Source organism: Periplaneta americana, chromosome 10, assembly GCF_040183065.1.
Source record: "Periplaneta americana isolate PAMFEO1 chromosome 10, P.americana_PAMFEO1_priV1, whole genome shotgun sequence".
Classification (NCBI taxonomy): Eukaryota; Metazoa; Arthropoda; class Insecta; order Blattodea; family Blattidae; genus Periplaneta; species Periplaneta americana.
The window spans coordinates 148906871-148961042 of record NC_091126.1 but is presented as its reverse complement, the minus strand read 5'-3'; the positions used below and the strand labels follow the sequence as shown (position 1 = coordinate 148961042).

At 35.7% G+C, this 54172-nt stretch overlaps 1 protein-coding gene across 2 annotated transcripts; it reads left to right on the top strand.

Annotated features, from left to right (window-relative positions):
• Positions 1-1234: 1234 nt before the first annotated feature.
• LOC138708095 (phenylalanine--tRNA ligase alpha subunit-like) lies at positions 1235-42005 on the top strand. 2 transcript variants are annotated; one of them, XM_069838264.1, is made up of 10 exons: positions 1235-1414; positions 2980-3117; positions 14927-15144; positions 22818-23039; positions 26287-26402; positions 28526-28710; positions 31933-32068; positions 33361-33583; positions 35630-35731; positions 40594-42005. In XM_069838264.1, the coding sequence occupies exons 1-10, from the start codon at positions 1274-1276 to the stop codon at positions 41339-41341; spliced, it is 2229 nt and encodes a 742-aa protein (XP_069694365.1). In that variant the 5' UTR covers positions 1235-1273; the 3' UTR covers positions 41342-42005. The 2 variants fall into 2 exon arrangements, with proteins under 2 accessions (XP_069694365.1, XP_069694366.1); XM_069838265.1 differs by lacking the exons at positions 1235-1414; positions 2980-3117; positions 14927-15144 and adding an exon at positions 19107-19250 and having other exon boundaries at positions 40594-41473.
• The last annotated feature ends 12167 nt before the right edge of the window (positions 42006-54172 follow it).

Here is a 54172-nt window from a genome sequence, read left to right as displayed (position 1 = left end):
AAATTAATAGCTGAGGTAGCACTGTCCCGACTGAATGCAGCTAATGGCAAATTCAAGCATGTAGCAGTGGACACCAGTGTCCTCTATGGCAGGGAGGAAAATGTACTGGAGAGGACACCAGTGTCTTCATGAAAGTCGAACTGTTTATATTATTCTCTCATCTACGTCTCGGCTTCCCCAAAGGTTTTTTCCCCTCAGGTCTCCCAACTATCACTCTTATGTTGGAGTTTCGTAAAAGGCTATTTTTTTTACGGTAATGGGTTGTTAGTCCAACTCCCAAGCTGGAGGACCACCCCTTATCGGCTGTCCGTGACTGCTTATTCAATACAATCGCAACCACCCTCCATATCTGGAAGCCATCTCCTTTATCCGCAACCTGAGGACGTGCCAGGCTGTGGTGATAGGGACCCATAATACATGGTTTATTATTATTATTATTATATTAGGCAAAACGTGACTAGCGAAAATGCCAACCTAGCGCATTTTTTAAAAATTATTATGGAGATTTGGTTCAAATTTATGCATGTATACATAACGCAGAACTGCACACATTGTATTCTTCATCTGACATAATTAGGAAGATTAAATAAAGATGGTTGAAATGGGCAGGGCATGTAGCTTTTTTTTATTTCAGTAGGTTATTTTACGACGCTTTATTAACATCTTTGGTTATTTAGCGTCTGAATGAGATGGAGGTGATAATGCCAGTGAAATGAGTCCGAGGTCCAGCACCGAAAGTTACCCAGCATTTGCTCATATTGGGTTGAGGGAAAACCCCGGAAAAAACCTCAACCAGGTAACTTGTCCCCTACTGGGAATCGAACCCGGGCCACCTGATTTCGCGGCCAGACGCGCTAACCGTTACTCCACAGATGTGGACAGGGCATGTAGCATCTAAGGGCGAATCCAGAAATGCATACCGTAGTGTGTTAGTTGGGAGGGCGGAGAGAAAAAGACCTTTGGGGAGGCCGAGACGTAGATGAGAGGATAATATTAAAATTAATTTGAGGGAGGTAGGTTATGAAGGTAGAACTTGATCAGGATGGGGACCAATGGCGGGCTTATGTGAATTGTGAGTACGGCAATTAACCTCCGTGTTCTCTAAAGCAGTAGTAATACAGAGAGATTAACTATCAACCAATTTTCAAAGATTATAGGATCCAAACATCCAGTTGGCTACATGGAAACAGTTTCTTTTTGTGTCCGTGGGCAAAGAGAAATGGAGAGAGCGGGAGTGTGAGTGAGATTATGTGACCGCGTGGAAGAGATAGACATGGCGTTAGATTTGAGTGAGAAGATACTTAAGTATTTAGTTAAAAATGAGACTCTGGACACATTACAATTTTCAAATCAGATAGGGATAGATCACCAGAAGGTGGTTGGTGCTGTGAAAAGTTTACAAGCACTTGGAGACGTAAGTTTCTTGCAATACACATTCCAGCATGTAATTGTAGGTTAGGTTCGGTTTGTTTCAATGTATAGGTTCTTTCACTATGCAAGTTTAATTAAATTTTTGGCAATTATTTAGCCCGTCATGGCCCTACATACATATATACCCCAAAAAGTATTTTTTGTCATTAATTTTTTTTATTTGTTGAGTATCTTTGTGTTTAATAAGTGGCGGAAAAGCTGTTGAATGTATTATTTCGCGTAATTTTCGAGAAGACCCGGTCTTTTACAAGCTCTGTGACAAGTTTAGTGGGTTGGTTAAGGGACTATCTAAGTGATATGAGGCCGAAGAATATGTGAAAAGATTTCATTGATCTTAAATCATTGAAATCACGTCATTTAGATATCCCCTCGACTAATCCATATGCTTTGTAAAAGACCGGTGTCTTCTCGGAAATTACCAGAAATAAGTTAAAAACACTGTAAAAACATTCAAACATAATTTCATTTATTTTCTGTAATTTATTGCACGTGTTAGTAGGAACGTGGGACTACGAGTTAAGTACGTGGATGTGGCAGTCGGAACTGGAAAAGTGAAGTTCAGAGACATTTATTGTAGGATAATATATTATTCCATTTTCGGACGAGGTTTACTTATCATTTTATTTGATGAATAAAATATTCACATTTTGGGAAAATCACAATAAGCAGAACTCCTTGCATTTTCCCCCTACAAGCTCACCAGATACGCTACGTGATAGGTGAGTGTTGTGTCGAATGCACATTTCGTGTGGGTTGGGATAACTTCCCATACTGGCGTTCTCTTTGTTGCGATTTATCCGAATTTATTTAGACCTCCATGATTTGAAATGTGGACAGAAATATAATCTGGAGGAAGGTAAAAACCAGCGCAACATGATCCCCATGATCAGACACTACCACTAGTACATGCCAAATATTTACCACAAACACACTAACTTTTCTCCGTATGTCAACTGCACCGCACACTGAAGTCTACCCAAGATTATACCTGAAAGTCGAAAATACTAACTAGATAAAATGAAAATTTTTTACTTTCCGCTCAATTTTACTAGTTAGTACTTATTCCCAAAGTAAAATCAGGAGTTCTGAATAAATTTCGTCGAGAAAATGTACCATCAAAGAAAGTAAATAATTACCCTTTTTCATCCATTTTTTTTTTCTCCTATATATTCGAGTTTTGGACAAAATGTTTTCACCTACAGTGAAATTATGCTTAATAAGTATCTTATAATTTCTGTTTTAAAGTGAGGTAGAGTGGCAAGTTTCAAATTGAGAGGGAGGAAGTGGCATGAGCTCATAGGAAAGAGAAAGACTTTTTATCGTCTTAGTAATTCCAGGGTGACTGTGGGACCAATTCCCATTAAGTAAACACTGGGATCTTTTGTGAAGATGTGAAGCAAAGCTTGATAACAAATGCCAAGTACCCCATCTGAAATCGAATGTGCAGATTCTGAATACACATTTATGGGAATTCTACATAGGATTTGTAATGGGATGATTTATGCAGGTCATGTGAATAGAATAATTTCAAATAATGCTATGTTCCAGTTGATTGCTGTGGACCAGCAGGCGGCCACAAAGTGGGAACTCACAGATGAAGGAAAGGCAGTAGCTGAGAGAGGAAGCCATGAAGTTGTTGTGTTCAATGCTATACCACCCGAAGGCATTCTACAGAATGAGCTTTTGGTAGGTAATTATATTGTGGGAACAATATTAGTGCATTTTTAATAAACAAGTTTTCTGGGAAATTGAAAGCTTAAGTTAGAAGTGAGACAGTGACTACATGTTAATCTCTGTTTTTGATATTGATGTTAGAATAAGACATGACCAACATATGAATATGAACGTCAACAAATCTTAGAAATGTTTAAGGAAATTCGGTGAATGTAGAGTATCCAACGCCCACTGAACGAATATTTCACTTTTATCACTGCCAATGTTGCGCTATAATCGTATATGCAAGGTAGGCTATAACAAAAACCTAAACTAACCAAACCTAACCTGTCAAAGAAGCAACAAGTTATACTAAATATGTGTAAAATTGGCCTATGTCTCTATAGTGGGCGGGACATAAGTAACATTGACCGGAAGTTCATATTGTAGAAGGGGTACATTTTCATATACAGACAACTGTGAAATTGTGCAAAAAAAAAATATACAGATACTGCATTATATGTTAATGAAATATTCCGAACCATATTGAAGAGAAATGCCCCATTTTGAAAAAAAAAAAAAAAACAATATCATCCAAACCAGTGGTGTAACTTTTATAGCTGCCCCCCCCCCCTCCCAGCAAAAATTATAGTCTGAGCCTCGTTCCTTGCTGTTTTTTTTTTTTTTTTCATAATTTTATTTTTTAAATCTAATTTGAATAAAACAATTTAGCATAGCAAAATACTCCATTTTTAAACAAAATTAATGGAACAGAACTGAAAAAAATTTAAATGATATAACTACTATTTTACTAAGGCTTTGATTATACAACAGTACCTAAGGTAAATAATTTAATGTAAAGCTTAGTTCAACAAGCGCATTTCCCTTCTGAACTTTTGAGAAGCAAATGACTCAATAAAATCATGTAGATCAAGTCTTTGGGCCTTTTCACATTCAATACTTAATACACTGAGAGCACTAAGTCTTTCTTGAGTCATGGTACTGGAACACTGGGATTCGTTCAACCACAGGTAGTTTGTGTTTGACTGCTTGGTCGAAATACTGAGATTTTAATCAATTTCGAAACAGATTTTTCAAGTTCGCTCTTCATTTTGCATCTTTCTGCACCACTTAAATGTTCATAATTACTTTTAAAAGGTTTCGTTGACACAAAACACGAGAAAAATGATGAATTAAATCTAGTGACAAGCAGACATGTTGCTATACAAAACTTCTGGCAACCTGATGACATGAAAATACACCATGAGAAACAATGTCTCCATCCATAAAAATCACTCTCACATTTTCAACATTGGCGTCACTGCAGTATGGTTGTAGATGAGTTACTGAGGCAGTTGACAGGGGTGTATGATGCCATTTGAATCATTGTATGCGCATCCTCGGGTCCAGTGATGGCAGTCAGTACCACATATTTCCATATGCCAGAGAGTAAAAAGAGTGGCTATGCGTAATTTGAGCCTTGAACTGTAATTTGAACTCATTTCCAAATATGCGTCAGCAACCACTGAACTTTTTTGGGCTCCCCTGGCCTCAGGGCCCCCTCTGCGGGGGTGTAAGTTATGTCACTGATCCAAACACCTTAGAAAACGTATGGAAAGAAAAATAACGAAAGTTTACCTCACCAGTGGCGGCTTGTGCCTTTCATGGATGGGTGTTCACAAAAAAATATGAATAATGAACACACATATATTCTCGTATAGCTGAGTCACAGACAGAGATAAATGAGTTCTAATATGCATGCACCAAATCTACGCATATAAAACGAAAATTAAAACCATTAAACAAGGGTAGAGTAAAACTAATTCATAGGACTCACCTTCACTGCTGTTGTAGATGGTGTTGAAGATGTGGATTTATTTGTAGAGAAACTCCATTCGCCTAGTTTTGAGCGATACAAACTTATCAATAACTATTACTGAAGTTTCTTATGTTGTTAACAAGTTTTTTTTTTCCGCTGCCAACATAGTCAATGTATTTAATCGGTTTTCTGTCATGGTGTTACGGAAGAATGTTTTAATTCTCTTTTCATTTAATACACTCACAATTACACACACGTCCGTCTCCAAACTTCAAGTACTGTATTACTGTTTCAACTTTCAATATGCTCAAATGGAGCTTGTATTTTCCTTACTTTGCTGAACAAAAGACAACAGAATCAGCCCCCGTGCGTAAGAGTATTTTGAAAAGAGAGAAAACGAGGAAAGAGGGAGAAAGGAACACGATGCCAGACTCAAAGATGGAGCATCTCTCTTTCTCTGTCACTAGCACGTTAAGACTTGTGCGAGCCAGAGGTATTGTAACCATCGTAACAAACCAGAAAATATTCTCGCCTCAGGCTATTTCACCCTGCTAGAGAAAAATTGTGCGAACTGCTGTCAACATGTCCAATGGAGATTTAAAGACACACGTCACACAAACGGGACATTCTCTCGAGACAAAAAAAATGTAGGAACGTCATTGCACATTGGAAAGTAATAGATGTACCTGTAATAATATTAATACAGTAATATGTATGATTATTGTTGGTTTTTAAGGTGTTCACGTGCTCCTGTGCTCATATAGAGGAACCGCCGCTGTACCTCATTCTTTCTTTCCACTCTCTCTACTTTCCTCACATACTCTACTACACTTTCATGCTTCCATTCTTCACCTTTCCCCTCATCCCGTGACTATTTCTACTATTTAATTTTATGTTTACATTACTTACATTTTCATTAACACACAACTTTACTTACCTTGCCAGTGTCGAGACTCGAACCACCGTCCTTCACTTGTGCTCCACAGCCTTAATTGTTAGGCTACACAAACACTTTCGAAACTTATACAAAAGGTGAACCCAATCGAAAAACTTCAGCTTATATCATGTACTACATTGCGGATTACACCATACCTTACGAAGAAAGACATTCCTCTTCACTGCAAATAAATTAACATAGCTATGCACAAACCAACCCTAACCTAATATCAAAGACTTTATACTAGCAAGACAGACATCTTGTGGTATTTCACACATTATAATAGGCAGACACATCTTGCATGTGATGCTCCTAGCGGCTTGACCTTTCAAATCAGGTAGGAATTCAAACTCTTCATTTAATATACAGGACTGGATGAGGAAATTAGAGTTCATAAGATGCATATTTTGTTCAATATTTAAAGGTTAAATGTAAAAGAGAAATCATTTTGAAGGAAAAAATTATTAAAAAAACAAAACTTACACAAATTGGTCTTCACTTTATTGATTCTAATGCATAACATTAATCATGCATTACTTTTTAGCTTTTGGATTCTTTGATGCATTTTTTTGTGTTCTTTCTTCCTTCCTTTTCCTCTTTCAAGTGACTTCTCACTAGTACATTGATACATTTGTTGGTAAAAAAAATTCAAACAGTCGCAACAAATAACATTTACACATGTAGGAATTTGGATGCATTGTTTCAACTTGGCTGCTTATTAAAAACTCAAGAAAGTCTGAATTATACACTCCTGAAATTACATTGTACAGTACAACAGCATTGGTGTTTGGGAAGCACATATTGCCATTAGAGTATGCTTTATAGAAAATATCAGTGCTTGTCCTTGCTGGTATAGAACCAGGTTTAAGTGTGGAAAAAATTAGGAACAAGTTACTGATAGTTGTAGAGAGATGTAAATACAGATAATATGATCATTCTTTTTTTGTGTGCATGAGTGTTTTTTTTTTTTCCGAATCCTGGTGATGGTGAAGTCGTATTTATGGTAGACAGAACCAAGGTTCCTGAGATTTTTTCTCTCCAGAATTAACTGTTCACCTCTATTTCAGTATTCATTATAACAATTTCCATAGTATTTACCCAACCAGAATGTGGTGTAGTATTGCAACTGGCGTAGAGATGGCATCAGTGTGAGGAGGCATAGTACATTTTCGAGGGGGCGGAAATGTATTCCAATGTAATGTTACCAGAATTTCAGAATGCCAATACAGGGTAGAATGAGGTCGAGCCTCGAGATGCAAGAAAATTGCACATAATTTGAGACAATTCAATATGCATAATATGGCATATTATTGCCATAGTTTTCTACGTATCCAAAAAAAAAAAAAAAATGAGGCGGTGAGAAGCAAAGAGGTGTAAGTGACATTTTTAAAAAACATTATTTACGTGCATCCAGGGTAAACTAAAGTATTTAAAATTTCAGTGGTAAAGGGATAACCATATCACACATTAACATTTAAAATTAAAACTTCACAGAATTTACGAAAGCTTAGTAACTTTCAATCACATTTTCTCGAAAATAACGTAAGTGCACTTACACTTCTTTGCTTCTGATCTCCCCAATTGAAATGGTTTTGTGCTACTTAAATTACCCAATAAAATTACTGATTTCTAGTGGAAAGTATCCATTTTTATTAACTGAATTTAGGCCTATTGCGCTACTCTAGCCCTGTACTACAAATTATATTGTGATTTATTCATTTAGTGTTCTGCCCAAGGGCAGATCTTTCACTGCAAACCCAGCTTTCTCCAGTCTTTCCTATTTTCTGCCTTGCTCTTTGTTTCCTCATATGATCCATACATCTTAATGTTGTCTATCATCTGATATCTTCTTCTACCCCGAACTCACATCCGGAATCTTATATCGTGGAAAGACTCATCCTGCCATGTTTGCAGTTTTTCTTGGGAAAGATAAATGTGGTAGCTTCCCGTTGCTTTCCTCACACCACTCTCTCATTCGCATCTTAAAAAGATCCCAGGGGACCCCAGCATGGAGGTGAGGAGAGTAGATTTGACCAATTAGGCCCTCCGGACTTCACCGAAATTCACTGCAAGGGTTAAATATCAGTTCTGTCAGGGTTTTTGATCTGATCAGAGACTAGGAAATTCCACTTAGCCTTTGCCCTCCTATGTTGTGATTATTAATATTTTATTTCTTTTACTTTTGCATTAGATAACAAAGTTGAATTTATCTTAATTGCCTCAAAAATTAAAGAGAATTATGATTAAAATTTAATTTAACTTGGACCTCTGCTTTCGTGAGATCTGTGAAACATCTATTCCTTTCTTCCCGCCACTTATTTTTCATTATTGACGTACAGTAGAAGCATACAGAAACAAGCCGTATGCATTATTGTCACTTGAAATTCTTTCATTTTATCTGTAGTGTGATGATTTAACATTGAAATGGCAGAATTAATACAAGAGGGTGGAAGTGCATTATATAGCGAAGTTTATAAACTTGTAGTTGCTATTTGGGAAAAGGAAATTGTACCAGAACAATGGAAGGAGTCCATAATTGTACCTATTTTTAAAAAGGGGGACAAAACCAACTGTGGTAACTTTCGAGGAATATCACTTTTGTTGAAGTCGTACAAAATTTTGTCCAATATTCTTTTGAGAAGATTAACTCCGTACGTAGATAAAATTATTGGGGATCATCAGTGCGGTTTTCGGCGTAATAGATCGACAATTGATCAGATTTTTTGTATTCGACAGATAATGGAGAAAAAATGGGAGTATAAGGGTACAATATATCAGTTATTCATAGATTTCAAAAAGGCATATGACTCGGTTAAGAGGGAAGTATTATATGATATTTTTATTGAATTTGGTATTCCCAAGAAACTAGTTCGATTAATTAAAATGTGTCTCAGTGAAACATACAGCAGAGTCCGTATAGGTCAGTTTCTATCTGATGCTTTTCCAATTCACTGCGGGCTAAAGCAGGGAGATGCACTATCACCTTTACTTTTTAACTTCGCTCTAGAATATGCCATTAGGAAAGTTCAGGATAACAGGCAGGGTTTGGAACTGAACGGGTTACATCAGCTTTTGTCTATGCAGATGACGTGAATATGTTAGGAGAAAATACACAAACGATTAGGGAAAACACGGAAATTTTACTTGAAGCAAGTAAAGCGATCGGTTTGGAAGTAAATCCCGAAAAGACGAAGTATATGATTATGTCTCGTGACCAGAATATTGTACGAAATGGAAATATAAAAATTGGAGATTTATCCTTCGAAGAGGTGGAAAAATTCAAATACCTTGAAGCAACAGTAACAAATATAAATGACACTCGGGAGGAAATTAAAAGCAGAATAAATATGGGAAATGCGTGTTATTATTCGGTTGAGAAGCTCTTATCATCCAGTCTGCTGTCCAAAAATCTGAAAGTTAGAATTTATAAAACAGTTATATTACCTGTTCTTCTGTATGGTTGTGAAACTTGGACTCTCACTCTGAGAGAGGAACATAGGTTAATGGTGTTTGAGAATAAGGTGCTTAGGAAAATATTTGGGGCTAAGCGGGATGAAGCTACAGGAGAATGGAGAAAGTTACACAACACAGAACTGCACGCATTGTATTCTTCACCTAACATAATTAGGTACTTAAAATCCAGACGTTTGAGATGGGCAGGGCATGTAGCACGTATGGGCGAATCCAGAACTGCATATAGAGTGTTAGTTGGGAGACCGGAGGGAAAAAGACCTTTAGGGAGGCCGAGACGTAGATGGGAGAATAATATTAAAATGGATTTGAGGGAGGTGGGGTATGATGATAGAGACTGGATTAATCTTGCACAGGATAGGGACCGCTGGCGGGCTTATGTGAGGGCGGCAATGAACCTTCGGGTTCCTTAAAAGCCATTTGTAAGTAAGTAAGTAAGTGATGATTTAACATAGGGTCCACAATTACATGGGAAAAATTGATGACATGAAATATATCATATGTATGATACAATATCTGTAAAGTAAAGGCATGGAACATTAAAAGAAAATTTATTATGAAAAGTTGACATTCTTTTACTGGTCTGTAAATACCAGATTTTGGACATCCCATATGAGATCAGTAAGGAACAAGCTGTTACAGTCTCAAATATGGTATTCCCATACAATCCAGGACACCTGGCAACCTTGCTATAACAAGGCTCCAGCAAAACATTAAGACATACAAGCTGAATTGACAGATGACACGACAAAGCTCAGACACTATTGGCTGATTTCTAGAACATCAGATATCTAATCAATAGCAGTATTTGTTAGATGTTTCTGAAATGTCAGATAGCAGTTATCAATTATATAAACTACCTATATCTTATCTGAAGCAATATGACCAGATAACTCCATATGTATTCAATGTTAATAAATATTCAGTATGTTGGTTGAATAAACAGATATCCAAGCCAGATAACCATGATGTAACACAAATTGATGATTACCAAGGGAACTATAATTAATGCATAATTTAGTTAAGAGGTAAAATCACTTTTTTCATATTTTTGTTGGACTATGACTGGATTACATAAAATTAAGACACGTGGTAGTTTAACAGCTGTTCCATATGCTTTACAAAACCTCTAAAAAAATTTATTTTTCTCCAGAAGTGTAGCAGATATTACAAAATTTGTTGTTGTTAACTTAACTAATGGTGAGTTCTTGGCAATAAAACCATTAACTCTCGGCCCAGCCCGGTTGCAGAAATGCAAATCAAATCAGTCCCTGATCGCCAATCAGTTGAAGTCTGATTTATTTGATTGTTCATTGCGTTGCACAAACATGAATCTCCAATCAACTTGTCTCGATTTACTAATTGCTGATTTGAGAACGAAATGCATTTGATAACAGCACTATTTAGCAACCACAGCCAATTTGATGCTCTTTAAAAGTCGTGAAACGAAGGCATCAAGTAGGCAGTGACTAGGAAAACAAGTGAATGCTCTGCTGTTTTGTTGCTTTTTGTAGAAAGGAAACAGGCGGATTCTATTTGTATATAGACTACAATATAGTGAAAAAAAAAATGAAGCAGGCAAAAAACGTGAGGGGGCTTCTGTTGTGAGATTTGCTAGAGGAGTTGACAAGAAATTGGAACAAGCATAGCCTCCATAGCCCAAAAGAATTCCATTGCCCATCTCTCTATTTACAAATTGAGCTCGTAACATAATCATTAAAAATATTGTGCTGTCATGTGTAGAACCCTGCCAACGGGCTACAACATTCCAGAATTTCAATGGTGGTGTATATATTGCCTGTACGTTAACAGAAAATAAATCTTTTCTATTTCGATAAATTTCGGCATCAGTTCCACTAGGTAATTGGATGGGAATGTGATCAGTCTATACAACCAATTACTCTTGGAAATCCTGACATGTCTGAAAATTCTCTCTGGATTTCAAATCATTCTCTGTCTGAGGTTGGGGGATTTATGAGACCCTGCCATAACGAAGCAATTTCATGCATAACATTCCTAATTACTCGGCAAATAGTTGATTTGTGGACCCTAACAAGATCACCCAAGACCGCCTGAAAAATTCCAACAGCATAAAATCTCAGCATTATTAGAACTTGGTTCATAGGAGAAAGTGATAGGTTTTGATTTGTCTGTCTGCATATATTTGTTTCAATTTTTGAAAGTAACAAAACACACGAATCCTTACTTAACCTAAATCTTTGCTCAAATTCTCTGTCATTATACATAAAAACAATTCTTGTCTATCACGGAAATGCCTTCTTCTTAATAATATTTCGTTCATTCTAAAATTTCTTCATCAGAAGAATCCATTATGTCGAAAACAATATTATTACGCTATAACTATTTACTATATAAATTGCAGTAACTGCACTATAAAGATAAAATATAAATACTTGATCAGTGATCAGTCACTTAACCAGCAAAAATCTGTTGAGCAAATCTGATGGAAGACTTATCTCTGATCAAATATTGATTGTTCTTTATGCAACAGAAATAGAACTGATGGCCAATCAAACCCTCCTTGATCGCCAATCATATTTGATCGGTGTTTTTGCAACTGGGCCTTACTCTCCAGTACTTCTCACATATAGTGGATTTAAAAAGAAGGACTGAACATCTCTAAAGAGGATTCTGATCCATTTCTTCCAGAAGACTGTACAGTGGACAAAGTGGTGAAGAAGTAATTCCCATTTTGTAACAAAAAATGTAACCGTTTTAACATAGGCACTATATTTTTATACTCTGGCAGTTATATCACCTACACGAAACCCGTAAACTGTTTGAAGGACCACACCTGTCATTGGTTAGCAGGTCTATATGACCTAGCCGAGAAGATTGTCAGATAACTTCAACAACATATTTTCCAAATAATTTCGAGAGAAAAATTGTTCCGGGGCCGGGTATCGAACCCGAAACAGTTCTGTTTCCTTTCTATGTCACCATTATTGACCATAAGCCACTCACTTATGATGCAGCCTTTATTTTTCAAAGTGTTACACCTGAGTTTTCCATTCGTAAATTTCAACATTATTTTCCATATGCTTCATTTCTCATTTTTCTCGATAACTTTTACTTCATCACTTAGTGATAGTGCAACATTTTTACTCAAACATTTTTGTTACGAAATCACTAATATGCTTGCTTTCTACCCAGCTATGACAGTATACAGGTGTGAAGCATTGAACATTTTTGAAGGGACTCGTCTGCATAGTCAATAGGGTAATAAAATTTGACCACCAGGCCACAGTATAAGAAGAATCAGTAGGGACAACTCTTGTCGGCACCTTTGATGTTGTTGGTACTAAATTCAAGCTCAGTAAGGTCTAGTTCTCAATGAATCCAACTATGTCGCTAGTATCAAATCACTACCAAAATATTAGCAAAATATTTATTTATTTATTTTATTGGTCAGTAATACGAATAATCTTGTATGTATATTATCTATCATTAATATTATGTCGCTAGCAAGTCAAAGCACTTATATCCATTGTTGATGTTCATGTTCGCACTTCACTGCAACAGACGCCATGATGTATTATGTTGTACTTGGATCAATTTTACCAACATAAGCCTCAAACAGTGACTTGAACGTTAGCGTCAATTAGTGAATATGTTCATGATGATTGCATACGGAAATAATTATTATTGTGGTTATATTGCCATTCCTTTGCCTCATGTCTTTAAAATCGTTAAAAGATGAATAATGAATGTTTTCAGTTACTATTAAATTATGCCAGCCTGTCGTAGATGGAGATCCATCTGGTGGAGGTTCCAGATAATACACCCGGTTTCATGACATGCGCACTCAGAATTTGTTCCCACGAAATGGCTTAGGTGTCTTTACTGTATGTTCTCTATACTGTGACCAGGCCAACACATCCTCGCACCCTCTTAGTGGCTACATATTTCGTACATTCCTTGAAAGCACATACGGTTTCAAAATATAGTTTACATTACAGTAGTGTGCCCAAAATATTATTTCCGTTTTGAACAGTAGCAGACATTTTCCATCTCCGCATTGGATAGTTTCTATTTTATTCATAAAAAATTACACATAATACATACGAATTTCACTGGGACCAATAAATTGTTCTGAAATAGACAGATTTCTGGATTATTCAGGTTCCGATTTGAACAGGTTTCTCTCATTATTATTATTATTATTATTATTACTACTACTACTACTACTACTACTACTACTACTACTACTACTTCTTTAATATTAGTGCTTGTGATTATTATTATTATTATTATTATTATTATTATTATTATTATTACAGTGAAACCTGTTCAAATCGGAACCTGAACAATCTGGAATCCTGTCTATTTCGGAACAATTTATTGGTCCCGGCAAAATTTGTATGTATTATGTGTAATTTTTCCTGAATAAAACGGAAACTGTCCAACGCGGAAACGGAAACTGTCTGCTACTGTTCAAAACGGAAACAATATTTTGGACATACACTATATTTTGTAACTATATTTTAAAACAGCGTGTAATTTCAAGGAATATACGAAATATGTAGGTCACTAAGATAAAAACAAGTTTTCTTTGCAAAATTCTAAGGGTACGAGGGTGTGTTGGCCTGTTGGTCATACATTTTATTACCCTGTTGACTAGGCAGACGAGTCCCTTCAAAGATTTTCAATGCTTTATACCCGTATGCTGTCGTAGCTAAACAGGAGCGCAAGTGTAGTGATTTTCAGGTAAAAAAAAAAAAAGTTGCATGAAATGTGGCATTAACATTAAGTGATGAAGTAAAAGTTATCGAGATAAAGGCAAATTAGAAACAAAGTCTATGTGAAATAATATTGAAGTACAGTTGTGGAAAACTCAGGTGTGACACTTTAAAAAATAAAGATCATAATGAGTGAGTGGCGTGCGGCCAATATTGGTGACACAAAAGGAACCAGAAAGCAACTGTTCATGTGGAAATAAATGAACTGTTGTGGGAGTGGGTTCTTCATGACCTTTCAAAGAGCATGCCAATTTCGGGATCTATTCTGCAAAGCAAGCTATTGAACTGGGAAAGAAATTAAATAAACCAGAATTCAAGGCTTCTAATGCATGGCTTCTAGTCCAATTAATTAATAATGTGCAGTGATATGCAGTACAGTATTAGAGTATAGTGTTTGATATTAAATAGAATGAGATTAGTAAACTTTAGTAATGCTTAATGACTAATGAGTGAGTTACGGTAATATTTATATAGAAAATTAGATTTTAACAAGATTATTCAACAAACGTAATAAGCGATTTAAGTGATTTAATGGTCGAGTGTTAAACGGAATATTTTGTACTTCTTGCAGTTTGCGGCATGCCATTTTGTTTTTCATGTATATGAATGACAAAATATTCCATTTTAATGTCACACCTGAATAATACGGAAACCTGTCCACAACGGAAAAAAAATTAGGACCATGTCACTTACGTCTTGAACAGGTTTCACTGTATTATTATTATTATTATTATTATTATTATTATTATTATTATTATTATTCTGTGGGAAGTGCTACTGAGGAAGTTGCATGGATGGGTCACAGGATAAGAAAACAAAAATTTTAAATACAACTCTGAAATTGCTCTGTTCCAGAATGGTTTACGTGATAGAAAAGTGGGATTTAACAAAGCCATGTCCAATGGATGGATTACAGTTACTAAGAGAGGACGTAAGTCACTAGTGACCCGAAAAGTGAACACTGTTGACGATGATGTGCAGACTCATCTGAAATTGATTGAGGCTAACAGAGCTAGCCTAGTGGAAGAGAGTGATAAGCAATATTATCGCAAAAGAAAGTTGCTCCAACAACTGTAAGTAATATTTGGATTTTAATTGGTTTCTAAGAAAGGCCAGAGAACATAAGCAAATACTCATTCTCTTATCTGACAGATTTATACCATGACAGCCATACTTCTTCCAACTGAAAACCAAGAACTCGAAAACAGTGTAACACCTGTGAAATATCATATTTTTTTTTTTCAAATAAAATACTGACCTGTCATTTATTATGTAATATTTTAAAGAGTAATAATGTCTTCTGCATCATCTTACATACACTGTACATGAATTAAACATGGCTGTTGACACTGGGAAAGTGATACTCTCTTATATTCCGACCCTGGTAATAAATTATTATCTAATGCATGAATGGATAGGAATAGGTGTATTGAACATGCGAGAGTGATGTGGGGAAATTTGTGATGATTTCCAAAATAATAATATTTCTTCATATTATTGTAAGTGCAGGATGATTTAGGCAGAGATTAAAGGAAGAATTTTAATTTATATAATTTTGTGATGTATTATTATTATACTATTCCTTCGACGTTCTTCAACAGTTGAGCACTACTCTTTTGATTGATATTTAAGCATATTTCACTTAATTGAAGGAGCTGCAATACGACCGGAGAATAAAGATGTTTTCTTTATTAGAGGCTTACATTCAATATATATTTGTGCTGTAGAGATATAAAATTTGATACAGTCATTATGATCAGATGGATTAACATGACTTCCAGAAAGCTAACTAAAAGGATTTTGGCTTCTATTTGTTCCTCAGTCATTTGTGTGTTGCAGAATGAATAGTATGACCAGGTTGAAAAGTACAGTGAGAAAAAGACTGTCTGGAAATCATGAAATTGCAGCAAGAAATTGTGACAGTTTGAATTTTGCTGGCTAAAGAGGTGATGTGAGGATGGGACTGTTTTCAGCTTGTATGAAGAAGTAGCAAAGGATTTTGATACATATATAAGAAGATGGTCTTCTTGATATGAAGAAAGTGCACAAGGAAAAAGTAGTTTTCCTGCGTTTTTTTTTCTTTTGTGTCTTTATTATTCACCCTGATATATCGTCTTTACCTCACTGATTGTAATAGAAGAGCCATTGACGTTTTTCATACACTCCTTCAAGAGCATCTACATTCCAAACATCTTGAATTCCGTATCAGTTTGCTTTACTGGACTGTAAGTAAGACTGTAAATGTGCCAAATTCATATAAATGATGATGGTATGAAATGCGTTTGTATAGTGGTCTGAATTTAAAATCTGTACATAATAAACTAGGAAGTATGTTGCGAATTCTCCTTGCCCTTGAATAAGCTTTCTCGGGAAACAATAAAATCCTGCATCAAAAAGAGCCAGTATTGCACCAAACACCAGCCTCTTCACAATACAATTGTCCTAGAAATCTTGTTCAAGAAATTTAGATTTGAGAACTTGAAGTAAATAGAGTTATGTATTTTGTTAAAGAACAGTATTCCGCTTAGTTGTGAGGAATTTATTTTGTACGTACTGTAAAACAAATAATCTTAATTCTGAAAGGTGTTAATCACAAGAAAATGGTGTGACAGAAATTAAAAAAAAAATCGTCCCTGTATATATTGCAAAGGAATGTTGTCAATCTACATTGATAGTTCTTCTTGCAAAATTCACATTTGAGATAAATACGAAATCTGCGTGACTATTTAATATCCTACCTACCATTCTTTGTGACAAGTTACATACTGCTAATACCACATTCAAAGCATATAACAATATAATGAAGCTACTTTTTGTGGTGTGATAAATGTGCACTGTAAGGATGTGGAAAAGAAAATTCAACTTCAGCTGGTGAACGAAAATTATTCATTCATTATGGATTAAATAATTTATTAAAAATTTACCAGAGTCTGGTAACCCAGAAGATCATTGGTCATTGAAAGAGCTTCTAATTTATTGAATTCAGGACATTGTTGAGAATTACGCCTTACAGATAGGGCTAAAAGTTGTTGTTTGACTAGTTCTCAAATGTGCTTGATTCTTTCAACTTCGAACATTTCCTGGGTTTGAAAGAAAATCACAGAATCCAGAAGACATAGAGCATAATAAGCAAAACAACATTTCAAGAACGATTGTAATATTGAGAATCATTATTATTATTATTATTATTATTATTATTATTATTATTATTATTATTATTTACTTCAGATTATACACAATTTTGTACATAATAATGACATCAGAAGAAGGAAGGACCCATGTTTGGATGCAGTTCAGTTACAATATTCAGTACCAAATAAAATAAGAAAACATAATGTAATAAAAGTCAACATAATACAAAGAGAATAAATACAATGCATACAAAATAAAGTAGAAAAAACACAAGGATAAGAATGAAAGTATGATGTATAATACAGTAAAACCTTGTTACAGTTGGCACCAGCGTTTTTGGCGTGTGTTCTAGATATATAATGTCCAGTTTGTGAGCATGTTGCTAGTGCAGCTGAGAATGGTACCACTCCCTATACACGTCACATCAGCCATTTGCCATACACAGTTGTCAGACTGACTGCGGCAAATGTAAAACACAAATGTAACGTTCCCATTACTTATTTCACACGCCAAAAACGGTGACACAGACTGTAATACACTCCAGTTTATAACGCTATCCCATTCATTATGCTCTTTTTATATTGTCCCTGAACATTTCATATATAATCCTGTATAATTTTGCCCTCTTATAGTGCTTCAAAATCCCGCTTGTAGCGCTTTTTTCGATTGGCAAAGGAGTAAACTATTCCATGTAAATTGCAAAACTTGTATGTTTTAAAAGCATGGTGAAGAAATATGTTGCTGTGACTGTACTGATGCCATTGTACCACAGGTGCAAGTAAGAAATTTTACACTCTACCTGAAAAATTCTTCCTGTCAGGACTGTCGGAAGTTGTACTTAACTGTACTTTCCTTTGTATGAAAGAATTTTAACACTCAAAAGCCTCCCTATCAATACATTCCTGTCCTCTCTGTAAAATTTAGTCACTGTTTGAATTCTGAGGTGTGTGCAATAAGTTTTATAGTGAAAAATGGCAAAGCGGAAATCTCTGTCTATAAGTGAAAAATTACAAATTCTCCATAAGTACAACGAAAATCCTAAGCTAAATCCAAAGGATTTTGCAGAATTTGTAGGAATCCCTTCATCCAGTCTAAGAACAATATTAAAAATGGGGATGCTATTACCCATGTAGTGAATGGTGGTTCCAAACGTAAGAAAGTTTTGTGAGGAAAATATGAAGACATCAAGGAAATTCTTATTGAATGGATGCATCCCGAGATGCATCAGTTCCGTTAAGTGGCCCAATCATGCAAGGGAAAGCACAAAAAATAGCACGGAAATTGAATACAGAGTTTTCTGCTTCCAATGGTTGGCTTGATAGATTCAAGCAGAGGCATGACGTAGTGATCAGAAAATCAGCAGTGAATCGGAATCAATTAGTGAGGGTGATGTAAATGACTGGCAAAGTGAAGTGCTTCCTAGGCTCATTGTCGATTATGGTCCACAGGATGTTTTTAATGCCGATGAATTTGGCTTATTCTTTAAACTAATGCCCGACAAGTCATACCTGTTCAACAGGAAGAAGTGTCACGATGGCATATTAAGCAAAGAAAGAGTCACTGTTCTTGTTGCGGTAAATACTGATGGATCTGAGAAATTGTCATTGTTAATGTTGGATAAATCAGCTAGATCACTAAAAACATTAAAAGACCTCGTTGTCAATACAAGAAACAGGCATGTGCCTGGATGACTGGTGATTTGTGTGTTACTTGGCAGAGAGACATGGCCCAAAAAATGGTGGAAACCAATCGCAAAATCTTGCATTCCGTCGATAACTGTCCAGCTCACCCGGAAAACATCAGTCTGAAAAATGTAGAACTTTACATTCCTCCCAGCACAACCAGTAAGCTTCAATCAATGAATCAGGGGATGATATAAGTGTTGAAGCATTTTTATCAAAAGAATGTTATGATATCTGCAGAGCATCAACGATGGAAACGAAAATTGTATCACTTTGCTGGATGCTATGAATTTCCTATGCTGCATAAGAAGAGATTTATGCTCAGACTATCCCCAAATGCTTCAGGAAAGCAAGATTTTTTTAAGGTAAGATTCTTAATGTTATTAGATTAGTCTATTATCATCCTACTGTATAAGACAGGGGTCTCAAGGCCAACGCAAATATAGAGAGCGTAGTCAGCAGAAGAGATAAGCACAGTACCCGAAGATAGCCGATCGTTGATTTATGTTACAAGCATGAGTGAGCTAAGTTGTAACTGTCGCGGGAGAAATTCCACAAAGTGGCACTTTTGAGTTGTACTGTCAAAATAGACAGTTGTTTTCGGTAGGAATAAAATTTCTTAAGTCATTTGCAGTAATGATAATAATAATAATAATAGTAATAAATGTATTTTCTAATTATATATTATGAGTAAAAAGAAGACATCTGAAGCATGAAGAACCATACATGTTATGTAATTATTTAAGCACAAGGAACTGGCTACCCTATCCCATTATCTCGTGGCCTAGTTGCCTTATAAGTGGTGCCTTGTTGATATCACATGTGAGGTTCAGACCTGTCTTCGGACAGTTGACTGAACAACAAAATACTTCATTTCTATTAAATGGTTTTTGGTATCTCTCTTTTTTTTAAGTTCATACTATATTTAATAAAATAAAATTCAATTAAATAATAATTAAATTACAATTAAACTTGTTGATTGTTAAGGTACGTATTCTTATGATATGTCCTCTCAAATTCTTTTCTCAGGTCGTTCAGTACTTCATTATATTTGTTATACTGGTCATGATTCAAATTAGGTAAAAATTTTAGATTAATAAGTTGGTAACAGTTATCCACTGAAACTTGCAACTCCCGCAATTTCGCTTTTCCTATGAAAGCTTTTATTTGTTCATACATTTGCGGTAATAAGGACATTCTTTCCTCGGAGATGGAGACAAAATCGTAGCGGTTACAGATGTCTATTCAAACGTCGTGGTTAATGACGTCATCCGGAGATACACGAACTGCTCCCGCATCTTGTTCCACTCTTACATTAAAAAAGAGAGAGAGGAGGAAGTGCTCCGAGAAGGCCCTATTTAGACGTCTGGTATAAGACTTTCTTTGCTTTGACAGGAAGTTCGTTTTTTTTAATTTGCTAGAAACCTAGCATAACAACCTGTGAAATGAATGTCCTTTTCATAATGGATGATGACGAGGCTGCTGCATGGGAGAAGTTGGGGTAAGTCAACATGGAGAATTTTATGCCAGTTGATAATGGTCTAATGACTTTAGAAATCCGTGGTGTTGACAACATGATTGCAGATCATGCTGCACTACCACCCAAGATGAAGATAGTGATGAGGAAATTGAAACTGTAGATGAAAGTGTCCCCACACCAAATGAAGCCCTCAGAGCAGTAAATCTGCTTTGAAAATACATTAGTATTGCTCATAGTCGTGTATAAAGTGCTGTTATCTGTGGTTGCTTGAACCACATAAAAATGTTATCATTTATAATAGTAGTGCAAACACACGGCAAACAATATTCAAAGATTTTTTTCACATGAAGTGAGAAATATTGTGAAGTTGCAAAAATCAAATTCGAAATTTTTGTGTAACTAAATTTTTCGGAATTTCTGATTCGAGAATGTACTTTTGGTCACACTGTTTTCCTATCTGTCTGTGGCGATTTTTTCTAAACTGCTACACAGGTACTTTCACATTCAGTATGTGAGTTAATTTATCTGAGAATGACGCACATGAAATATAATCTTTGTGAAAATTATTTGGCCTTCATTTCGAAAGTTTTTTGTTACTTTTTTTTTATTACACAGAGGTAATGCAATGGAAGGAGAATACAACCACCATCTTCAAGAAAGTTCATAACTGATGCCACAATGCTAGATAGGAGCCACTTATGTTTGTGATGATGTTCTTGTGGTTGTGAAATTTGATATTCTACTTATGTTCTTATAATTGCCTTGCTGCACAGTGTTACATTTTTACTGTATATAACTATGAATCTGAAAATTCTGATTAGTGTAATATGTATCTAGTCGGCGATGTATGCAATGGAGGGGGAAAGGAACTGGCCACCCCACCCCATTATCTTCTGGCTTAGTTGCCTCATGAGCGATGTCTTATTGATATCACTTATTAAGTTTAGATCTGTCTCGGACAGTTGACTAAACAACAACATACCTGTGAATTTTTTGTAAGAAATTGGGAACTGTGTTAAATTTTTATATTTGCGTTAATTTCGTTATGCATATAATAATTTGTAACACTGTTATTGTATTCGAAATTTATAAGGGCTTCTTGTTATTGTTGCCAGTAGAACTGGGGGAGAAATACAAGCTCTTCAATACAGACTTCAGTCGATATGTAATCTCAGTGTTTGTGTGTATGTGCGCGCACGCGTGCATGTCCACTTCATTTGCATAATTCGGGTTCCGCATATTGCGGATAGATGGCAAGACTCTGACCCATTTTTCAAGTTGCACACCACTTAGGTGGGCCACACTATGTATGATGTGTATCTGTTATATATAACACAAAATTTGTTAGAAATTATGGACGTTATAATTAGGGGGCAGATGTTGATGACATAAAAGTCTACTTAAAATGACCATTAAAATGCCCTTAAACTAATGGAAAAATGACATAAAAATTAAAATAAAATGACATTTAAATATTATTCACCGTACTCGCACCATAACTTCTTAAAAATTAGTCACCTTGTTTCAATGACTGCCCTGCAAATCTCAGAGAGTGGAGGCAACTTCCTGGAATTTGGCTAAGATAAAGGAAAGGAACACGCAACAAAATGAATGTTTTAAGGGAAAACTATAGATTTTAATGAGGGTTTACAATGTGTTTCAATCGGAGATGGTCCATGTCAGTGCCTTCATTCTCCGTCTCCTCCTCCTCCTGCGCTTCACTTTTGTTACCAGATCTTCCAGATGAGGGAGTATGGGCGCAACATGCATTCTTGCAATCTTTGTGTTAAAAATACTGTCTACTATAGTAGACATCCCTTCCGAACCATGTGGAGGACACAATGTCCTGTCCAGGACATGGTGAAAGTTTCCCCCCCTTCCAAACATAAATTCTAAAGACACCACCGTACTGACAAAAGAACAGTAGCGGTCAAAGTCCTCACTTAAACTAAGCTGCTGTCAAGCATTTTATATTACTTCCATTGTGTGAAGTGAAGCCTTCAGTGGAATGAGGGATGGACTTTAGAGTCTGTTCCAAACAATAAAACTCAAACTTCACTGTTATTCACTTATTCAGTAGGTAATTACTACTAACCTATTTGGTTAGAAAATGATTTAACAGACCTATCGGTAAAGAAGAAAGTAAAAGGCATTCCAAATGATCTAAAAGTTCTTCAGAGTATTAAAAATGACCAAAAAATGCCGAAAAAAATATAAAAATGACCTATTAGTTCAAAAACGTCAAAAAATGCAATATTAGAAATTACTTTTTTGCGTTGATATTAACATAGAAAGGATTTCTATATTAACAGACATCATCCTAATGTGAAAAATATGATGACTTTTCATCAACATCCGCCCCCTAGTTATAATATTAGTTATTAATGTGGATAATAAATGAAAATACCATAAGAAAGAAATATTTTATATGCAATGTGAATATGATTTACAGAGTGGTAAAGAGCTACCGTTTGACAAAGGGAAAGGACTTCTCAACATCATATCACAAAGCGGAGTCTGATTTAACATCAGAGATGGTCGTCAGCGGTTCATGGAGACAGAAGAAGTTCAAACCCTACAATCTAGATGCATTGGGTGTACCTCCTGGAGGCGGTCATCTCCATCCACTTCTCCGAGTACGAGGAGAATTCCGACAGATCTTCCTAGAAATGGGGTAAGTTTTATCTTACAAGTGAGATTTCGTGTAGTACAAAATAATACAGTACATAAAAATAGCCAATGAAGAAGTACATAAGTTTGTGTGTAAATATGTAATTTCTGTAGCAATGTAATTGTTCTGAATTGCACTAATTGTTTTAAATTTTCGTGATGAAGTAGTGAAAAAAATTGTATGCAGTCCATCTGTATTCCATTGTAAAATTTTAATTTTGATATAAGAATTCTCATGCTTGGATCCTGAGAACGAGGTCCCCAGCAAATAGGGATTATAAAGAATGGACACTGAGTGAATTTTCCTGTCTTTTGTTTCTCTGTGCACCGGTGTTTAGTTCCACTTTCAAGCGCTAGAGGTTAGTGTAATCGAGCACATGCTAAGATAATAATTGAGAATAGAGTTGGGACACAGGACCCAAACATCGCCTAGCTTATTGCATAATCCAGTAACGCTTTGCTTCAAATAAATTCAAGTTAACAGCTTTTCCTTATTTCTCAGTTACAAACTAGCCTAGTTATAATAATAATTTTTTATATTTTATATATAATAAATTAGGCTGTATTATAAAATAATATAATACACTGTAAAATTATGTATCAAATTCGTTTAATATTTGTAAACAGTATAATATAGGTACATGGTTATACTTCTCATAGGAGTTTTGTTTTTCCATTTTCAGCGCTATCAAATCATTATATATTCTAATTTGTTGTTGGGGTCAATGTCTCAATTCATTATAAAGGAACTCTAGAGTCTAGACGTTACAGATAATGACGGATTTATTATTTCATTGGTCCAGTTTATTTTATTTGAATACATAATGTACCTAGATGTATTAATTGTATGTGTTATATTTCCACTGTGTCGACTGCTAGCTGGTGTGATATCAGTGCCAACTTCTGGGAGAAAGCAGAATCTCACACTCAAACTGGTTTGAAGGTCATTGAAATTAGTCCTGCTACATCAAAGGTACTGACTCGAAGTGTCCATATGTCAGGATAGTTTTACTTTCCGTGGAGTCTTCTTATTTGGAGTCCTTTGAAATACAAAAATGTGACCATTTATTGAAGGGTACCATATACTTGACGGTTACATCACCCTTCTTTAGTGTACCATTTCTTCTACACAGTATGGAAAGGTGCTTTCCTGCCTATCCTGCAGTAGTGGCCGATTGACTGAGGCAAGTGAGGTCGGGCCTCAGTCACTGGCTTAAACGAACTCAAATTTTGTGTTTTTATATATGTAACATATTTGTTATAATAAAGTGTGTAGTGTTGTAGAAGTATTTGAAAACTTTGTGATTTGTATAGATCTGTCGTGCAGTAAAATTTGTTCCTGAGGCCAGAAATTTTCTGGCCTGACCTGACTACTACATTTCGTATGTTTTCGCGGGTTTAGAGGTTACACTTTAAATGCTGCAACTGAGACCCAATTCTTCTGGCCTGGCCGGTGTCCACCCATTCACCATTCTCTTTGTCCCATAGACTGGTCCCTCATCATTGGTCATCTGATGGGTGGGAAGGGATGCGGATGAGGGAATTGAAGAAGCAGTGTTGGCTTGTCTTCCTAAATAAGACGCAAATAACATAAAAATTCTCACTATCTAGCAGGTGTGATCCCACTCTGTTCTCTTCTCTTGTGTCTCAGTTTATGACTTGCGCAAGAGTGTTGTACAGCTTGTACCATTGTACCTCACAACTATAGGTTAACAACTGGCAAAACTCCGTTACGGGAGGTTACTAAACCTTACCACTGTGCTGGGGGAGTCAGAGTTTCCTTCCATTAATCTGAACCATTGTCGCTACTGATTGACAAGTCATCTGATGCTTCACTGTTATCAGTTAAACATTCTCCTAACGAAATTATTCTATCAGATTCACTGCCTATTATCTTAGCACTAGGAAAATATTGTTCTTCGTTATTTTTAACGTGATCAACACATTTCTTCCACTTATCTTTTCCATATTCTGTGAAAAGGCAGTGACACAATTGTTCCTTTACATTAAGTGTGAGCCCAATTTCTGTTACAAAAATCCAATTGGAAAGACTGGAGAGAATTGACTAAACATTTTAGTCTGTCCATTTAAGTAAATGAAGATAAATAATGTTTATGTACACGCTACTCGACGGACCGCGAGCTCTCAGACATAAAATTAATGAGTGATGATATCTCGTTGACTCATTCTATTTACATGAGGTTTTTTTTCGATATAAAGTAGAATCTATTTAGACGATTTTATACACTGCAACTACCCACTCATCTCTTCAAGAAAAAAAAGTTTATCGCTGATCTATTTTCTACTTCAAAAACATATTTTCTTGCACTGCAGTAATATAAAAAAACCTCAATTAAGAAATCTTACATTTTTTATATTTCGGTGACTCAAACATCTTAAAAATCTGCAGACAATACTCTTCAGCATGCTTTTTTCCTTATTAGAATCTGACTACTACTTTTTTTAGTTATTAAGTATAAAAAAATGCAAGAATATTCTGCTTTATTGAAAGTCTACATATGTAATGCCTTCTTCCATTATATACGTGTACTAAATTTGATTACACTGATTTTTATCAATATTAAGTGCTAATTTATTTGCATATATGTTTAAAATATATTGTGTTAGATTGTTGTATGAGAACATATATGTAATAAGTAATTAAATAGGTGAGAAAATATCCAAGTGTTTATGTAAAAGAAATGTTTGCTGTAATAATTTTCGTATAAAATTGCTTTCACTTGCTAATAGAATCAGTAAATAAGAATCTCCTCGCTTTTTTGAAATTTCAAATTCAACTAATACAAATACAATTATGTAATGTAAAATAAAAATAACACAAAAGCATAACACAGTAATAACAAAAAAAAAAAGGAGAGGCAGAAAATACAGGTTCCTCTCCATTAAAGTTCCAAATCATACTTAAACTGTATTGAGAATATAATATTATATATAGTACATATTTATCTTGTTCGATGGAAAAAGTTTGAAAATCATAGCAGATAGATTGATGTTTCTAAAATCATAAACATTTGAATGCAGTTTGGCAATTTAAATATTTATTGGCTGCTGCGTGTAGCCATTCAAATGACTATTTGTGAAGAGGTAAAATGAATAATTTTTCACGTATGAAAATTATTTCTCAATCCCAAATGCTGGCAACATTAGAGTGAAGTTAACTTCATTTAGCATAGAATTAATGAGTATAGTTGTCACCAGCGCTGTAACCTACATTAAACTTAATGTTACAGATTCACGGAGATGCCAACAAATAACTTCACAGAGAACTCATTCTGGAACTTCGATGCTCTGTTCCAACCTCAGCAGCATCCAGCACGTGATGCACATGACACATTCTTTGTTTCTAGTAAGTTATTGTAAATTTTTGTATTATAATAATAATAATAATAATAATAATAATAATAATAATGGCTTTATTTGACCTGGCAGAGTTAAGGCCGTAAGGCCTTCTCTTACACTCAACCAGGATTAAAACTTGCTTACATAGTTGAACATAAAATTGGATCGGAATTAAGTAATTACATACTGATACAATTTAGGTACATAATGAGATCAAAAGAGGTAGTTACATAAAAATTTACCTCCTAAAATGAAAATAAACATAGTGGAATACATATTAATGTTGTTAGAATCAAATACGAATCACATAAAAACAGAAGTCGATAATTCAATAAAAAAATGTACACAGTAAAATTAAAAAAAAACATATTAGTATACTTGCAAAACAGAGAATACTTCTAATAATTATTGAAACAAAACTTCAAATATACAAAACAATTATAATTGTTTTGTATATTTTAAGTTTTGTTTCCTTGTGCACACAGATTTCAATATTCCGTTTAATGCAGAATAGGCCTTATTAACTGCAGTGATTCGACCCTGTACTTCAATTAATTCGGTATTGTTACTTGTCATTACTGTTCCAAGATATTTAAACTTCTTAGTTTCTTCAAGCATGTTTATCGTGAGATTGGGAGGGTTGTATATATTAGGAACTAGCCACCCTACCCGCACTTCGATTATTGTGACGTTTTGTTAAGTGACCTAAGTTCTGAACTGTCAGTCAAGTTACAGCGAGCTCAGAATATGTGCGTCAGATACGTGTGCAACATCCGACGGTATGATCACATATCACCGTCCTTCGCAAGTCTCTCGTGGCTCCGACTTAAAGAACGTAGAACTTTACACTCTTTGTCTTTACTCTTTCGAATTCTGCATACTTCAACACCAAATTACCTTTCGTCTCGTTTCTCTTATCTATACTCTAACCACGACGTAAATACCAGATCACTTATCTGTGGCACGCTAAGTATACCTCTTCATAGAACATCTTGTTATTCATCATCTTTTACAATATCCACCTCGCGTCAATGGAATTCCTTGTCACAAAGTATTAGGGGCTGCAAGACAATAAACACCTTTAAGAACAGCTTAAAAGATAACCTTATTAGCATTTCACTCCAATCATACTGATTTAAACTATCACTGACTACACTGTTACTTTTTTCTTTAGACATCATCCTGATTGTGCTGTATTTTAATTGTCTCGTAATAATCTCTTTCTATTATCTAATATTATTTGAAATATATTAACATTCTATGTATTTTAGTTTAATTCTGCTACACAGTTTATTTCAGTGTTTAATTAATAGTTCATAGTATTTTGTTGTTTAATTTGTAAATAACTTTTGTATACATGTAACTCTCATCTAAATCAAATTGTTGGATTCTTTGTAAGTTCATGCATATGTATATACACTTTTTGCTGGTTGAGTGGAAGAGAAGGCCTTACGGCCTTAACTCTGCCAGCTAAAATAAATTATTATTATTATTATTATTATTATTATTATTATTATCTCCTGGCCTCGTTGCCTCATGAGTGATGCCTTGTTGGTGTCACTTGTGGGGTCCAGACCTGTCTTCGGACAGTTGACTAAACAACAACTCCTTTAAACATAAAATACTTTTTACAGTGCACTTTTATGTTACACTTTATATCTGTTGTTGATTTGCAAAAGGGAACACGTCCAAAATAGTGAGTGGTGGGAAATCGCAAAAAAAAAACCGTAACAGACTTAAAAATTAAAATCCTCATGGATCCTGAATGTATGTATCCATAGTGATCTAATTAGAAAAAAATATAAGAGCATTTTAACTTGTTAACATAATTATAACTTTTGCGATTTTCCAACACTTCATTATTTTGAACATGTCCCCTTTTGCAAATCAACGACAGATATGGTGATTATTGGGGCACTGCCACACACACAGGAAGAGTATAATGGGGTCGAAATTGTTTCTATCAGCTTTGTTGATATTTAGCACTCACTTGTAGAAATGAATACCTCTCGTGGATCCTCAGTTATAAACTTAAATTGGCCTCTGCTTAATTGTGACTCTGATAGATGTATTAGAACTTAATGTTCTGATCTGTGCTGATGTCACAGTCTTTTCTGACTGGTTGTACAGGTCCCCGATGTAGTTCACATTTTCCTCCCGAGTACCTGCAGAAGGTGAAACAGATTCACAGCAAAGGAGGGTACGGATCACAGGGCTACGGGTATGACTGGAAACTGGAAGAGGCAGAAAAGAACCTGCTTAGAACACACACTACAGCTGTGAGCGCCCGCATGCTGTATTTGCTTGCAAGAGAGGTTAGTACTAATATGAGCATTGCAAAAGTTGATGTTACACTGCAGAATAACTTAATTATAAGCATCAACGAAAATCCATGTTTTGACTACTTCTAGTACTGAAATAGTACATTATGCAATGAGCCTATAATGGTAGTAATTAAGACGCGAGTATGTTTGTTTATGAAACGAGTGCAAGCGAGTTTCATAATTTTCATACGAGCGTCTTAATTACCATTATAGGCAAGTTTCATACGACTTTTTATGCTCGACCATATTTCTAACTTGAAATTATTCATAAGTATTCATGTTATGGTTATGTAAGTGAGGAGCAGAACTGACCTTCTAAATTGTGAGATGTGCGCAGACGCGAAAGTATTGATTTTTTCCGAGGAACGAATGTCATTGACCTTGATATAATCTAGAGAATAACATGAACATTAATCTTGATATAACCTGGAAATTGATTTAGAATTGAAAAACGAGATGACAAATTGAATTTATTTGAATATTATTTACAATTAACGCTAATTATTATAGTAACAGAACATAACCTTCTGCGACAGTATTGGATTTCCAGCCTCCGTGACGTTTTGCTAGTTGTCTTTCGATTGCATATCCGAGAATAATCGATACTTGCGCTTTTATAATGCTACAATGGTGATTTCTAATTGGCTGAACAACTGAACTATAATGAATAGGTGTACTTTAATGAGGTGCATTAAAGGGCTACTACCAGGTGTATAATTACTACATTTCGGCATGGTCGAGCATACAATTTTTTTTGACACTCCACCTCTATGTAGCCAAAAATTCATTAGTTGAAATCATTTTATTTAAATTGAGTGGTTATACACAGTGTACTTAAAAGAATATAGCAGTTTATAGTCGTTACATTATCACTCAGATGAGATGTAGAAAGTTGTTTTTAGGCTCAAATGAAAGAGGAATGAAGACAGTTCTAGTTGCATGCATGCGCAGATAGCTTTCCTTTGTTTTGTTTCCTTGGCAGCGATAATAACAAAGATGGCGACTCCTCAACAGAAAGCATTTTGTGTTTTGAGGTTTGAGAGTTGTAAATCGATTATAACGGTTCAACATGCGTTTTGTAGGCAGTTTAATCGTGATCCCCCAAATGCCAACAACATCCGTCGATGGCTAACCAGATGGCAATGACCGGTTGTCTGTGTAAAGGTAACAGTATGGGACGACCAAGAATGTCTGAGGAGAATGTTCAGTGCGTTCGGGACTCTTTCTTACGAAGTCCTAAAAAGTCAGTCAGGAAGGCTAGTCGTGAACTTGCAATGCCAGTGATGACAGTATGGACGGTCTTAAGAAGACGCTTACATATGCGTCCCTACAGGCTTTAAAACCTACTGACTACGCTGTGCTCTCCAACTTCGCACTTGAAATGTTGCAGCAGGAAAATGATGACTTTCTTGATTGTGTTGTGTTCAGTGATGAATCAAGATTTCACCTTAGTGGAAAGGTTAGCATGCACAATGTCAGAATCTGGGGATCTGAAAATCCCCATGAATTCGTACAATCCGAACAAGACTCCCCATAACTTAATGTGTTTTGTGCTCTTTCCCAACAAAAGGTTTATGGACCATTTTTTTTCTTTGAAGCTACCATAACTGAACTTATAAGAGTTTTGTTATTGTGATAGTTAGCTAAAGTATCATTAAACACCTTTAAAATCGCTATATTCTTTATGCTCGACCATGCCGAAATGTAGTAATTACACACCTGGTAGCAGCCCTTTAATGGACCTCATTAAAGTACACCTATTCATTAAAGTTCAAGTGTTCCACCAATCAGAAAACACCATTGTAGCAATATGAAAGCGCAAGTATCGATTATTTTCGGATATGCAATCGAAAGACAACTAGTGAAACGTCACTGAGGCTGGAAATCCAAGACTGTCGCAGAAGGTTATGTTCTGTTACTATAATAATTAGCGTTAATTGTAAATAATATTCAAATGAATTCAATTTGTCATCTCGTTTTTCAATGTCTAAATCAATTTCAAGGTTATATCAAGATTAATGTTTATTTTACTCTCTAGATTATATCAAGGTCAATGACATTTGTTTCTCGGAAAAAATCAATACTTTCGCATCTGCGCACATCTCACAATTTACGAGATATTGCACAAGGTCAGTTCCGTTTCCCAGTCAGATAAGAATAACATGAATACTTATGAATAATTTGAAGTTAGAAATAAGGTCGAACATAAAAAGTCGTATGAAACTTGCCTATAATGGTAATTAAGATGCTCGTATGAAAATTATGAAACTTGCTTGTGCTCGTTCCATAAACATACTCGCGTCTTAATTACTACCATTATAGGCTCGTTGCATAATGTACTATTTATGTACACCCTGTATATTAATTAATAATTATGCTTTATTTAATAACATTTCTTTATCAGATGAAGGGAAAGAACTGGCCACCCTATCCCATAATCTCGTGGCTCAGTTGTTTCATGATTGGTGCTTTATTCGTGTCATGAGGTTCCAACCTGTCTTCAGACAGTTGACTAAACTTTAACAACAATGAGATAATATGGCAGGTACTAGCAATACCTACATTTCATTTCTCTGAAATGAATAGCTGTGAAATAAAGCCCGCTAAAGTCAACCTCCAATTGTAACTGCAGTTTCATTTGAGAAATAGAGGCAATCTTGAATAATTTCGAGGGAAAAATTGTTCAGGGGCCAGGTATCGAAATTATTCAAATCAACGTTAGAGGGAGTTATACCTGAAAGCTTGATTTGCATAATACACGTCACTGTTCGTTAAAAGAAAACCACAATTTGTCACACAGAATTAGTGTGCCTCAATGTTGGTTGCTTGACGGTTGTCAGCTCACTTTGAGGTCTGTGGATATAGAGGGAAAAATTGGATCGATATCTGGTAAAGTTCCCGGGTAGCTCAGTTGGTAGAGTGTTGGTATGTTTAACCAAACGTCCCGGGTTCGATACATGGCACCAGAACAATTTTTCCCTCGAAATTATTCAAATAAAATTTACAGGGAGTTATACCTGATAGCTTGATTTGCAGAGGCGATCTTTTCACATATGCTGTGCAATCACTTCCCAATGACAATGCCACTGCATTTTGGAAAGGAGATAATTCATTCACCCAATAGAAGAGAAATGAGCTCTTTCACTACTGTAAAGTTGTTCTGAAATTTCATTTTTTCTCATTCTATCACATAGCTTATGAATTATTTTGCAGGGTTTCACACCATCCAAATACTTCAGCATTGATCGAGTGTTTCGTAATGAGACACTAGATGCCACACATCTTGCAGAGTTTCATCAAGTTGAAGGAGTCATTGCTGACCATAATCTTACCTTGGGTGATTTGATAGGTATGTATCAAGATTACGTATAATGTTCTGATTCTTGAGGCTACCTATGCTGTCTTTTCAGACAGATGCTGTAATAAGCCAGGATTTCCTTCCTGATCTCTCCCTGAATGCAACATTGTTGAGATAGAACACTATTATAAATAGGCAATGCAACAATTGGAAGCAATCTAATGATCAGAATTAAAATGTTAGGCCTTCATTTAATTTATATTTGATAATGTGCCTACTTTTCTAAACTTTTAAGTCAAAAGTATACCTTAGGGTGAACAACGTTATCTGGATCTTCATATTATAGTTGAATAATAATAAATAATCCATATTGTCCACACCTGTGGAGTAATGGCTAGCGCGTCTGGGCATGAAACCAGGTGGTCCGAGCTCGATTCCCAGTCAGGGCAAGTTACCTGGTTGAGGTTTTTTCCGGGGTTTTCCCTCAACCCAATATGAGCAAATGCTGGGTAACTATCAGTGCTGGACCCGGACTCATTTCACCGGCATTATCACCTACATCTCATTCAGACGCTAAATAACCTGAGATGTTGATACAGCATCGTGAAATAACCTACTAAAAAAATAATCCATGTTGCAAAAGCTTTAATAGATCCAAGGTCTGTCATTCGACTGCCTGCCTTACCCCACTTCAAGAGATTGTTAATTAATCATTCGACCAATATATGGTAATGTGTGGTTAGCACATTGATTCCCTGTCATTGAAGCTGGTTTGCTAGACTGGATTACACTAATCATTGTAGTTCTTCATTTTTCTCCTGGTGCTGGGTGGCACTGGTTCCATATAATAATAATAATAATAATAATAATAATAATAATAATAGTAATAATCTGTGGCACTACAGTCCATGAAGGGCCTAGACCGACCAGCCGGCTGCTGGCCTCACGCCCACATGCCGAAACAGAGGTGGACGGTCATCCAACCAGAATGGAGGTATCGTGTGGTTAGCACAATGATCCCCCCACCCATTACTGGTTCCATATGCTGGTTTAAATTTCATTAGAAAATGTCTTCTCCCATGAAGACTTGAACAGACCGTGCATTCCATATAACCATTCCAAAGTATGATGCCTTAGACCATGCAGCTATGGTGCAGGACCATATTATAATTTGGGAAATATAAATCTGTTCTAATAAATGGGCTTAAATCATGTGCAGAAAATCTTTCAGTGATTACATTGCTGATTTCTTTCTTAAATGAAGTATTAATCCAAATATATTTTCATGAAAATTATTTCGCACCTGGATTAGATAGACCTGAGGACTCGTTACTTAATTTTAGGTACGTTGTATGAATTCTTCAGCAAGTTGGGCATAACTCAGCTGCAGTTCAAGCCAGCATACAATCCGTACACAGAGCCAAGTATGGAAGTGTTTTGTTATCACATGGGACTTGGCAAGTGGATAGAGGTTGGCAATTCTGGCATCTTCCGTCCTGAAATGCTTCTACCAATGGGTCTTCCAGAAGATGTGAATGTTATTGCATGGGGACTTTCCCTGGAAAGGTGAGTTTGAAACTTTTTGACCCTTGTTCATATTGTTTTGTTATAAGAATGAATCATGCATGAATTTGATTTACTAATAGCTACACGAAAGTCACAGCATATACACTATTTATGTACTGAGACAATAAGGGTGCCAGAACCATGTGGTAATGTAATATATGTTGATGTCGTTAATTGGCAGCTCACTATTTATCTATAGCCCAGCATCTATTAAAAGAAAATTAAGTTGTCATCGTGTCCCTTTTAATGAATCTCTAGGGGATTACTTTTTTTTTCTTTAAGTAGGGGTTTTCATTTAAAAGGGGGATTACATAAAATGGCAAGAAAAAGCTAAAATAAGTAGTACTAACATTTATGTTATAAACTGCCATTGGACATATACGTCAACATATATGTGCCTAACTTGGAGTCAGGCCACAAAGGGAAACATTGAAGGAGGAGGGTTCGGTCCGGTGCTGTGGATTGAATTTGGTGTAGCTCAGTGGTCAGAGTGCTTGGTACATTGAACCAAGGACCCAGGTTCGATCCCCGGCACCGGAGCGAATTTTTCTCCTCAAAATATTAATTGTCAATATTACAGATATTATTCTATAGGGCAAATTAATACATCTATAATAATATAATAATAAACATAAGTAGGCTAATTCTCAATCAGTAGGCCTATTTTATTAACCTTTAAAAGCTGAGAGACTTATACCACTATTGCACTCAAATTTCTAACTCTTAACTAGGAGTTCGTATACCTGCATAATCGGATAAATTCGTGTTGGGTTCGTTACTCGAGTGGTTTAAGGTGCACAAGATATGTCCAGCCAGCATATTGTGCCTAAGATAGCAGGTTCGCATCCTGGCCACTGCAATCCATTGAGTCTGTGATAAAGGATGGGGAGGGCCCATGTAAAACAATCTGTGTAATGATACGCATGGAAGCTGACAGGGTTTCAGTTGACTGCAGTTGAAATGATTTTGCTCCTTTTTTAAGAAAAAATAAACATAATTTTTATATTCTTTAATCAAGTGCAATGCCCTTAATGTTATATAAAATTAAAGAATATCAGCGTATTTTATATATAACATACAATTTATATAACATATTATATCACATCATGACCATAACACTAGCTGGCCACTATAATGGATGCATGGCTCCTAAAGGTAAGCAAGCGTTCACTACATTGTATCGCACTCATCGGACGAATCACACGGATCAGAAAAAGACTATCTTTGCTGTAATTGTTATGTAACCATGTTCACTATATCATATCGGACGCATCGCCTCTTGGCAAATCCGTCCATATTTCTCGAATGGGCAACTTTTCCGATGCGTGTGATCATGGCCTTCTTTAATAAATCAATTTTAATTGGTCAACTGTTACTATTATGTTGTGCCATGTTCAGTGTCGCGCCAAAATGGCAGAAGGAAAACTTATTTCGCGTGTAGAAAATTGCGAAGAATTATATAATTTGAGGCGTTCCCATTACAGTAATCAAGTCGTTTCTTACAAATATATTATGTAACCAATATTTCTTTCGTTTCTTCCTCTTCAATTAAGACGCATGAAGCAATTACAAATTCTTATTCGCTAACAGACGTAATTAATAGACCTAACCTCAACTCCTCTGTTTTCAGTAATGTCAATATCGTACGTCATCATGTTTTAAACAGCTGATAGGGGAATCCGATGAGGTGGAGCCGTTACAGTGAATGCACTGCACTTAAAATATCCGTTGCTTGCGATTCGTACGAGGAGTGCGATACGATGTAGTGAACGCTTACCTTAAGGGTTAAATTCGCATGCAGCTACAGTTGTCGCATCATGAGATGGCAGAGAAATGTTGTAGGCTAGGCAGGGACGAAAGCCATGACACATGTGCATAGTATTGTTAGTTGTAATATTGTATTGCTTCTCCCACTTCACCTAGAATATATCTCTGTCATCTAGTGACGCGACAATAGTAGGTATATGGCAGATATGTCAATCATTATTGATTGACATTTTGAAGAAAATGATCTTATTTTATATTCGATATTCTTTCATTTTTCAGGCCAACCATGATCAAATATGGTTTGAACAATATCCGTGATCTAGTTGGCGCAAAAGTGAATCTGCAAATGGTTTATGACAGTCCTCTCTGTCGACTTGACAAGTAAGAATATGTTTAAATTCTTGTATTCTGTATAAACTTGCTTGATATAACATGTTTAGCTGGTAACATTATTTAAGTATTGACTAATTTGCATTCCAGTTCAATTCGTCTAGAGCAAACATACAGAAAGTCCACTAAAAAGTCCAATATACAGAAATGTCCTCAAGTTAAAATGTCCAGTACTATATTATAAATGCTCACAAGTCAGAATGTTCACTGTACAAAATGTACAGAAGTCAAAATGTCCATTATTGTATGGTATGTACAGGTGAAAGTGACTCTTATTAAACAATTTTGTTCTTGTAGTCAGTATGTTTGCGAGTAGAGCAACAGGTTAATGTTAGGAGATTCAATATTCCGAAATTAAAAGACGAGGAAACTAAGGAACATTATCACATCGAAATTTCAAATAGGTTTGCCACTTTAGGAAGTTCCGACGAAGTTGAGGAAGAGTTAGATGTTAATAGGAGTGTGGGAAAATATCAGAGATAATATCAAAATTGTAGCTGAGCAGAGCATAGGTTATTATGAAACTAAGAAAAAGAAATCGTAGTTTGATGGAGATTGTTGCATGGTAGTAGAAAGAAGAAAACAGACAAAATTGAAATTCTTACAGGATCCAGTTGAGGTGAATAAAGATAATTATTTCAATGAAAAATAGGAAGCAAGTCATACACTTAGAAATAAAAAGAGATTACTTGAAGGAAAAACTGAATGCGGTAGAAACGAATAGTAAGAATAAAAACATTAGAGATTTATATAAGGGCTAAAGGAATTTAAGAATGGATATTAGGCAAGGGTAAATGTGATCAAGAATGGGAATGGTGACTTGCTTGCAGATTCTCATTTAATCCTGAACAGATGGAAAAACTATTTTGAGCAACTACTAAATATACATAGACCAAATAAAATAGTTGTGTAATCGAGATGTACAAATAAAAGTGATCAGCACAGTATTCAAATACCAACTGCTGAGCCATTTATACCCGAACCCACACTTTCTGAAGTCGAAATTGCGATAGAAAAGCTAAGAAAGTACAAGTCTCCAGGTATTGATCAAATTTCATCAGAATTAGTACAAGAGGGTGGAAGCGCATTATCTAGCGAAATTTATAAGCATGTATGTGCTGTTTGGGAAAAGGAAATTGTACCAGAACAATGGAAGAAGTCCATAATTGTACCTGTCTTTAAGAAGGGGGACAAGACTAACTGTAGTAACTTTCGAGAAATATCAATTTATTGACGTCATACAAAATTTTGTCTAATATTCTTTTGAGAAGATTAACTCCATATGTAGATGAAATTATTAGGGATCATCAGTGTGGTTTTAGGTGTAATAGACTATTGATCAGATTCTCTTTTAATGCTGCACTATACATTATTGTGATCAAAACTCGGATATGTATCTGTAGTTAAGGAACTCTATTACAACTACTGATTGTCCACATGATTGTGCATAATAATAATAATAATAATAATAATATAGTTAATCTAAATACTGTAATAGTGTAGTTAGACTAAACGGCCATACCTCGTATATACAAAAAATGATCATAATTGGGTCCCGCGCTGTGGCATCGCGATCTAAGGCATCCTGCCTAGGACTCGCGTTACGGAATGCGCGCTGGTTCGAGTCCTCATTGGGGAAGAAATTTTCTCATGAAATTTCGGCCAGTGTATGGGACCGGTGCCCACCCAGCATCATGATGCACTTCGGGAGCTACGATAGGTAGCAAAATCCGGTTGCGAATGCTAGCTATAACGGTTGGGGGGATCATCGTGCTAACCACAAGATACCTCCATTCTGGTTGGATGATCGTCCACCTCTGCCTCGGCATGTGGGCGTGAGGGCAGCAGCCGGCTGGTCGGTCTAGGCCCTTCACGGGCTGTAGCTACATGGATTATTATTATTATTATTATTATTATTATTATTATTATTAGATCGTAATTGGACATAAAATAAATAATCATATTTTGTCCTCGAGTAGAAGATCTTGCAAAGTAGAAACATATACAAAAAGTTTGTATATTTTGAGAAAAATTTATTTTTAAACATTTTTTTATTCACCTGCAAATTTACAGATATGAGAAATCATTTCTTAGCCATCGATATGATAAAACACCATGACTCGATTATCTATTCTTTTGCAAGGTCCTCAAAGGTGATATATCCTGTGACCTCTTCTTAAGCAATACTAGCTTACGTATTCTACCGAAAGTTATGGGGACTCACAAACTGTCCTATAATAAAAATTCAAGATTTCTTTCACCAGTTTCCAGATGCATTAAAAATACCAACATGCATGGCTGCCAATTTGATCCATTCAATGTATACCATAGACCTAGTTTGTTCATGGCAATGACAATCTTTTATTTATTCTTGTAAACAATTATCTTTAATTTTTACTGTAATCTTCTTAAAGTATAATATCACTGATTAGAGATTAATTTTTCATTTAAGATTGTTTTGTTTTTATTTGTATCTATTAATTAACCTTGTAGGGTGATATTAATTTACTTATTTAAAATTGTGTTATTATTGTCATTGTACTGCCCGTGTCTCACTTCCTGAACTGTTTCTTTGTGGGGCAAGATGCAGAGGGAGAGAGTGGGAGGTCCTGGGTACCGTATGTGCCTACTACCCTACTTTCAACACATCAGACTTTTTAGGATTCCTTTTGTCAGCTATGGAGCAAGATCAGCCAGGGACAAGCAAATGTATAGGCTATCCCCTCACAAAACAAATTATGTCCTACTCATCAATTCCTGTAACTAAACACTAATACCAGTGGTAGACTACAGTCTCTACTTGAGATTATCGACCTGATCGCAATTACGGTTGTCATGTGTACACATTCGTAAACTCTTTCCTCTATGGCAGTGTTTCTCAGACTTTTTCCACTGCGAAACCCGTTTTAACCTAAAGTGTAACTGTGGAATCCTTGTAATATTGTATTAGTATTTAATAATTAACAGACAAGTGAAAGCTAGTAGGCTATCTCAATAATTCTGTTCAGTGGGACGAATGTCTTTGCTTTTTAAGCCTGCAATCTGATTTTATGGTGGAAAGTTGTAGTCTCATTTCTATGTATTTCTGCATTTTGTCTTTTCGGTATTTTGATTTAGTGAACAAATAGGCAAAGAATCCAGTTATGAAAGTGATAAGTATTATTTTCCATTTTAGATGTTCATTAAACGTATTATTATTATTATTATTATTATTATTATTATTATTATTATTATTATTATTATTATTATTATCATTATCATCATCGCTGGTTTCATGTTATTATTGATTCATATTTTCGTAACATTTATATATTTTTATAGTATCCACTAAATATAAAATAACCACCGGAGCAGTCCAGTTGGCTAAGGCGCTTGCCTATCAGTCCAGAGTTGCGCTCGGGCTCAGGTTCGATTCCTGCTTGGGCTGATTACCTGGTTGGATTTTTTCCGAGGTTTCCCTCAACTGTAAGGTGAATGTCAGGTAATCTATGGCGAATCCCCGTCCTCATCTCGCCAAATAGCATTTCGCTATCATCAATCCCATCGATGCAAAATAACCTAGTGTTTGAGACAATGTCGTTAAATAACCAAGTAAAAAAAAGTATGAAATAAAATTTAAAATCATATAGGGCTCACGGAACCCTGGAACATACTTTGAGAAACGCTGCTCTATGGTAATTCAGCAGTTGTCCAGACTGAACGAAGAGTGGTCTAGTGTGTACATACATTTTCGTAAATCGCCATTAGAGATAATAGCAATAGTGGTAACCACGATTAGAGTATCCAGTATTATAAACAGTAAAGATGTCTGGAATGGCATAGGATAATGTTTTCAGAACATGTAATATGCTACTGTGCCGTGATGGTCCGAGCGGACCTAAGAGGCATGGTTATAAATAGGGACCGGATTTTTATGTAATATATATTTATGTAAGAAAAATAAGCTGAATATGTACCAGAATATGTAAAATCATGAAAATATTTCATATCGGTATCTGCGCTGGTTTGTATTGTTAAGCCTAGATATTTGTAGTCTGGTACAATTTTTAATTTTCTGTTCTTCATGACGATTTCTACTGTTTCTGGTGCTCTTCCGCCATTTCTGAGTATCATCATTTCTGTCTTGTCCACATTTATATCAAATTTGTTTTATGCGCCATTTTATCACGATGTTTATTGTTTCTTCTAACTTTGTAAGGTCTTTAGACCCCTACTACTATGTCGTCCGCTTATGCATATGAGATTATTCTCTTCTCGATTTTTACAATACAAAGTAGTTGTATGAGAAAGGTTGCCCTTTGTTCACTCATATTTACAGTGGGTGGTAAGGGGTGAGTGCCTCTTTTACTTCCTGGAACTAAGATGTTATGTTTCGTCCCGAAATATATCCTTTCTCGAATAGGTAAAAATACTTTTTAAATCTGTATATTTCAAATTGTAAACTTCTCCAGCAGAAGTTTTCTTTTTCCTTTAAAAGAAGTAAAAATGAATAAAAACCCCTAAATATGTAGATTTATGTAATACCAAACCATAATATGTAATGTAGGGTAAATATGTAAAAATATGTAGTATCAGATTTTAATATATTAATGGTAATTAGAAGATTCGCAAAGCTTTGTTATTTATATAAGGTTAGATTGAAAGAAATATAATATGTAATTACATAAAAATCCAGTCCCTGGTTATAAACACTAGGGAGCTCTCGGCTCAGGACATGAGACATGGGCAGTACATATTTATGTTATTGTATTATTATTTTATCAATTGTGCTAAACTATTATTGGCCAATGGCTGTTGACTAGCACATTAATAATAATTATACGTTATGTATTAATTGTTATTAATTTTCACAGGAACGAAAAGTCGACAGCAGAACTGCAGAAACAAGAGCTGCGCTGGGACTCCATTCATTTGCAGCTCCAAGCTCTGCAGACAGAGCTTCAGAGTCTAAGACTGAGATATGAGAAATCAAAGTCTTACTCCCAAGCACCAGATAAGGATTTAGACTTTGTCATCCTCTCAGATCCTCGACACCCTCCATATTCTCTTGTTGTCCTTTTGAAATTACTTTTGAATACTTACAGAGTCGAGATATCAGAGCATATTCATTCTTCTGTTTCTGACATTTCTTCTGAATTGCGTTCTCTTTTTAAAGGTGTAGGAAATAATGAAGGTGCTGGCTGTTGTATAAAGGTGACGTTAATTTGGAAGATGATCGGAAAGGATCCACTCTTAACACTAAGCCCTGTTTCAAATAATAATATTGTCGGGGAAGTGAATGTTGCACGATATCTCAGCCGTCTGCTTGAACAGAGTCCAAGTCCTCTCGTAGTATATGAAAGTCAGGGTGAACTCTACGCAAGTCAGGTGGATATGTGGTTGGACTGCATTTACAAATCAGTAATTCGTGGTGAAAATAAAAGCGCCTTGCCTGCAATTACTGCTGTTCTTACTACACAGTGCTGGTTGCTAGGGAATTCTGTCTCTCTTGCTGATATTTGTTTGTGGTCATCTTTAAAGCAGAATCCGTATTTGATTGCTTCGAATTCCAAATTAAAGAAATGGTACGAAAGTTGCTGCAAGCATGCATGGTTCGTATAAAATGATTGAGAGAAGTGTTCCTACTCTGGAGTCCTGTTTGAGCTATATTGTGATTTAGATTAGTTTTGTGATAATGGAAAGTTGATAAAGCGCTGTGTAAGAAGAAAATTTAAATTAATTCTCTTTACGGTATTTAATACCTTTATTTGAGCTTGTAGTCTGGGATGAGGGGAAGATACAAGTGTTCAGAATGCTGAGTAACATTGTAGTTGTCTTTAAGAAGTTCGTGAAACACTGTTTTTACTTCACTGCCAGAGTAGTCATTTTTTATTTTCTCACACAAAATGTAAAGGAATTATTATACTTTTAAAGCATGATTTTAGATTTCGACACAAATGCGTATTTTCTGATCCCTCTTATAAGAGAAGGTATTTGTTGCATTTGAGGAGCATTGTTGCAAACCATATTATCTCCAAAAGATGGAATTTTATAGGAGCGACGAAATACAAAATACTTCTAAAATATGGCAGCTATTTGTGAAAGAAGAGTTCTGAATCTCATTTCTATGCATGCTAAATTGGATAATATGTAAAATGACATATTTTCAAATTTCAGTCCCTACAAATTAGGGACTTTTTGTTTGGATTTAATAGAGTTTGATCCATTCATCATGAAGTTTATAGAATTAAACATAAAAATAATGTCAAATTAAACCATAATCATTAATATCTAAATAGATACACAAATGAAATACAACATTATACCATCTTAACATCAATACGAGAGCACAAATTAGTACTTACTTACTTACTTACTGGCTTTAAAGGAACCCGGAGGTTCATTGCCGCCCTCACATAAGCCCGCCATTGGTCCCTATCCTGAGCAAGATTAATCAAGTCCCTACCATCATATCCCACCTTCCTCAAATCCATTTTAATATTATCTTCCCATCTACGTCTCGGCCTCCCCAAAGGTCTTTTTCCCCTCTGGCCTCCCAACTAACACTCTATATGCATTTCTGGATTCGCCCATACGTGCTACATGCCCTGCCCATCTCAAACGTCTGGATTTAATGTTCCTAATTATGTCAGGTGAAGGATACAATGCGTGCAGCTCTGCGTTGTGGAACTTTCTCCATTCTCCTGTAACTTCATCCCCAAATATTTTCCTAAGAACCTTATTCTCAAAAACCCTCAATCTCTGTTCCTCTCTGAAAGTGAGAGTCCAAGTTTCACAGCCATACAGAACAACCGGTAATATAACTGTTTTATAAATTCTAACTTTCAGATTTTTTGACAGCAGACTGGATGACAAAAGCTTCTCAACCGAATAATAACACGCATTTCCCATATTTATTCTGTGTTTAATTTCCTCCCGAGTGTCATTTACATTTGTTACTGTTGCTCCAAGATATTTTAATTTTTCCACCTCTTCGAAGGATAAATCCCCAACTTTTATAGTTCCATTTCGTACAATATTCTGATCACGAGACATAATCATATACTTAGTCTTTTCGGGATTTACTTCCAACCCTATCTCTTTACTTGCTTCAAGTAGAATTTCCGCGTTTTCCCTAATCGTTCGTGGATTTTCTCCTAACATATTCACGTCATCCGCATAGACAAGAAGCTGATGTAACCCGTTCAATTCCAAACCCTGTCTCTTCTCCTGGACTTTCCTAATGGCATATTCTAGAGCGAAGTTAAAAAGTAAGAAAAAATAATAAAATGTACCAATATAAGTTTTAATGTGCAAATAATTATAACTCCCCGGTTTACAACAGCCATTACAGTTTGCTTATACCACACTTTTCCTCCAAACAATCGCAATATCCCACATTATTGTTATCATCCTCACTGTGAACTGCTGATGTATCTGGACCCTTACCCAACTGAGCTACGCCGGGGTTCAAGAAAATAATCTGGCAATACTGTTTCAGGGAGTGAATCTTTTTGTCAATTTGTTAAAAATTACGACTAACAGGATTTTTAATGACAAAAAACCTTTTACCAGAAGCAGAGTTCTTATGAATGGAAAAATAGATGAAATAGTTGAATAACTGCAACATACTCAAAGAAAAATTCTCTCCATTGGCTTGTTCAAGAAACTGGTGTTTCATAGTTTTGAGCAAGATTTGTCACCATACTGCTTAAGGGTTTTACACCTTCCACCCTTAAACATGTATATGTTTTATAAATGGTTACTTCTCTATATTCTTAAGCCCTAATTTGATGAAATTGTTTGTTGTTTAGTCAACTGTCCAAAGACAGGTCTGAACCTCACAAGTGATACCAAGAAGGCACCACTAAGGCCTGTAACACACTTGCAGAGTTTTCTCCAGCGAGAAATGTGTTGCGAGAAAGAGGCGAAGAGCCTTCCTCCACACACTTGGCGAGTTCTCGCTATCACAGATCACATCTCGCTATGACCATCTATGCACTGCCTTCATGCAGAAAGCAGTTTTCTGATTATAGTAATGACTCGTTGGGAGAAATATTATAGGTTATGTATTTACATATACTGTCGTACTTAAATATATAACCTGTAAGTATATTGTCGTACTTTACAAATTACGTACGAACACTATGTTGAATCTGAGTATTCAGGTGATGAGGAAATGGAGTTACATGAACATATTTTGTTAATGAAACGAAAAAGTAGGCCTAAAATTAAAGCCAGAAATATCTCATAATCACATTGTATCTTACGAAAATAAGGGCGAGTTTTGGACACTGGTTTCGATTTGAATGACAATACGTTTAGGCGTTATTTCAGGTTCAATGGACCACAGTTTTTTGCCATTCATGATATGATAAAGGATCCTTTGCTATGTTGTGATTAAAATTATGTAAATTGTATGACATATAGATACATTATTTCAAATGTTGAATTAATACTATTAAATCTCATCAAAATAAAATATAGCCCTATTTATTTTCAGATAATCTCCAGATTTCTTCTTTAAGTTTCGTGTTTTTATAGTTTTCATCCCGTGTATCATATAAATAGGCTTACGGGTGACATCGTACAAGTTTGATAAGTTTCTGACTGCAATTATCAGCCATCTTTCCTCATTTTCAAATAAAAACAATACAATTCATCGCCACCTGTGATATCTTTTTCTACATTCAATCGTCATAAAGAGTATAAATGTCAAATATCTTTGATAAATGTGTCAAGAAAATTCGCTCAGCTACCGATTCCAGCAAGAAACTCGCCTCGAGCGAGAATCTCTTCCAGTGTGTGAACGTCCATTTAAATCCATGTTATCAATTTTTTTATTTTCTCGCAACACATTTCTCGCTGGAGAAAACTCTGCAAGTGTGTTATGGGCCTTATGAGGAAACTAGGCCATGAGATAATGGGGTAGGGCGGTATATGCTTAATGTCTGAAAGAGGGGGAAATCCACAGGCCACCATACCACATTATCTCCTGGCTTAATTGTCTCATGAGTGATGACTTATTGGTGTCGCTTATGAGGTTCAAAACTGTCTTGGAATATTGACTAAACAACAACAGTGTCTGAAAATTACACTTCAATCTAAAAGAAGAAATATTTGTATACATGAAAACGTATTGGAATTGTGAATTTTCAAAGTTTTCATTTTTTGATTTGTACCAAACTGCTCATTAAAATTACTCCCAAGATTTTCTTTTATTTTTAGCATTTTTTTTTTTTTCTTTTTGCCTTAGAAGTAACATTCACATTAGCAAGTCTGAGCTCAGTAGTTAGAATATCTGCACTGCAGGTCGAAGGAAAAAAAAATTTTTCTCATATATCAGAATTATAAAGAAATTTTTAATTTACATTCTTTTGTGTTTAATTTCTGTTAAATATAAGTTAAAAATTGAGATACAGTTTGTTGATCGTACTAAGAAAAAGGGTCGGCAAAATTTCATGCAATTACAGTACTGGTAGACGATATGATTTAAAGTGTTTTTAAAAATACATTTTTGAGAAACTGAGTGATAATATTACAGATTACTAGGTGATTTTGTTTTTGCATGGCAGGACATTTTAATATATAACTCGGTCATTTTTATAGATATCTTTTAAAATATCTTTCACGAGAAAGAAAATGAAAAATCTACTTTTTTAACCCTCGAAGGTGTATGTTCAAGAAATTGAGTGATACAGATTGCTGGCTTATATCCTGTTTGCATGGCAGAAAATTTTATGCATAACTTAATTAGTCTTATAAACTATTTCCAACTAAAGATTGAAGTAGACGTAAACAAAACCGAAATGTATTACTCTGCAATCGCAAGCTAGCTACCAAAGCAGCCACCAGGGCGCATTATTTTCAGCAAGTGAGCACGCAGGGCAGCCACCGTCTGATATATTGCAGACATTTCAACACATTCATTGAACTAACCCGTAAAATTAATATTTATTATTTCTCTACTGGGAATAGTGGATTTTCTTTTTCTGTAGATTCGTGATTAAATGTTATTCTTTGAAGAGTGGAGAATTTCTTTAATTCTACAGAAATTTATTTGAGGTTGGCAACACTGAATCTCGCACTGTGTTATACCAGCTGTGCTGATGTGCTCTGTGAAGCTGCAAGTCATCTTGGGAGGGATTTAATGCCTATTACGCATGCGCGTTACCATAATACACGTTACAATGATTTAACACGCAATGTCTGAAACTAGTAATATAAACATGTTGCTTAAATCGTAAGAAAGTGTTCTTATAAGCATGTTTAATTCATTCGTATTCCATGTATTTTATACATTTTATTATTTTAGAAGGAACTATTTTAATGTGAGGAAGAAGATGACAAGCATGAGTTTGGAGGCGTTGTGCATCCAATAGCCAATCAGGAACCATTATGCCACGTGCATTTATTTACATTTACTTCAATCTTTAGCTGGAAAGAGAGTAGCTATATTCAAATTTCTTTCACAGATATAAAGCTAAGAGTTCATATTGAATTATTATAAGAAAATTGAAAAATAAGTTTTTTAACTTTGGAAGGTGTGTGTAACTCTTTAAATTCAAGTCCTATAAAGTTACAGTGTTCTATGAATTGCTACTGTGCAATCACGTGAGTAGAGTCCGAATTAATGGGAATTTCCTCCACAGATTCGAGAATGTTTTGCTGCTGAGCGACATCATTTTCAACAACTCTTGTAGCACAAGTTAGTGCTCACTATTATCAATTTTAAATATGAATGTATGTTTTCAGTAACAAAATGCTCACATTACACTATATTATTAGTGCTAACATTGCCTCTCCTCTTCCAATTGTGATGTGAGAGAACGTAGGTACAGAATGGAGTGTGTATGCCCTAAATGCTACTGACTGCTCTGTACAAAGCCATCAGTGTATAAAAACACAACATGATTTTCTCGAAATTGTTTCTATTTATTTTTTATTTAGAGTTACTCCATCTAAGAAGTAGTCTGTCCCGTGCCGTGGCATTGTGGTCTAAGGCATCCCACCTAGGACTCGCATTACGGAATGCGTGCTGGTTCGAATCCTCATGGGGGAAGAAATTTTCTCATGAAATTTCGGCCAGTGTATGGGACCAGTGCCCACCCAGCATCGTGATGCACTTGGGGAGCTACGATAGGTAGTGAAATCCGGTTGCGAATGCCAGCTATAATGGCTGGGGGGATCATCGTGCTAACCACACGATACCTCCATTCTGGTTGGATGATCGTTCACCTCTGCTTCGGCATGTGGGCGTGAGGCCTGCAGCCGGCTGGTCGGTCTAGGCCCTTCACGGGCTGTAGCGCCACGGAATATTATTATTAAGAAGTAGTCTTCTGTATTGTGTGTGCTGTACATTTCCAGAAAAAGTATAATTACGTGCAGCTCTTTTCTCTCAAAATACATCTCACACCAAACTATTCTTCTGTCAGGATTCGAATAGTGTATACACATAACCATCAGTAATAATTTAACATGTAAACTGTGACCGAATTATTCAGCTTTTACACTCTGCAATTTCGTTTTCCCTCAGTTTATACCATTTTATGATACTTTGAAAAATGTAAAAGAGGGATTTTCGATTTTTGATGATATTTAAAAATACTGTTCTTATTCAATTCCTGATGATGCTTATAGGTTGCGATGGTAAACTCGACAATATATTTAACGACAAAAATACTGGTATAATTTACTATATTTCTGCAATTGGGATATTTACAAAGATATTCCTTTCACAAACTGTAACAACAGGAGAAATTCAGCAGTTTCTTAGCTGCTATATTCTGAACACTTGTATTCTTCGAACCCTACATGACAAAACTTTTGTTTAGAACTGAAAGTCATACTCATCCTTTAAAGAGGAAATCATTACTGGTAAATCTTAAAATTTATGTATTTACCAACCATGGATTGTGGTATAAAAATTTCAGAAGTCCTTGACATGGCAAATTGGAAACATAAGTAAGTTCTTAAATGATTGAAAGATGATAAAGATATGTAGTTAGAGTAACGAAATAACTTATTTTATAATATGGAAACTTTTACGAGGCACACCTATGTAAATATATCTGTTTGTAAATAAAATAAATTTTTCTCTCGTACTGCACTGCAAAGTGGTTTGTAATAATTTTATTAAAGTTTGTGATGCCAGTATTGTTGTACAATCGAACACATTGCAAGTGCAAAATATCAGCCTTAGTTCATTGCATTTTGCATAAATGCTTTCTATACATCTTGATTACACAACTTTTAACACTATATCACTTCGGAATATGTATTATATGTCTTTCTCGTGTTAAATTCTATTGTACCTGGTTAAAATGTTTCGGCCTGTTATGGGCCTTCTTCAGAACTGGTTGTTGCTGGTCTTGGCCCCTTTTGTTTTGTTTCCTGTGGGGGTGTGTTTGTGGAGCCAAAGAGCGTGTGTGTTCTGAAATTGAGTTGTGTGTTGAGAATTTCATTTGGAAGTGTTTTTGTGTGTGTGTATATTTCGTATTGTTCTAATGTGTTTAGTTTCTGGCTTTTTGGTTGGATGAGTAGAAATTCCATGTCTGTGTTGATGTCTCTGTAGGTGTGGTTAGCATTTGTGACATGTTCTGCATATGTGGAAGTGTTTTGTAATTTTGTTATGGCTGTGATGTGTTCTTTGTAACGTGTTTGATATGATCTGCCTGTCTGTCCTATGTAGAAGTTGTTGCAGGTGTTACATTTGAGTTTGTATATGCCTGTGTGGTTGTATTTGTTTGTTTGTGTGTTGAGATGTTTTTGTAGAGTATTATTTGTTCTGTATGCGATGTTGTAATTTAATTTCTTGAATGAGGTTGCAATCTTCTGTGTGTTTTTGTTTTCGTATGTTAGTGTGATGTATTTCTTTTTGTGTTTTTATTATATTCTTAGGACAGACAGGCAGATCATTTCAAACACGTTACAAAGAACACATCACAGGCATAACAAAATTACTAAACACATCCACATATGCAGAACACGTCACAAATGCTAACCACACCTACAGAGACATCAACACAGACATGGAAATTCTACACATCCAACCAAAAAGCCAGAAACTAAACACATTAGAACAATACGAAATATACACACACACACAAAAACACATCCAAATGAAATTTTCAACACACACACTCTTTGACTCCACATTACACTACACAAACACACCCCCACAGGAAACAAAACAAAAGGCGCCAAAACCAGCAACAACTAGTTCTGAAGAAGGCCCATAACAGGCCGAAACATGTAACCAGGTACGATACAATTTAACACGAGAAAGACATATAATACATATTCCTAAATGCTTTCACTCATTTCAAAGTAAAGAAGTACCATTCTGCTTCTCCATTGGTTTTCAGAATGGCCATTCTACTTCTTCTACAATGGCATCACGGCCCAAAATCGGGCCTTAGCCTCCTTTATCCTATTCCTCCATCCTTCAGAAGGAGCATTATGACCTGCTAGTATTTGAAAGTCTCTGGTAAAAGATTCACCTGATTATTTTCATAAATACAATTTGGCTTAATCATCTGGTGCTTTTGCAAAATCTCTTCGGTTGTACAACATGTATGGTGTAATTCCTGAGAGTTCAGTTTAAACATGCCTACAGCTATTTTTAATTCACTTTCTTTAAAAAATACTGACACAACACCCCAATTGAACCTAAGTAGGTTTGGGCATGCCAATGTTAAGGTGACCAAAGAGGTGGTACTCAAGAAGCATTCTCCCACTTAGAATGCAGAGACCTCTTCCACTCCCTGAATCTGCTACACACACTGATTAACAGAGACTGGAAGTTTAGGCATTATGAATCATTAAAATAGGCAGGCAAAAAGGCATTATAAATAGCTAAAATACGCAATAAAAGGCAATTACAAAAACCTTGCACTAGACCCACAACCTTGCACTTTCCACAAAGGGATTTCGGCAGCAAGAAAAGCTGTACATAAGTCTATGCAAATTGAGGTTTTCGACTCGATGTTGCAATTACCATTGGAAGCTAAGAAATCTTCTTCCCAGTAGCCTTGGAAAGTGCATTTTTGTGCTTGGTTGTACTGATATGTTGCGATATGAAATATTTAGTTAGGTACAACAACATCGCAATGAAAACTGAAAGAAAAATAACGTTAGACCTGCACTCATTGTTGCATTGTCAAATAAACACAAGCAATAATTAAAATGCTTATTGTTATACATTTTTGCATGGCAGCACTCATTGTTGTAAAAGAATATGAACTGACTGAAAGACAGTAATATATAGATTGACAAATCGAACTGAAACCCTGACCGAGTTACTACGTGAGCGCTGGCTGTCTTGGGGAGGAGTAAGTGAGAAAGCACGGGGGGAAGGGAGAGAGCACTATGAACTATGTACTTGCAGGTCCACTCACAGTTTGTCAAACCTGCTAACAAAAGCATTAAAAGGTTGACAAGTTGCCTGCAATGCTAGCATAATGGAACCTTCCTAGCCGACAGTCGAGGCAAAAATGAAGAATCTGTTACTGTGGTAATACTGGAGAGTGGTTCTTCTATTGGTCGCGATGCCCACACACACCCTTTCAGATATTTACGTGGTGATTGGTGACTGAATGACGAGGAGTGGGAGAGAGCGAGAAGAAAGAAAGAGAGAGATTCCAGAAGTTGGCGTGTTTTACAGGGTTTCACTTGAAGTTGTCAAACTGTACATTCGGTAAAGTCACTTTCATTGTAGCGGTTATAGAAATAAATTAAAATATACCTATAGGCAATTTTTAATAATAAATTAATAAATAATATATAAATAATCAAATAAAGGCAAGAAAAAGTATTTATTTTGTAAATTAGACATTTATATTTAAAAAAGGCAGAAAAGGGCAACATAAAACTGTGATGTTTCAATCACAAAGGTATAATTTGTACAGATTTACTTTCAAAATGAAGATAGATTTAACACATTTAAAAAGGCATTCTGCCAAAGTTCCGGTCTCTGCTGATTAACCATCTCATTGTGCACCCTGCTATGGCCTATGCTAATATGCTTTTAGATGAGATCTGTACTAAAAGTACGAAACACATTTAAACAGATATTGATTGCATACAGCAAAAATTCATCAAAGTAACAAACAAAAATATTTTTCAAATTTTCTCCTTTGAAGTCTTCATTTACGAATTGTGATTGGTTAAGACTAGAGCAGGCCTGCACAAGGTTTGCGCTCTCCGAGCCGGCTCACAGCTCATGAGCGGAATGCAGATATTAGCTGCGCTCTGTATAAGGGTGGACTGGAAAAAGGGGTGGATCTGGTACAAAATGTACACAAAAGGAAGTACTATTATGAGTGCTTATGAAATGAATTCCCATTCAGTGTTTGCAAAACTATCTTGGACTATTATTAATTAATAAAGAAATATTTATTTTACAGAAGTAATAGAAATTCTATAGCTACTTAAATGTACAGTATCATTTTGTTGTATTTTTATTTATCAGTACATCAAAACGAGGTTTTATGCTGTTGGCAGCTGAAAGGAACAGTAGCCTACTGATCATAATGAAACATCAGTTACAGATGTTCAATGTCTGCCGTTATTAAAGTTGATTATAGAAAACAGTTGCTCACAAATATAAATGTTGAGCCAAACATAGCAATCATTTTCACAGCCAGCCTGTGTAGTCGTGGATATTATTGCTAATGTTTTGTCTTGTAAAACTCAACCAGGCTAGTAGTATTATTCAAACCATCTTTAGCCCTTAGGTCACATTGAAGATCAATAAGTTCGAGCTGTAAATCGTTAAATGTTATGTTCCGTCTTTTAGATTCCTCCATACTGTACTGTAGCAGTAGGTAAGCAACATGAAACAGTTACTGAGAATAGGCCTACACACTGCACTACACTAGATAGCTGAGTGGTCGTTTCCCTCTCCTTTACCTATAGCAAGTCTATGTCATTCTGATGTATCTTCCTCTCCGTTTTGGCGAGCGGTAAACACCGCTCTCCCGCTCCGAAGGAGCACTCGCGCTCATTGAGCACTGTTTGTGCAGGCCTGGACTAGAGAATTGTGATCTTTCACATTTGAAAACTGCTGTGTGCTATGCTATAATATACAGTAGTTGAACAATGAAAATTGCAGACTTACCACTTTTCTTCTTAGCGACATTAGCATCCTAAAATTCCTTTTCCCTGCATTAGATTTTATTTGTATCTGCAAATTATCCCACTGTAGTAACTACTGTGGATTCACACACCTGGTTATACAGACCCAGAAACAAAATTTGGGCAACCTGAATTTTGTTTCTGGGTCTGTACATATGCAATTAGTGGTACAACTTATTGCCATGTACACCTGAGTTAAGAAAATGCATGAAGAATAAATCATAAGACTAAATATCTCATTTACAATCATGGGACACTTTGGTTTGATATTTGTAATGCCCAGATTTCTTATTATTATTACCATCCAGTGTCATACCAAATTATAAAGCTAAGAGGTGTCAGTGGTGTCTTTGTGGAGGTGATGATACAGAAAATTTTCACAGAACGTTTCTCAGAAACAAATGCTTTGAATGCAAATTACTGACATGAGAGTTCTGTCACAGATGTGACAGCCAAGTGGGCACCAAGAAAGAGTCCCCTTTCATGCTCTTGAATTATTTCACCGTTACTAGACCTAGGATTTTTAGGCACCAAAACTAAGCTTTAAAACCTTAAGTTCTAACTCTGTAAAATTTGGTGTTAAAGTTCACAGAAAACACAACAAAAATTAATACATACTGTAAATACAAAAAAATTAATAAATCATATAATTTTTTTACTCAAATGATATTACAGTATATGGTTTACTTCCATTATCGGTAATTAGCTGCGTAATATATTACCACAGTTTTTCGTAATTTTCAGCTGTTAAACTGTATTTTTCGTCAGTGAGAACCATTTTAAATGCAGAGAAACACTTTTCAACTAAAATAGGTCTGATAGGAGCAAACTTGAAATTGGCCAGAATTGATACACCAAGCTATCCAGAATGTTTTCATTTTCCTCCTTTAACTCACTGGACACATGATTCAACATTAAAAAAAACTCTGAATAGTTTTTGGCTACACTTTTCCATTTTTTTTTTCGATTTCACCCAAAGCAATATTTATTTTCATTTGCGCGTCTTTCACTACAGCCATTTGAATACAAAGGGATTCTCTTTTAAACGATATTTCATACGAGTTGAGAGGATGCAAAGGCATTTCTTTCCCCTTCTACTTGCCCTGAGTCTGTTAGTGACAGACTGGTAGCTGTTAACTCTTATACCTACACCACTCTACCTGTACACACTAGAAAATAAAATATTAAATAAAGTATGCCTACATAAGTGAATATAAAATACAGTGTTACAGATGTTTGAGAATTACATGTTAGAGTATATTTTTGTGAAGTTCTTACAATATTTTCAACTAATATAATTAATTAAATTTAGGAATGTCAGTTTGTATTATGAAGTCAGGGGAAGCGACTTAGTGCAGATTACGATGAAAGAGTAATGGAATGGAGAAAAATTCTCTCCGGCGCCGGGATTTGAACCCGGGTTTTCAGCTCTACGTGCTGATGCTTTATCCACTAAGCCACACCGGATACAACCCTGACGTCGGACAGAATTGTCTCTGATTGAGTTCCAACTCTTGGGTTCCCTCTAGTGGCCGCCCTCTGCACGAGTGCACCTCAGCACATATGTGGACTTCGGTCCTATGTTCATAGACATCTATGACGTAGTGCAGAGGGTGGCCACTAGAGGGAACCCAAGAGTTGGAACTCAATCAGAGACAATTCTGTCCGACGTCGGGGTTGTATCCGGTGTGGCTTAGTGGATAAAGCATCAGCATGTAGAGTTGAAAACCCGGGTTCAAATCCCGGCGCCGGAGAGAATTTTTCTCCGTTCCATTACTCTTTCATCGTTTGATGACGCAGAATATCTGCATGGAAATATCATATGTACTTCGGTACATTGAAATAATATATTAGTGCAGATTGTCGCATTGTATATGCTGTAGAGTAGCAACTAGCAGTGGAGAAAACATTTATCTTCTGTTGTAAGCAGCTTTTTAAAGCGTCAGTTAATATAAACGCTTAGTATGGACTTTCGAAATATAGAATACCAATAAAACACACTATCAGATATAAAATTTGTCACTATGTAGAAAGTCAATTAGTCGAACGTTTGTGAGATGGATAGTACCATCTTCCCCTTCACTGATAGTAGGGAGCAGTGCTGTCATGGAGGCCATACGGGGCCGTACATTGTATGGGAACCTACAATTTTGTTAATTAATCGTGTGGAGAAAAGAAAATTTTGTCTGTATGGAGCCATACGGCATATGTGTGCCTAAGTTTTGTACGTGGAGATGTGTACAGATCTTAGATTATCTCTTGCTGTTCCTACTTTATTTTGTTTGATGTTCATAAACAAAAATTGTCCACCTCTGC

Bases quoted from the DNA above. Each gene is read 5' to 3' on its own strand.
- LOC138708095 (XM_069838264.1), top strand. From the start codon at position 1,274: ATGGCGTTAGATTTGAGTGAGAAGATACTTAAGTATTTAGTTAAAAAT. The intron at 3,118-14,926 runs GTAGGTAATTAT...GCTCTGTTCCAG, and splicing joins TTCTACAGAATGAGCTTTTG to AATGGTTTACGTGATAGAAA. The intron at 28,711-31,932 runs GTTAGTACTAAT...ATTATTTTGCAG, and splicing joins TGTATTTGCTTGCAAGAGAG to GGTTTCACACCATCCAAATA.